General features: G+C 49.2%; 1 long non-coding RNA gene across 3 annotated transcripts; it reads right to left on the minus strand.

Annotated features, from left to right (window-relative positions):
• Nucleotides 1–14,843: 14,843 nt before the first annotated feature.
• LOC117308460 (uncharacterized) lies at nucleotides 14,844–50,525 on the minus strand. 3 transcript variants are annotated; one of them, XR_012327271.1, is made up of 3 exons: nucleotides 49,938–50,525; nucleotides 41,096–41,178; nucleotides 14,844–15,078 (listed from the first exon to the last, which is right to left on the minus strand). It is a non-coding gene; the product is annotated as an uncharacterized lncRNA (long non-coding RNA). The 3 variants fall into 3 exon arrangements; XR_012327272.1 differs by having other exon boundaries at nucleotides 49,984–50,515; XR_012327268.1 differs by lacking the exon at nucleotides 49,938–50,525 and adding an exon at nucleotides 43,745–49,931.
• Between the last annotated feature and the right edge of the window lie 12,989 nt (nucleotides 50,526–63,514).

Here is a 63,514-nt window from a genome sequence, read left to right on the forward strand (position 1 = left end):
GGACCCTCCTGAGTGTGCCTGAGTGCATGGGTACAGGTGTATTGATGCATACATGTACGCATGCACAGGTGTGTGGCCACGGTCCTGCGTGCACATGTGTGTGAGACAGACCAGAGCACTGGCTTCAGTCAGACCGACCTGGGTTCAAGTTCAGGCCCCATCGCTTTCTAGCTGGATCACCCTGGACAAGTTACTTAACTTCTCTGAGTCCCTATTTTTCATCTGTAAACTGAGGATAATGATAGTGGTAGTAACTACTACACATACTCATGGAAATCAAGTTGACACTTTTCATATAGAAGTGCCTGGAACTTAATACATGTTAATGAACATATGTTCGTTTTCCTCTTGCACATGAATGGGCGTGTACGTCTGAGTGGTGGGCAGAATTCTAAGAATGACCTCTAATAACCTTTGTATAATCCACACCTCTTTGACGGTGGGTAGAGTGAACACGATGAGATATCACGCCCAGATTATGTTCCATCATATGGCAAAAAGTGAGATTATCCAAGTGGCCAAATCTAATCACATGAGCCCTTTAAAATCAGAGTTTTCTCCAGCTGCCAGGCAGAAGTCAGGGCGATCTGAAGCACGAAGGGGATTGACACATGGGAGCAAACTCCTCTGTTGCTGACTCGGAGGAGGCCACACGTGAGTGGCCCCTACAAGAGTGACCCCTGCCAACTGCCATCAAGAATGGGGATCTTGGGCTTCCCTGGTGGCGCAGTGGTTGCGAGTCCGCCTGCCGATGCAGGGGACGCGGGTTCGTGTCCTGGTCCGGGAAGATCCCACATGCCGCGGAGCGGCTGGGCGCGTGAGCCATGGCCGCTGAGCCTGCGCGTCCAGAGCCTGTGCTCTGCAACGGGAGAGGCCACAACAGTGAGAGGCCCGCATACCGAAAAAAAAAAAAAAAAAAGAATGAGGATCTTACTACTGGGCATATACCCAGAGGAAACCATAATTCAAAAAGACATATGCACCCCAATGTTCATTGCAGCACTATTTACAATGGCCAGGTCATGGAAGCAACCTAAATGCCCATCGACAGACGAATGGATGTAGAAGTTGTGGTACATATATACAATGGAATATTACTCCACCATAAAAAGGAACAAAATTGGGTCATTTGTTGAGACGTGGATGGATCTAGAGACTGTCATACAGAGTGAAGTAAGTCAGAAAGAGAAAAATAAATATCGTATCTTAACGCATGTATGCATAACCTAGAAAAATGGTACAGATGAACCGTTTTGCAGGGCAGAAGTTGAGACACAGATGTAGAGAACAAACGTATGGACACCAAGGGGGGAAAGCTGCGGGGGGGTGGGGGTGGGGGTGTGATGAATTGGGCGATTGGGACTGACATGTATACACTGATGTGTATAAAATTGATGACTAATAAGAACCTGTTGTATAAAAAAATAAATTAAATTAAATTAAAAAAAAAAAAAAGAATGGGGATCTCAGTCCTACTGTTGCGAGAAACTAAATTCTGCCAACAACCTGAATGAGTATGAAAAGAGATTCTCTCAAGAGCCTCTAGGTAGAAGCTAAGCTTGGGTGATACCTTGATTTCAGCCTTATCACTTGAGCAGAGAAGCCAGCCAAGCCCGTCCAGACCTCTGACTGCTCAGGTCAAGGTGTCACTAGTAGGATTTTGCCAGCTTTGGGAGCATCCTGGGAGATTCCTGGGGGCCCTGGTAACTCACAGTGACACACATATGTCTGCTTTGGGCTCTGGCAGACACCTGCTCTAGTCTCCAGTCCAAAGCTGTCATGGACAGAGGGGACAAAAAGTCAGGCCTAGAGCAGGCTGAGAGGTACCCTGGGTGAGTCTGGCTGAGATTGCTGGAGAGACTCCAGCAAGTCACTTACCCTCTCTGATCCTCAGTTTGTTCATCTGAACAATGGGATACCAGCACCCAGCACCACCAGCCCCAGCACCACCTTCATCACAAGGGTAGCTTGAGTGAACGAATGGATAGTGCAAAAGCATTATGTTGTGTTGGAAGAGCTGTCCAGCAGCAGGAGAGGTGGTGGCCTGTCTTCAGAGTAAACATTCAGTCTCAGGACGGCTGGCCAACCTCAACCAACACCAGGGCACTCAGGGGAGAAGCGTGGGCCTCACCTGGCCAGCTCTCCCTCTCCAGCCCCCTTATCCACTCAGCTCTATGTCTGTCAACTCCACCTCCAAAGTCTTTTCAACCACCTTCTCTCCGCTGCCCCTGCCTGCGGTCCAGTGCCTAAGCCTTGCCTGGATGACCACACAGCCTCCTCCTGGCACCTCTGCCTCCAGCCTCAGCCCCTGTAACTCAACCCCACGCCCTTGCTCACAGCCCACGCAGGGCTCCTATTGCTCTTGGGGTAAAGTCTACAGTCCATTCTGAAAATTAAGAATCATTTTCACTTTTGCCAAAACAACAACAACAAAAAAGCTTTTAATTTTTATTTCCCTGATACTGGCAAATTTGAGCTGTGTTGCATATGCTTATTCCCCTAGTCCCTTCTTACCTAGCTAATTCCCACTCATCTTTAAAGTTCTTAATTATTTCAGTTATAAAAAGTACTACATGCACATGTACAAAATTCAAAAGTATAAAAAGGCAGACATCGGAAGGTCAGTTCAGCTCCACCTGCTGTCCCCAGTCATCCAGCTCATCACTACAGAGAAAGCCCCTCCTACCACCTCTGGGTGTGTGCACACAGATTTCATATACACGTTCTTTTCTACACAGGTAATAGCATATCATACTTCATTTTTTTTTCAGCTAACACTCTATCTTGGCAATTGTTTGTCTTGGTACATTAAGAGTTGCCTCCTTTCTTGTTAATGGCTGTATAATGTTCCATCAGAGTAGAAAATATATAACCCCTCTCCTCCTGATAGACTCAGGCTGTTTCCCATCTCTTGCTCTCACAAATATGTCACTGAAATGTCATTTCACACAAATGTGAGTTTATCTTTGCAAAAACTTCCTAGAAGTAAGATTGTTGGGTCAAAGGCAAAGACATTGCCAAGTTGCTTTCCATAAAGGTTGTAATATTTTGCATTTCTACCAGCATTTTACATTCCTTTTTCCCTATGCATGAACCCAGTGATTTATCCAATGTCATAATCTTTAACTGATGGGTGAAAAGTGGCATCACACTGTAGTTTTAATGTGCAGTTTTCTTATTTTGAATAGGGTTGATCATCTTTTCATTGTCATCTCTAAGAGTCATTGTTTTCCTTCTCTGTCAGTGGTCTGTTCACATACTTCATCTATTTTTCTATTGAGTTGTCAGTCCTTTATTATTGATTTACAGGAGCTCTTTATATATGAAGGAAATTAGCCCTGGGCCTATTTAAACAATTTAAATTACTTAAATAGTTGTTTAACTGTTTGATAGAATTTCTTATGAAATGATCTGTACCTAGTGATTTTTTTTAGGAGTAACTATGTCTATTTCTTCCATGGTTATTAATCTGTTTAGATTTTAGTACCTAGATGTACTTCTCAAATATATTTACATAATCTTTTGATTTCCTCTGAAACTGGGGTTCTTCTCCCCTAACCATTTCTTATTTTATGAATGTGTGATTTCCCATTTTTTTCTGGATTAGATTACCTAACATCTTATCTATTTTACTTGGTTTTTAAAAAATAATCTTTATCAGTTCTAGTATTTTTCTGACTTCTAATTCAGTAATATCCACTTTTATCTTTATAAATTTTTTCTTGTGATTTCTTTAGGTTTATTTTATTGCTGTGCTTCTAACTTCTTGGATTGGATACCTAATTTATAAATTTTTAATCTTTATTATATATTAACAGAAGTATTTAGAGCTATGAACTCTTCTCTGAGCTCTGCTTTAGCAGTATTTCATAGTTCTTCTATGACGGCTATTATTAGCTCAGCTCTCTGGATTTCTGCAATCTGTTTTGATTTCCTTTTTGATGCCAGTAATGTTTAAGAGAGAGAGTGAAAATTTTATCTTTTGCTGTTTATTTCTTGTTGTATTGAATTTTGAACAGTAACTGTTATTAGAAGTAATGATAGAATTAGTTTATTTCTTCTTCCTTCCTTTTTCCCCTCCATGACCCAGAGTTATTATTTTATATATCTTAACGTTTGCCTTCATATCTATAACAGATCTGTTACTGTATTTTTCATTTTTAAGTTATATCTTTGGTCCTCTGGCTGTAAAAGATGAGGAAATCTGTGCATTTACGTTACTTTGTACCTTCTTTCCCCCTTTCTCTCCCAATATTTGTCAGTTATTTAGTTTCTACACAATTTCATTCATTTCCACATGTTTCATTCTGTTCCATAACCAAGACCCCCATCTTGGTTTTAGTCTTAGACATAAAGACAAATGGATTCAATTCTCTGTCAGTCCTTAGTCCTTTTGCCATAGTTTCTCCTTTCCAAGTTCATCTTCAAGAAGGGATCATGGGACTTATATTCCCTGAGTTCTTATATATTTAAAAACTGGAACTGATTTCTACAGAGCCCAGCTTGGGAAAGACCAAGCTGTGCTGGGGAGACCCTTTTTCGCGGATCCCCTGGAATCTCACCTGGGACTTGGTAGGAAGTAAGTGGCAGGAGAATCCTCTCTCGTCCCCAAAGGATTAGCAGCCATGGCCAGGAGGCCCCCAGTGGCACATCCTCCGCAGAGAGGGGGAAAGTGTGAGCTCATCCTTGCCGCTGCCCGCCGGGCGGAACGGGTGGGGCAAGGGGCTCCACCTGTTCCCGATAATCTCCCTAATCCAACCCCATAATTATTCTTTATTAACGGAGACCGCTGCCTTCGTTACACACTGAAAGGAGGGCGTCAGGAGCAAAGACACGGGGATCAAAAGCTGGTCACATTTTCCAAAGAGGTTTATTTGCCACGACCAAAATAACCTCCCCAGGGGTAGGCTGAGTTCCTGTCTCATCCCATCCCGGTGCCCAGCGTGGGAGCTCTAGGACCCTGCTTCCCCCAGCCCAGCCCAGCGATCCCTGTCAGGCTCCCACAGCCCCCCGGTCTTCATTCATTCAAACACCTCCTAAGAGCATGGTTTACACAAGGCCTTGTACTAGGCTTTGCAGATACACGAGTAAATAACATGTGGCCCTGCCCTCGGGACTGAGTATCTAAAAGGGAAGGAGCAAGTGCCCTAACGATTACTATGCAGACTGCGCAGCACCATGCTGGGGAGGACAGGTGACTGCGGAGCAGAGGTGGGTCCTGACGACACCCTCGCGAATCGGGGTCGGGGGGGGACAAGCCTTCCTGGAGGGAGAGACATTAGAACCCTGTCTTGAAGTTCAGCTAGAAGTTCCTCAATGGACAAGGTGAGAAAAGGACATTCCACAGAAGGAACAACAGGGATGTGCTAGGACAAAGTTGAACTGCAATTCATTGTGGCCAGAGCAAGGGCTGGAGCTGAGGAGGGGTTTGATTGGGGCTGGAGAGGTGGGCAGGCCAAGCCACACAGGACCCAAGGGTACTAGGGAGTCACTGAAGGTTTTAGGCAGGGAGGTGATGTAGTCAGACTGTGCTTTTGGAAGATCCTTCTGGCTGCAGAGTAGAGATTGGCTTGGGGGAAGCTGCTGGGAGTGAGAAATAGTTGGGGATGCTTTTAAGGGCCCAGATGAGAAATAGGGAGTTTGGAACCTGAGCAGTAAAAACAGGGTAGAGAGGAGAGGCAGAACAGGGGCATCAGGCAATGGTTACACAATCCCTCTGACTCTAGCGGCCATACTGTCCACTGAGGCACACAGACAAGAAATCAGAATGGTCCCCAGGCCATTTGTGACTCTGACCATGTCACCACCACCCTATGTTCAGCCTGGCCCTAGATCTATAGGTAACTCCCTACCAGAGACCCTCACAACCCAGGGAGATGAGACACAGGGACATGAACTCCAAATTCCAGGCTCCCTGCCCTTCCCAGCCCACCCACATACACTACGTTTTCCCCACTCCCCACACACCTCTGCCCCCAAACAAGCCCTGTTCACTGCTTCCTCCATGTTCTTCCTAACCAGCCCATCCTTGCCCATTTCCTGTCCATGCCCAGATCTTACTAAAAAGCCCGGCTTGCGGGCTCCCACTGCCTGGAAGCTAGCAGTGGCCTCACGTCTGTCTCCCTCCGTCTCCCTGCCTCTCTGCAGGTCTCTGTGCTCCATCTGTCCCTTTCTGCCTCCATCAGCACCTGGAATGCCCTCTGCATTCCCTCCATCTCGGTGTGAGTCTCAGGTCAGCCTGGAGTCCCTCTCTTTGTTCTTCTTTACCTATTTCTCCATGTGTGTCCCTCTCCACCTCTCCTTTCTCATCGGCACCTAATCCCCTCCCAAGAACTCATACAACTCATGATTCGTTTGTCTGAAACAACGCTGGGCACCAAGTCTGAGCCAGGTCCCAGCCTTGGCACTGAGGTCAAAGAGATGGAAATGAGAGCACAGCTCTGGCCCTCTGGTCCCTTTCTGCTGCTCACCCTCCAGCAGACAAGGTGGGCAGTACGAGCCAGCAGCAGTGTTGGACAGTGTTGGAAAGATCAGAGAGGTAAGAACAGTGCATGCCTCTGAGAGGCGCCAAGCACACTGAGCCCCAGTACTACATTCCAACATCCAGCAAAGGGGCTGGCACTGGGGACCAGGGTCAGAGATGAGGACAACTCACCCCCTGCCCTCCAGTAGTTCACGGCCTCATTGGGGAGATAAGCAGATAAACTCATCCACAGGAAACCATGTGGCCTGTGCTATAGCAGGGCTGGACTAATCGCCACAGGTCCTGAATCGCCATCTCAGTATGAGGGATTGCGGGAGCCCGGAGTGACACACGAGGTGCTCTGAAATCAGGAAGGCTGGGATCATTCCACCCAGCTGGCCTTGACAAGCCCCTCCGCTTCTCTTATCCTCAGCTTCAGCCTCTGTATAATGGGTGTATCACAAGTCCCTTGAGGCTAATCAATGTGAAACATACGATATGTGAGCCAATGTATATACAAGTGGCTTAGCAAAGAGTCCGGCGTGGAGTGTGTGTTCTATAAACCATACTTATTATGGCTTTTTATTGCTATTCCATTTGGGCTGTGGCGTAGTAACAAGAGCACCAGGCTAGATGTTACGAGACCCACTTCTGGTCCCAGTCTTGCCACTACCTGGCTGTATAACCCTAAGCAATTCCCTCCCTCACCCTGGCACTGTTTCCAGCACTAGGAAATGGGGAATGAATTAAGACGAAAGCTCCTTCCTGCACAGACCCTTAAGATCCGAAGGTAAGGCAGGCCCCTCATAATCTTCTCTCTCCTCCTCCTTGTCTCCCCCTTGCTCCCTTCACTCCAGCCACTTTGGCCTCCTTGCTCTTCCTCAAACTCCCCAGCCATGCTCTGGGCTCGAAGCTTTTGCATGTGCTGTTCCCTCAGCCCAGAATCTACTCCTCTCCCGCCTCCCATATCGGCCCGGCTCCCCACCCCCTCACTCCTTTCAGGTCGCCTTGCAAATGTCACCTCCTCAGAGGCCCTTTCCTGCCCACCCTCATCTCTGGCTTTCTCCCTAACCTGCTCTATTTTTCTCTGTAGCACTTATCACCACCCGGTAATGTTGCATACGATTGTTGATTTGTCGACCTTCCATCCCAACTCACTGCAGTGCCGGCTCCGTGAGACAGGAGGGCGTCTATTTGGTTCACAGCTGTACGCAGACCCAACAGTGCACAGCCACAGTTGGCACTCAGTTTTCGAGTGAAAACTAGGATGCACCTGCAGCTCTGGAGAAGCAGTGCGGGTGGGGTGGGGGGAGAGAAGCCTCCAGAACCCCCTTGGTGCCAGCTGCTGGCAGCCACGGTCCTCCACCTGCTGAGACTTCTCACCCCCTGGAAAAGCACAAAGCTCTCCTCCATCCCTGCTGGCACATGCCCCCTGCCCTTGGGGTCACGGACCTGAGACTACCACCCCCGGCCCCTCAGATGTTTCCAGGTCAGGGCAGAGGAGGAGGGGGTGGTGGCCTCTGGGCTCCATCCTTTGTCCCAGGCCCCAGCCGAATTTAATTCCAAGGTTCAAAGAGCCTTTGCCCCTTCCCAGATGAAAGGCCGCTCAGCCGGAGAGACGAGCTGGTTAATAAAGGATGGGAGGGGGGCCCTGGACAGGCAGGCCCACTGCCGCTCCCTGCCCACACCCTCTGCCAGTGAATGCTCTCAGCCCTCTGCCGCCGTTCCAGCCTGCTGCCCCACAAGAAAAGCCCATTAATTTAACACTAATAGGATTTTCAATTTGTCACAATCCTCGGAGATCCTGGGGAGGTGGTGAGGGGGAGGGTAGGATTCATAACAAATCTGTGTCAAAGGAAATTTTGCAGAGAGAATGGCCTGACCCTAGACGGTTCCCTACCACTCTAGGGCCTTCGGGCAAGCCACAGCCCCTCCTGGCCTCAGTTTCCTCAACTGGAAGAAAACTAGTAAAACCACTTCGAAAGGAGACCGTATGGATTAAATGAGCTTATGGAGAACTAACATCCAGCAAATGCTGCCTGGCCAGGAGCTGGCGCTCCGTAACAAGTGCCCCCTCCTGCCGCAGCCTCTCTCCCAAATCTGCCCCCAGGTAGCGCTCGCTGCACAGACTGGAGCTCTGCCCCCACCATCCCGCACCCTGTCCCCAGCCACTGTGTCTCCAGGTCCGAGGACAGTTTCAGCCAAACACCCCTTGGCGGGGCGGTGGGGGGGTGTGGGGAGGCTTGTCTGGGAGGCTGTGGCCTTTTCATCCTCAGTGGGATCAGCATCCTGAATTCCTCGTTGTTCGAGGAGAGCCAAGGATTTGGAGCTTCCAAACACCCAGGCCCAATCAGAAGGCCCCAGCCTGTGCCAACCAGCTGCATCTCAGTTACAGCTAAGAAGACAGCACACCAGCTGCCCGAGCCCTGTTCTCCAGGCGAATTCCTCCCGGACCAGGAGATGCCAGACAGAGGGGACCGCGTCGGTGCCGCCCCCTGGCCATGGGCTCAGCTAGGCGCTTCTCCATGGTCTGAAAGGGAGGGCCACCCTGGTGCAGGAAGGAGTCTGGGCGGGTGGGAGACTGGGGAGATGTGTCTGCTGCTGCAGTTGACAGGAGACTGAGGTGGACATGGAGAAAGTACTGGCTCCAGGATGCCCAGAGCCAGTGGACAAGCAGACCTGGCCAGGCCCTAGGCCTGGCTCAGAGCCATGCACCCTGGGTTGGCTGCCGCTGATACCACCCAGGAGAGAGAGGTGGGAAAGGAGGACTCAGGAGCCCAACCCACCACCCCCCGGGCTCTGGGCAGCGGCTTCCTGAGCAAAGCCCTCATTACCAGACTGGACAGGCCTGGGGCCGGCGGGGGAGCTCCAGCCAGCACTGCCTGTGGTCCCTGTTTGCTTTTGCCTCCATCTAAACCGTAATTTACAACATCGCGAGTCCTTGGCATCACATGGTCCCAAACCAGACAGAGGTGGGAAGGAGACAGCAGGGAGACAAAGCTGAGGGCAGTCTCAATTACTCTATATTTCAGTCACCACTGACCCACTCAGGTGCAAAGAGAACCATATATCTTACGAGTCAAAGAAACAGAAGAAGCAAACTGGTGTTCACCGTCATTTTAACAGTCACGGGGGGAAGCTTGATGGGGACGGTAGGAGCCTTTACAAAACCAGCACAGATAAACCCAAAGATGCTGGAATGAACGCTTGTGGGTTCTCAGGCCCAGGACAGAATGCTGAGTGGATGCCAGGGAGAAGATTCTAGAAGGGACTGTTGTAAACCGTATGAAGTCACTGTGGGTTCCAGGTGGAATTCTAGAAGGGGTTGAGAAAGAGGGGCAGCCTGCCCGAGACGGGGAGAGTTAGTCCTGCTCGGGTGGTAGATGAGCGAGGCGGGGAAGGACCCCTCGTACATGGGCCCATTTGGTCCCACAAAACTTTTCAGAACATCTTTGCTTAGGCCTAAGTCACATCCTCGGCTCGAGCTGCAAGTGTCCAGCTCTGCTCACAAGCAGGAAGCGAGACTCCAGGAAGTCAGTGGCAGCATGTGCCCAGGCCGCAGAAGGACCACATCACTATATCCAAGAGTCCCTGGAGGGGCCCCTGGAGACAGCATTCAGAGTGCCTGCCCACTACTCAGCCACGGCTCCCTGAACTGCCAGCTCTCACATCGGGAATGACCTTCAGGGCTTCATCCAGCTTTCAACCACACTCCAATCTGGCTGTGTGAGCCTAGGTGAGTTGCTCACTCTCTCTGTGCTTTTAGTTCACTGGGTGAACAATATGAAGAAGGAGGAGGTGGATTAAGAAGGCTTCTCCTGGGCTTCCCTGGTGGCGCAGTGGTTGAGAGTCCGCCTGCTGATTCAGCGGACACGGGTTCGTGCCCCGGTCCGGGAAGATCCCACATGCCGCGGAGCGGCTGGGCCCATGAGCCATGGCCGCTGAGCCTGCGCGTCCGGAGCCTGTGCTCTGCAACGGGAGAGGCCACAGCAGTGAGAGGCCCGCGTACCGAAAAAAAAAAAAAAAAAAAAAAAAAAGGCTTCTCCTCACCCCTGTGCTTGCCAAGGGGGAGGAGGGATGAGGGAGGGATGGACTGGGAGTTGGGATTAGCAGATGCAAACTATTAGATATAGAATGAATAAACAACAAGGTCCTACTGTATAGCACAGGGAACTAGATTCAATATCCCATGATAAACCATAATGGAAAAGAATATGAAAAAGAATCCATATATACGTATAACTGAATCACTTTGCTGTACAGCAGAAATTAACACAACATTGTAAATCAACTATACTTCAATAAATAAATTTTAAAGAAAAGAAGAGTTCTCCCGCCCTATAGAGGGCGAAGGCCCTCAGGAAAAGAGCTTGGTGAGCCGCGCTCAGGATGAAGAGACAAGTCTATCCCTGGTGGCATTTATTTCATTAGAAAGGGTTTTAAGAAGGGATGAAAGCTATGGATTGGGAATGTGAGACCTGTCCTTCATCCATTCATTCATTTATATAACAACTATTAATTGAGTGCCTACCTTAAGTCAGACCTCAGTCCTGGGACTCAGTGGAGAACCAGCACCAGGCCCCTGCTTCCAGGATCCAGACAAGGATCTACCACAGTGATGGAGGTTGTGCCGGAGGCCACATGGGGGCCTTGGGAGCACAGAAAAAAGAACCAGTCTGGATAGCCAAGGAGCCGTCTAGTAAAAGTGACCTCCAAGCTACAGCTTGAAAGATAAGGAAGAGGCAGCCAAGAGAAGTGAGGGTGGTCAGAGGGATAGAGGTGGGGGACTGACATTTGCAAAGGCATGAGGCATCTCCTGCCTTGCCGCCCTCATTTCTTGACCACTATGCAATCCTCTGAAAAAAAAAAAAGAATAAATGAATAAATAAACAAGTAAATGAACAAAAAGTAGAGGGGACACAGATATATATAACACAGAAGAAGCATCCAAACACCTAAAAAAAAAAATCCTTGCAGACAATGAGGACTTTCCTTAGGCGGGGCCAACCATCTAGTTATCTCAGCACCAAATAGAATGGCCCGTAACTCTGACTTCTGATTTCGTCAACAAAACCCAGGAAGGAGACAATGGTTCTGTCCCCTCACCCACTGATGGGGCCTCTGCTCCCACATCCAGTTTCCCCCCTCCCCCACTCAAAGGCTGTGCACCATCCCATTCATTTGCCTATTCAACAACATCTCTTGATCATCAACCACACACCAGGCACATGGAGTGAGCACCAATGCTAAAAGCCAGACTTGGTGGTCCCCACTTGATACGTCCACCCACCTTTGTGGGTCTCCATGATCACAGCAGGAACCTAGAAATACCTGGGTGGATGTCAGGCTGTTGGAGTCATCCCAGTAAGTCACCAATCAAGGGCAGGACTGGGCCTGTGGAGAAACATTCCTCCTCTGCTCTCCCGCCCAAACTCGTGGCCAAAGGCAAGGCACACGCATGGCTGAAATCCCATCAATGGCGCCCGGCCAACTGGCTGCCACTTGCTTATTTGGCTTGGAACAGGAAATACATTTTTCTACTATTTATACTGCTGACCTCAGGAATAAACTAATTACTGCTGCAAAGCTGCATTCCCACACTGTCCAGCTCACATCTGTAACCCCTGGTTGGGACTAAAGCAGAGGAGGTGCCAGATGGCTGGGAGGTTCAGGGGCTCTGGCCCAGTGGCCACTCCTGCCCTGCTCCCTAGGTCTTCAGGGGAGAAAGAATTGAGACCACAAGTCACCCCTACTGGATCTTCAGCTCTGACCAAGAAGAGATCTGCCTGTTTCCTTCCTTTGCCTTGAGCTAATCACTTCTCTGAGCCTTGGTTTCTTGATCTACACAACGGAGGTGTGGTAATGAGGAGCTCAAGCACTGCCTTGTAGAGTAAAGGACACCATGTGTGAGAAAGCTTCATGTAAGTGTGATTACCCCAGAAGACCCCTCGGCCTGAACGGCCAGCTCCAGAGGCCAGTCTGGGCCAGGGCAGCAGCCTGCAGCTGTGCTGCAGATTCGACCACAGTCCTCATGCCCTGATGTGTAAAAGCAGACGCCTGCCTCTGAGACTGCTGCCTCTCGCAATCAGACCAACTCACAAGCCAGTCCTGTGGACACAGGCAGGCAAGTCAAGCACCATCCATGCGCACCCAGGAAACAGAAGCTGAATGAATGGATGTATGGATGGAAAATGATGCCTAAGCCATAATACTAGCTTAACTGATTTTTTCTTTACTTACTGAAATGAGCCAACTATTTGGCCCAGAGATTGACAAACCTATCTGTAAAGGGCTGGATAATAAATATTTTAGGCTTTAAGGGCCATACAGTTTCTGTCACAACTGTTCAACTGCCACTGTAGTGTAAAACCGGCCACAGAAAATACAGAAATGAATGGGCAGAGCTGTGTACCAATAAAACTTTGTTTACAAAACAGGTCATATGTGGCCAACCCCTCCTGCTGAACTAGCCAAATAGTTACTATGGAAGCTCAGCAGTGTCCTTGATTCTTACTCATCACCCCTTCATCAAATGGGTCACCAGGTCCTTTCAATTCTTCCTTCTAAATAGCAGCTGTTGCCCTGGTCCAGCCCCATCACCCACCACCTAGACCCTCCAACAGCTCCCCACCTTCAGCCTCTTGCCCCTCCAGTCCATCTTCTGCTGAGACATCTATCTAAATCCCCAATATGTCTGTGTCCTTCCCTCTCCTGGCTCCAACTGTCCTGAGCGCAAGTCATTCAGGCTCTGGGTCCCACTGTCCAGCCTCATCACTCACTGCCCTCCTCAACTCCCATCCTCAGCTCTAGCCAGACAAACACTTTTCAGTTCTCCAAACACATCATGCTCAATATTTCCCTAGGCAAGGAAAACTTCTCTCCCTCTGCTCCTCCTGGCCAACTCCTATTCATCCTCCAGGTCTCATATCAGATGTCACCTCCCCTGAGAAGCCTTCCTAAGGTGCCAGCTTTCCCCTAACACTGAAATGATCACACTGTGACCCAGACGGCCATGTGTTCAACAAACCCCATTTCTCGTTCTTCCTGGGCTCAGAGCTAGACTACTTTCCCCATCCCCCTTTGGAGTTAGGTGGAACCACGTGACTGAGTTCTGGCCAATGGAAGGAGGGCAGAAGTGACGGAGGCCATCCCAGGTCTGGCCTTGACTTCCCACATGATCCTACAGGCGCTTTCTCTTCCCCCTATTCCAGCGGAATGAAGAGGATGCTGAGGATCTACAGGAGGGCAGAACCGCCAGCCTGGGTCCCCGAGTCACCGCTTGGATGAGAGTAGCTGAAGAGAGCCACCTGACCAGAAATTCCACGTTGTATTAAGCTGCTGACATTTTAGAGTTGTCTGTTACAACAGTGAGCCTACCCTGAGTAAGCCAATACTCAAATGGAATTAACTGCTATTTGTCTGCCCTCCCCAATAGACTGTAAGATGCATAAGAATAGGAACTTGTCTATCTCACACAACACCATATCCCCAGAACTTAGCATCCATGCCCTGCATATTGTAGGAACTCAATATCCGTTCGTTGGTTGGATAAGTAATAAATAAATGAATACAACCTTAGTGGATGGGGTAGGCTACTCTCATCACTATGGGGACACTGTAGCAACCCAGAGCCCACCCAGCTCCAGGAGGGAGACTCAGTTTAAAGCTTTGGCCTAGGGGAGAGCAGCCTGTGCAGATTCCACTCCAGGGAGCTGAGCTCAAGCAAAGCCAGGGCCAAGGTCATCAATCAATGTGGGAGCCGAGGGGCAGAGTGCCCATCAGGGGCTAGAGTGGCAGTAACAAGAAGAGTCAGGAGGATGGGATAAAGTGAGCATGGGACTAGGAGTCAGGAGCCCCAGATTCTGGGACCCGCTGCATGACCTTGGTAAATAACTTCCCCTCTCAGAGTCTCAGTCTCCCCCTGCTGTGAAAGAAAAAGAGGGGGTTGGACATTCCCCCCTCCAAAAAAAAGTCTCTGGAGCCTGAAAATATAAAACGGATGCACGTGGAATGGCTCTAATTAAAGCTAGAGAAAGGTGTCAGAGCCAATCCCTACCAATCTCCTGAGTCACCTTCTCAGAACCTTATGCTCCATCCTCTCTCAGCCAGACTAAGACTTCCCAGACTCTCGGCCTAGACAGAAGCTTCCAGATCACCCAGCCAAACCCCCAATCCCTGCTTGAACACCTCCAGTGATGAAGAATTCACTACCTCCTTGGCAGCCCCTAAGGCAACACTAACGGTTAGATTATCAACCAGTTGCAGTCTGTAACCCTGGGCTGTGCACCCTGGGTCTATGTTCTCTTCCACCACAGTCTCTGAGCAGCCCAGCTAGAGACCACACCTTGAAAAGCTGGCCTCCGAAAATAACAGTAATAGCTAACAGGTTTTGGCCATGTATTTTTCTAAGCACTTTACATATATAACACATTCAATCCATATAGTAACTCCATGAAGTATGTACTGTTATTATTTTACAAATGAAAAAATCAAGGCATAAAGAGTTTAAGTCGCTTATCCAGTGTCACACAGCTAGTAAGCAGTAAAGCTGAGATTCAAATCCAGACCATCTGATTAGCTGTTCTCAACTGCTTCTCTGACGTGGAGAAATCCGGCTGCAATAAAAGGGAGAGGACCATGGTGGTTAATATCACCTGTATAATAGTACTTGTATATGTGCCTGGTGCTTTCATAATAAGCATTTTACAAATACTCATTGATTTAATCCTTAAGCAATTCTATAAAGGAGACACTATTATCAACCCTGTTTTACAGATGAGGAAGCTGAGTCACAGAGAGGTTAAGTAAATGACTCAACGTCACACAGCTTATAAGTGGTGGAGTCAGGATTTTAACCCAGGCAATTTGGCTCTGGAGTCTGTTGAAAATCTCAAAGAATTGACAGAAAACTGGAACTATTATAGCAGGGGATTATACTAAGGTTTCATGACACAAGGTTAATATACAAAAGTCAATTGCTCTCCTATACATCAGCAATTAACATGTTTGACACCCAACGTTACCTTTCAATTATACATATATTGAGCATTTGCCACGTGCTAGCCCTGTGCTGGGTGCTCCATATGCAGTAGCTCATTTAACCTTCTCAAAACCCTGTATGGGCAGAAAAAGCATTTGATAAAACCCAATACCCATTCATGATTTAAAAAAAAAAAAAAAAAAAAACTCTCAGCAAACTGGGCATAGAGGGAAACTTCCTCAACTTGATAAAGAACTACCAAAAACCTATAGTTAACATCATACTTAATAGTGAGAAACTAGATGCTTTCCCCCTAAGACTGGGAACAAAGGAAGAATGAATCATTTTACAACTCTTAGTCACCATTGTGACTGGAAGTCCTGCAGTAAGATGAGAAAAGGAAGTAGGAGGTATGCAGATTGGGAAAGGAGAAATAAAGCTGTCTTTGCTCGCAGATAACATGATTGTTTATGTTGACAATCTCAAAGAATTGACAAAAAAAACCTCCTGAACTATTATGTCGAGGGATTATAGCAAGGTTTCAGGATTCAAAGTTAATATACAAAAGTCAATTGCTCTCCTATATACCAGCGATGAACAACTGGAATTCGAAATTAAAAACACAATACCATTTACATTAGCACCAAAAAATCAGATACTTAGGTATAAATCTAACCAAAAAAATATAAGATCTGTATGACGAAAACTACAACTCTGATGAAAAAAATCAAAGATCTAAATAAATGGAGAGAGAGTCTACGTTCATGAATAGGAATACTCAGTATTATTAAGATACCAGTTTTTCCAACTTCGCCTACAGATTCAATGCAATCCCCATTAAAATCTGAGCAAGTTACTTGTGGATAGCAACAAACTGATTCTAAAGTGTATATGGAAAGGCAAAAGATCCAGAATATCCAACACAACAATGAATAAGAAGAACAAAGTCAGAGGTTTGACACTACCTGACTTCAAGGCTTACTATAAAGCTACAGTAATCAAGATACTGTGATATTGGCAAAATAATAAGCAACTGGATGAATGGAACAGAACAGAGAACCTCCAAAATGGGCCCACATAAATACAGTTAACTGTTCTTTGACAAAGGAGCAAAGGCAATTCAATGGAAAAAGGATAATCTTTTCAACAAATGGTGCTGGAACAACTGGACGTCCACAGGGAAAAAAGAGAATCTAGACACAGTCCTTACACTTTTCAGAAAAATTAACTCAGAATGGATCACAGACCTAAAGGTAAAATGCAAAACTAAAGTACTTCCAGAAGATAACATAGGAGAAAATTTAGGTCACCTTCGGTTTGGCAATGAGTTTTTAGATACGCACCAAAAGCAAGATCCCTAAATGAAAAACTTGATAAGTTGGACTTCATTAAAATTAAAAACTTCTGCTCTGTTAAGAGAATGAAAAGACAAGCCACAGACTGGGAGAAAATATTTGCAAACACATATCTGATAAAGGACTTGTATCCAAACATACAAAGAACTCCTAAAGCTCAATAGTAAGAAAAAAAAAATAGAATTTAAAAGATGGGCAAAAGATCTGAACACACTTCACCGAAGAAAATATACAGATAGCAAATATGGGTATAAAAAGATGCTCAACGTCATGTCATTAGGGAATTGCAAGTTAAAACAGTAATGAGATGTCACTACATACCTATTAGAATAGCTAAAGTCCAAAAAATTGACATCACCAAATTCTGGTGAGGATGTGGAATTATAGGAATTCTCATTCACTGCTGGTGGCAATGTAAAAATGGTACAGCCACTTTGGAAGACAGTCTGGCAGTTTCTTACAAAGCTAAACATAGTCTATCATACAATCCAGCAATCATGCTCCTAGGTATTTACACAAATGAGCTGAAAACTCTGTCTACACAAAAACCTGCACACAGATGTTTATAGCAGCTTTATTCATACTTTTCTCAAACTGGAAGCAATCAGGAAGTCCCTCAAAAGATGAACAGATAAACAAACGGTGGTACATCCATATAATGGAATGTTATTCAACAACAAAAAGAAATGAGCATCAAGCCATGAAAAGACATGGAGGAAACTCAAATGCATATTATAAGTGAAAGAAGCCAGTCTGAAAAGGCAACATATTTTATAGTTCCAACTATATGACGTTCTGAAAAAAGGCAAAATTATGGAGACAGTATAAAGATCAATGGTTGCCAGGAGTTCTTGTGGCTGGGGGAGGGGGAAGCAAGGGAGAAGAATAGATGGAACACAGGGAATTTTTAGGGCAGTGAAACTATTCTGCATGATACTGTAATGGTGGATACATGATGTCATGCATTTGTCAAAATCCATATAACTGTCAACACAAACAGGGAACCCTAATGTAAACTATGCATATTAGTTAATAATAATATAACAATGATATATCAATTACAACAAATATACCACACTAAAGCAAGATGTTAATAAAAAGGGAACTCTGGGGCTTCCCTGGTGGCGCAGTGGTTGAGAATCCGCCTACCGATGCAGGGGACACGGGTTCGTGCCCCGGTCCGGGAGGATCCCACATGCCGCGGAGCGGCTGGGCCCGTGAGCCATGGCCGCTGAGCCTGAACATCCGGAGCCTGTGCTCCGAAACGGGAGAGGCCACAACAGTGAGAGGCCCGCGTACCGCAAAAAAAAAAAAGGGAACTCTGTGTGTATGTGTGTGTGTGTGTGTGTGTGTGTGTGTGTGTGTGTGTATTGTCTGTTGAGGGCTATGTGTGGGAACTCTCTGTAGTATTGCTCAATATATCTATAAACCTAAACTTGTTCTAAAACAAAGTCTATTAATTTAAAAGAAAATCCCTATATGGGCAGATTATTATTACTCCTATTTTGGAGAGATTATTATCACCCTCATTTCAAGGAGGAATATTTTATTTACCCTCTTTTATAGAAGAAGACATTGAAGTTTAAGGAAGTAGCATGCATCATTCAAGGTCACACAACGGGCAGGCAAAGGGCAGGATCGAGCTTTGATTAGTGGACAGGTGGCCAGAAACCCCTCAGGGTGCCCAGAAGCTACCAGTACTTGGAACAGACACAGACATTTGAGCCCCTGCTCAGCTACCTCCCACCCACATCCCTGCATCAAGGCCCTTCTGGTGGATCAAAGCAGAGACCTGCAGCCTACATACTGAGGCTGCTATGTGTGCAGTCATCACTGGGCTCTTCGTGCTTACCATCTATATGCAGGAAACCCAGGCGGTGTCTGCAAAAGTCTATCCTTGTCAGGTTGGTTCGGTACCAAGAGGTGAATTGATGTGCAGAACAGAAAGACAACTTAGGGTGGAAATTAGACCTTTGCCCAGTTGCCATGGCACCAAACAGACTAGAAATATAGGATGTGGGTATAAATTGGTCCTGTCACCACCACTTATTCCAGCATGGTAAGCCCGTGATTGAAAGGGACTTCCAATGGCATCAGGTCCAACAATAACCTCCCACCACAACCAGAACCGAATGGGCCCCAGTTCATGAAGAGGTGACATCTGCCATGGGAATTGCCAAGACCACCCCTGGATGGGCATCAGGAGTGGAATGGATGGCAGTTTCCTGAGTGCTGACTGTGAAGCTAATCTCAGACAAGTGGGAAATGCCTAGGACGACTGGCAAACCCCACCAACCTCTGACCTGGGGCAAGGAATGTTTGTGTTCCCCCGGAATTCATGTGTTCAAGCCCTAATCCCAAACTGATGGTATTTGGAGGTGAGGCCTTTGGGAGATAAGTAGGTCATGAGGGTAGAACCCTTATGAATGGGATTAGTACCCTTATAAGAAGAGACACGGAGAGATGATCTCTCTCCTCCACGTGAGGACACAGCAAGAAGATGGCCATCTGGAAACCAGGAAGCAGGGCCTCACCAGAACCTGACGATACTGGCACCCTGGCCTCAGACTTCCCACCCTCCAGAACTGTGAGAAATAAATTTCTGCTGTTTAAGCCACCCAGTCTTTGGTATTTTTGTTATAGCAGTCTGAACTGACTAAGATGGGTGTTAAGATTCTTGCCAAGAGCCTGAGAGCCATCAGAGATGAAGGAAACATGTCCATCTGATGCCTGGTCAGAGAACCACAGGGCAGCCTGGAAGCAGGAAGAATCATGACCACAGACCCTTGGGCTATCCCAGGGAGGACCTTCTGGCTGGGGGAAGAAACAAACAACAGTCTGAGAACATGATAAAAGACTCTTCTTTGTCTATAAGAAGGTTTTTCACCCTGAATACCTATGTTTCAGCTCCCAGCCGGAGCCATTTATGAAGGCCTTTCTTCTACATAATCTTATTTAAACTCTCAACAGCCCTGGGAGGTGGGTGTATACATCCCCATTTGACAGATGAGGTAACTGAGGCTCAGAGAACTGAAATCACCTCATGCTCACAGTCACATGAAAATTAATGACCAGAACTCCTCCTCAGACCCTCTGACCCCACACCATACCTCTTCCACTACCCCGACATTGCCCAGCACATAGAAAGTGTACAGGAAAACTTGACAGAGTTTCACCAAAAGGAATGTTGTCCTTTAGCTCCACTTCTGCAGGGGCCCAGCAAAGGGCTGTCTTTTCCCACCATAACCCCAATAAGTGAGGGAAGGTGGCTTCATCCACCACCTTGGGTCATGGTTACCCACAGCAGAATGTCCCAGGCAAACCTGAGGCGGGGTCACTGAGAATGACCCTGGGCCAGAAGGAAGGAGGCTGTGTCTCCTCCACTGTCTGGAGGACCTAAGGCCAGTGGACTTGGCCTTTGAAGGAGAGGTCAGACCTATGGCTTATAGCCTTGGCTCTGCCGCTGGCTGGCTCCATGATAAGGATAAGGATCAAGAGCCTTAAAATAGCCATCCCTTTGACCCAATATTCCATTTCTGAATTATGGATCAGATAGTGAGGTTATGGACTACAACTCATAAGTGCTTTCCTAGTAATTGAAATTTACATCTATAAAGATTTTGAGATAACAGGAAAATTTATATTCCAATGTTAAGTATAAAATGGAATACATAATTGCCTACTAAGTATAACCCCAACTATGTAAAATAAAATGTGAAGAAAAAAAGACCAGAAAGAGACACACCATGATATTAGCATTAAATAAATAGAAAAGAAAATGACTTCTGTCTACATGCTATTTCCAACTTTTCTGCTTTATTGCTTCTGTAAAGGAAAATATAAAATCAACTTTATTTTTTTTTAACATCTTTATTGAGGTATAATTGCTTTACAATGGTGTGTTAGTTTCTGCTGTATAACAAAGTGAATCAGCTATACGTATACATATATCCCCATATCCCCTCCCTCTTGTGTCTCCCTCCCTCCCTCCCTATCCCACCCCACTAGGTGGTCACAAAGCACCGAGCTGATCTCCCTGTGCTATGCGGCTGCTTCCCACGAGCTATCTATTTTACATTTGGTAGTGTATATATGTCCATGCCACTCTCTCACTTCGTCTCAGCTTACCCTTCCCCCTCTCCACTTTATTTTTAAAACAAAATATAATGGGTTGGAAGATTCAATGTCATAAAGATGTCCATTCTCCTCAAATTGATGTGGAAACTCAATGAAATCACAATAAAAGTCTCAGCAGACTTTTTGTGTATATATATATGTGAAAAGCGACAAATTGATTCTAAAACTAGTTAGAATGTAAAGAACCAAGAATAGCCAAGTCAAATGTGAAGAAGAACAAGCTAGAGAACTTCATACCATGTGCTATAGACTAAATGTTTGTCTTCCCCCCAAATTCACATGTTGAAATCCTAACCCCCAATGTGATGATATTAAGAGGTGGGACCTTTGGGGGGTGATTAGGTCATGAGAGTGGAGCCCTCGTGGATGGGATTAGTGCCCCTATGAAGGCGACCCCAGGGAGCTCTCTCATCCCTTCGGCCAGGAGAGGACACAGTGAGAACACAGCCGTCTGTGAACCAGGAAGTGGGCTCTCACCAGACACTGAATCTGCCAGCACCTTGATCTTGGACTTCCCAGCCTCCAGCACTGTGAGAAATTTCTGTTGTTTATAAGCCATCCGGTCTACGGTATTTTTATTAAAGTAGCCTGAAAGGACTAAGACACTACTTATACTACATACCACGACTGTTGTAAAAGCTAGAGCAATTAAGACAGGATGGTACTGGTGCCAGTATAGACAGACCAATACAATAGACTAGAGAGTCCAGGAACAGACCCACACATGTGGTACTTGATCTACAATAAAGCTGACCCTTCAGTGTGGTGGGGAAAGGGAGGGCTTTTCAATAAATGGATCAACTGGGTATCCCTATGAGGAAGAATATCTTGACCCCACTGAAACACCATGCACACAATTATTCCAAATAAAGTATAGATCTAAATATGAAAGATAAAATGACAAAGCTTCTAAACATAAGAGAATATCTTCATGACCTTTGGGCTGGCAAAACTTTCTTGAACAAGGCACAGAAAGCACTGATCATAAAGGAAAAAGACTGATAAATCTGGGTACATTAAGATTAAGAACTTCTGTTGATCAAAAGATACCACTATGAGAGTGGAAAGATAAGCTAAGGAGTGGGGGAAATCTTTGTAATACGTATATCTGACAAAGCACTCACATGCAAAGCATGTAAAGCGCTCTACAAATCAACAAGAAAAGGACAATATCTCAATATAAAAGTAGGCAGAAGAAATGGACAAATCCTTCACCACAGAGGCTCTCCAATGGCCAGATTAAAGTCGCATGTTGTTTCAAGCCCATATTAATAGCTAAAATGAAAAGACTGACAAAGTGTTGGCAAGGATGTGGAGCAACTGGAACACTCATTCTCTGCTGGTGGAGTATAAACGTGTACACCCACCTTGTTAAACTGTTTGGCGAAATCTACTAAAGTGAATATACACAGCGTGCCCTCTTTATCTGCAGGTTCCACATCTGCAGATTCAACCAGCACTGGATCAGTTCGTGTACCGTGTTTATGATCAGCAGTTGGTTGAATTCAAGGATGTGGAACCCGAGACGAAGGGCCTACTATGGGACTTGAGCATCCACACAGTTGAGTATCTATGGAGGGTCCTGAAACCAATCCCCCTCGGATACCGAGGGACGACCGTACATACTCCATGACCCAGTCACCTCATCTGTAGGTATAAACCCAAAAGAAATGAGTGGCCATGTGCCCCAAAAAGCATACACAAGAATGTTCTTGGCAGCATTAACAGCCCAAAACTGAAAAGAACCCACACAGCCATTAACAGTAGAATAGATGGATAATCTGCAGTACAGTCATACAATGAATTCTACTCAGCAATGAGAAATGAGCAGTCTATGAATACACATAACAATGCATAACTCTCACATAGAGGAGCTTAAGAAAAAGAAGCCAAACACAAAACAACTGCATGCTCTGCTGACTGCACTTATATAAAGTACGAAAACAGGCAAAACTAATCTATGTTGATAGAAATCAGGATAGTGATTGCCTTTGAGGGATGGTTAGAGAATGGAATGGGGCACATGGGGGAGGGGGTGTCCTAGGGGTGCAGGTGATGTCCTTGACCTGGGTGCCGGGTGTTCAGGAGAGAAAGCTACTCTCACCTGGCCTTCCTCCCCATTCTCCTCCTCATCCTTGAGCCAGAACCTTCTCCCTGGGCAGCCTCTCCTTCTGGAACATTCCAACTCCAGACTTCACATCACGATTCTTGGACACCTTCCTCCAGCTGAAGGCTACCTCAAACACTCCTGTGACACTCACGACCCTCAGCAGTGCCCTCACCTTGTCCCCCTTCCTGATCCTTCCACACCCCAAACCCCCCCACCCCGTTTCCTGAACTTCCCAGCCCAGCACTGCCCCACTGCCCTCCATCTCTGCCATCATCCTCTTTAAAGCCGCTCAGTGGTCTCCTAGCCTCTCCCTGCCTCCTCCCAAACACCTCCCGCACATCGAGAGAAGTGTCTCCTTCTTCCCGTCCCTCAAACTCGTCCGTGCATCTGCTTGGTGCTCCCTCCTCCCCTACCCGTGCCTGACCACCTCCCCAGTCAACCCTTCCCCTCCTTCAGACTCAGCTTAGTATCATTTCGTCAGATGAGCCTTTCTCCATCCCCATTACACCCACCCAGAGCTGCCGGCCCTTCTCCCCCAGTGACCTCCAGAGCACTTGTTATCACGTGATGTTCATGCATCTTCCCACTAAGCTCCATGAATGAGGAGAGGAACTGTGTTGTGCCGCTGTCTGACACAAAGGAGGTGCTTGGGAAGGACTTTAGAATGGTGGGACGAATGGATGGATGAATGAACTATATGGCTGTGTCCACAGTTATCACTGTCTCCTCAACCATGTGACCCTCGTGGAGACTCCCCCTTTGCCAAACTACCTTCTAGGAAAGGCACGTTTTGGCTCATCTCCTGACTGTGTCTATTTCACTCCCGCAAAACCAGGCATTTCAGGACAGAATCCACCAGGCTTGCCATGGTCTTGAATTGACCTTCATTACTCACGACCATTTTGATTACAAGTGACAGGAACTAGCATGAAAGGGAGAGATTATTCACACACACACACACACGCACACGCACACACACACACACACACACACACACACACACACACACACACACGAGTCTGCTTTGGCTTCAGGCAAGGCTGGCTGCAGACCGTCAGCCATCACATCAGGCTTCTGTCTCCTCCCCATCTCTGAGCCAGCCTAACCCTCAGGTGAACAGTCCCTCCCCTCATGAAGGCAGAATGGCCACCAGCAGCTCCAGGCTGGCCTTCTACCCTCTCGCTAACCCCAGCAGAAAGAAGGTCTCTTTCCCAATGATTCCAACAAAAGTCCCAGATCTTGGTTTCACTGGCCAAGTTTGGGTCTATCCCTTAACCAGTCTCTGTGGTCCAAGGGATGAAATGCTCTGATTGGCCAGGCCTGGTCATGTGCCCACTTCCTGGAGATGTAGACCCAGCGTGTTGGCGAGAGCCCCGCTTTTTATGAGTTATAAAAATGGCAGTGACCGTTTATTCCAGGCTTTGAATGGTCCAGACCTTTCACTCAGTCCTACATCTGTGTTCCCATTTCATCTTTAGAAGGATCCTGCAAGGACAAGATTATGATCTCCATCTTAGAGACAAAGAAATGGAGCCCTGGGCAGGAAGTGACTTTCTCAAGGTCAGTGGGGGGAGCAGGCTAAGGACCTGGCTCCCAAGTCCACAGCTTTAGCCAGGCCAGCTTCTCCCTGTCTCCATGATCTCACCCTCCACTCTCCCAATCCCCAGCCCCGCCCACTAGTCTCTGCTGTGCCCAGGACTCAGCACATCCCAGACACCAGGAGAGCCTACAGGAGATGAGACAGGGCATGCCCTCCATCCCTCCATCTGCCCATATACCCATCATGTCTCCTGCCCAGACAAGCAGGATGGAGATGGACAGGAACGGTCACCATGGCTAAGCCTTGGCGACTTCCCCACTCTAGTGCTCCTGCCCCTCGCCTGTCCACCCCGCCCCAGGACCTGCTGCCAAGCCTGGGGAAGCGGGTGGCGGTGAGCCCTGACTGGGCAGCTGAGGGGTTCCCAGCCTCCCCAGTCCGAAGGAGGCCAGCCCCCTTGGAAGGGCAGGTCCTCCCATGGCTCCCATAGAAGAGTGGAGACGAGGAGTTGAGCCCAATGGCAATCGAAGGACAAGACAGGGATAAATATCACATTTGGATTAGGTTCATGTCTTAAATGTATTTGCCCTTTGCAAATCCTTAGTCAAACTAAGATATACCCCAGTCCCTTTTTCACATCTTTCCTTGAATCAAGTCCCAGAAATGAGGTTCTAGTTCAAACCACACATGTGGATCTACCCTTTAGGAATAATAATAACAACAGCAGCTCTTGTATTGCATCAGCTCCACGCCAGGCGCTGTTCTAAGCACTTCACAAATTATAACTCAGTTCTTCCTCTCAATAATTCTATGAGGTAAACATTATTCTATCCCCATTTTACAGGTAAGGAAACTGAGACACACGAGGGAAAATATAAAGCCACTCTTTGACTTCTTTGGTGATTTACGTTAGCTCGGCCTCTGACTGCTGAGAAGCCTGCATGACGGAGCCCAACACGCTTGGCCCGCTTGGCTGACTTCAATGGGTTTTGCTGCATCTTCATCTTTAATTGTCTACTTTCATTATGTTCTATTTCGCAAGCAATCCCAGAAGCTTTTGGAAATAGGTATGGGTAAAATCCTAAATGATTTTTTAAACTAATTTCTTCCAATCATTTGTATACTTAATTAATTCACCGAACAAATAGCACCTGATAGCAAGGCTTGTAGGGACAATGTAGGGGGCAGACCTGGGAGGCCCGATAAGGACAGGGGCCAGATCACCCAGCACCCATGCGCCACAGTCAGGGAGTTGGATTTTATCCCATGGCAATGGGAAGCTGATCCAAAAGGCCACAGAGCCTAGTGGTTAGGAACATGGGCTCTGGAGCCAGACGGCCCGAGTTTGAATCCTGGCTCTATCACCCAACAGCTGCACGACCCTGGGTGAGTTACCTTTCTGGGCCCTCAATCTCCTCATCTGTAAATGGGGTTTGAAGTAGTACCAACCTCAAAGGATAGTCGTGAGGACTGAATGAGTTTGTACATTTGAAATCTTAGGGGAGGGCCTGACACATAGGAAGTGCTTTACCCTGAAGGTCTTTAAGCCATGTCCACTGGAAAGAGTAAGGACTCCCATTTTGCCACTAGGAGACTGCGGTCCAAGTGACGTGGCCACCTCCAAGGTCACATAGGTGGTTAAAGCCACACAACATCCACGTACGAGGGCCTCCTGAGAGCCAGGGCTGTGCTGGGTACTGAAGCACCTCACTGCCTCAGACCCCATCCTAAAGGCGCCCACCCACATGGGACTCAGAAGGAGACCCCAGGCCTAGGGTCTGGGCTCAAGTGCTTTTGGTGTTCCAGTTACTCAGCTCTGCACCCTCACGGGGCTCCAATTACTCTCTAATCAAGCTCAGCTCTGCACCCTGCGGTCCAACCAGCAAGTCCTCCATGCAGCGCCAACCTCAACAAACACCCACCGTGCATCCAGCCCTCAGGGAAGAGGTCAAGGTGCCACACATGTGATGCTGCCTTTGAGGAAACCCTCTGTCTTCCACATCCCTCCTGGGTCCTCCCCCAAAACAACAGAAGCTAGATAATGTGTGTGAAAGCACCAGGCCAAGTGCTTGGCACACAGTAGGCACTTCGTGAATACCTACCTATTTATTGTGAGGACCATCTCACTAGACAAGTGCAAAGAACTGATTGCCTCTGTCTGGAAGAAAATAAGCCCAGAACATGACGGGGTCACAAGATAATTCAGCATGCCAAGCTCTGTCCCATTAGTGGCCTCTCACCATCCTGGCCTTGTCTGATGGGGCAGACTCTGAAATGGGATCTAGGCACTTGGGGCTGAGTCTTAGCTTTGCTGTTAGTTCCATTTGAGCCTTTGGGTCTCCATGTCTCTGTTGGTGAAACAAGAGGTTTGGACTAGGCTTCTGTGAGCTTACAGCTATTTGGCCTCTATTCAAGGCATATTCACTGGTGCCTCACTCTGTGCCAGGCCCCTGGGCTCAAGGATCCCACAGTGCTGGAGGGGAGACCCTGTGCTGGGGGCATACAGAGTAGTCACTTGATCAATCCTGGAGGACTTCCCAGAGGAGGTGATGTCGGGGCTGAGTCTCACAGGATGAGTAGGAGTCAGACGGGCCAAAGGGTGAGGATTCCACCTTGTGGTACTGAGCAGTCACAGTCAGACTAGTGTGACAGAGAAAGCACCATGACAACTCAGTGGAGCAGGGACTAGAGGGGACATCTGAAGTCCAGAGAACAGTTAGGGGCAGGTGATGGGATCCAGGTGGCCTGTGGACATCCCAGGTTGGAGTTGATTACAGAATGTTCTGGACTAGGGGCTGGGGACTCCTCAGGCTGCAGGTGGGGGCCAAAGTCATGGGAACAGACAAAACTGTAAAGAAAGAGTGTACCGAGAGGAGCAGCTGGCAGAGGAGGGAGGTGGGAGAACCAACCAAGCATCCACCAGCCGGGAGCAGAAAGAGGAGGTGCAGGCCAGGGACCATGCTCCCCAATGTGCTACCCACTCAAGAGAACGAGGACCTGGAGGGTCTGTTTCCCATATATCCCCCCACTCAGCACAGAACGGACACATGCCCAACAAACGTTTGGGTTTTTTTGTGTTTTTTTTTGTTGTTTTTGGTTTTTTTGCAATGCGCGGGCCTCTCACTGTTGTGGCGTCTCCCGTTGAGGAGCACAGGCTCCGGACGCGCAGGCTCAGCGGCCATGGCTCACGGGCCCAGCCGCTCCGCGGCATGTGGGATCTTCCTGGACCGGGGCACGAACCCATGTCCGCTGAATCAGCAGGCGGACTCTCGACCACTGCACCTCCAGGGAAGCCCAACTTTGGGGTTTTTTAAGGATTTAAATTAAGAGATTAAGGAAACCCAGGAGAGGTGGGGGGATAGAAAGTCGGGGGAGGAGAGTGGACTTCCAGGAGGAGAGAGCAACCTCCAGCTTCAGTGCTGCTGAGACATCAAGACCGTGGGGTTTTGTCCCAGGATACTCCTCGGTACGCTTGGTGGGATTGGGAGGTGGGGAAAACAGACTGCAGCGGGGTAAGGAGTGGCTGGCAAGTGAAGACATGGAGACTGACCGTGAATGCAGAAGACTCTCTCTAGACCTTCTGGTGGAAAATAGAGGAGGAGGGACTTCCCTGGCGGTCCAGTGGTTAAGACTTCGCCTTCCAATGCAGGGGGTGTGGGTTCAATCCCTGGTCGGGGAGCTAAGATCCCACGTGCCTTGTGGCCAAAAAAACCCAAAACATAAAACAGAAGCAATATTGTAAGAAATCCAATAAAGACTTTAAAAATGGTCCACATCAAAAAAAAAATCTTAAAAAAAAAAAGAAAGTAGAGGAGGAAGAGGGAGAAGGGGAAGGAGAAGGGAGGCGAGAAGGAGAAAAACAGTAGCTGGAGGAGAGTGTGAGGCCAAAAAATGGTTTAAATCCAAATTGGTTACTTGCTGAGTGACCTCAGATGAGTCAAGTCACCTCTCTGAGGCTCAGTTTTCTCAACTGTAAAGGGAAAGAGCTCCCAACTTACAAGGGGTTGGGAACACTGAGTGAGTTAACCATGCAAAGCACCTAGCACAGGGCCTGGCATGCCACAGGTTCCCAGGTGTGTCTTTGTCATCCTCACACCTGAGCCCCACCCCAGCTCAGGAAGGGCAGGATACTCTCATTAACAAATCATTATCCCCATTTACACACGAAGAAACTGAGTCACAGAGTGGCAAGTGGGTTCTTAGTCTCTACTTTCTCAGTCCCGCCCCCAAACACACACAGCAGCCCCAGTCCTTCACTCATGTGGGAAAGGTAAGTATCTGGCACAAGGCCTGGCACAAGAAACATCTGTTGCTTGAACGAAGGGGAGAGAACAAGATAGAAACCAGAGGAAGGCTGCCTCAGCCTGGCAGCAACAGTGCTACAAAATAAAAAGAGGATCCTGGAAGGTAGCCAATCACAGCCAGGCATTGGGTCTTAAGGGCCAATCAGAGCCAGGCATAGGAGCCACAGGAACCATCTAGTCCAGGGATTCTCACATTGGGGTATCTCTCAGTTCACCTGGAGAGCCTGTTAAAACAGTCCTGGATCCCATCCCAAACCTACTTGGATCAAAATATCAAGGGGGACAGTCCAGGAATTTGCACTGCTAACCTGGCACCCCCATGATGCTGATGCAGATGGCCTGTGGGCCACTCTTTGAAAGAGACAGATGGACCACATCTTTATTTTACAGAGGAGATGACCCAGGTCCCAGGAAGGGAAGACTTAAGATTGAGATCACAGGCAAAGCCATATAGGGTCTGACTCATAGCCTGGATGTCCAGGCTCCAGGCCACTGTCACTCCTGGGGCCTGCAGGTGCCCTAAGGGTGGAAGGCAGGACAAGGAACAACAAAGGGGAAGAAAGAAGGGAAAGTATAGGATAACAGTCACATTTAAGGCAAGTAAGTTTCCGGAGGTAAGGCCCATTGCCCAACCTCAGAGCTGCTGTGTCAGAACGTGAACCCAGATCTGTCTGATGCTAGTGTCGACTCCCTAACCACCTGGCAGAACTGCTTCCCAGAGAAGCCAAAAGAGGAAGAAGAGGAGAGGAGGGGGCAGCAGCAGAGGGTCTTGCAGAGGCCCTAGGAGAGGGAGGTGGTGTGGCCTGTGTGGAGAGGGGGCGGAGTGCTCTCTCGCCTGGTGGCAGAGACAGGCTGGCTGCTGCGGGGCAGAGCGCCTGCCCATCCTGGTGCCCACGGTTGCCATGCCGACCCCCAGGCTGTGTTTGCGGATGTTGTATTTGATTTCACACGTTTGGAACTCCAATTACGTCACTTCGCAACACAGGGTTGCCATGACAGCCGGCCCCACGTTCCCGGGTGGCTCACACCTTGGAGGAGGAGGAGGGGCTCAGCTGGCTCACCCCCACCAAACCTCAACCCAGAACCCCCTTGAGCAGGGAGGCCAGGAATGTGGGGGAAGCACCTTGGAAATTAGTTAACATCTACATTTCGTGAGGGGAAAACCAAGGTCTGCGTGGGGAGTATGTGCCTCCTGACCCCCTGACCGGTGCGCTCCCCACACCCTACACCCTACGCTCCTTTTAATGGAGTCTTTGCACACCTGGCTGCCCATGAGCTGAGCACCTGACAGCTGGCACCCGGCAACCAGCCTGGCCGTTTGCCCTGACTCAGCTCTCTGGGGCCTCGAAGCCCCTGGTCAATATGCTACGTTTACCGACTCACACACATGGGCAAGTGCGGAGGTGGGACAGAGTGGCTGAGAACACCAGCTTTGGTGCCGGACCGGGTTCAAATGTTGGCTTCCCATTAACCAAGCGTAAGCTCTGGACAGTTCAGACCACCTCACTGAGCTTCCAATTCTACATCTGAAAACAATCATAGTGGTACAGGCTGCAGGCTGCCGGGAAGATTAACTTCATTTGTACATATAGAGCACCTATTACCTTACTGAACAGATAGAGAAAATAGTGATAGTTGGTTTCTTTTTCTTCTTCTTTCTTTTTTTGTTTTTTTGTTTTTTTGTTATTGCCCTGTCCCTGTAGCTAAATTCTAGACAGCTCCATCAACCTGCTCTGTGACTTTGGGCAACTAACTTTCCCTCTCTGGTCCTCTAAACTAGTAATGCAGTGATCTTTCCCCAGTGCTCACTCCCTCAGCATTAAACTCTCCATCCCATCCCTTAGCCCTAAATTCCAATTACTTAGCCTCTTATTTGCTGGCTTCCATCTATCAGGCAAAGTCAAATAGAAAGGCTGTTGGACTTGCTTCAAAAACCTCAATGGTTCCAGCTTCTTCTCTCACCAGCTGTGGGAAGAGAGCAAATCTGTCCATGGCCAGAGGCCCTGTCCTTCTTCTCTGTAAACGGGGACTGGTGATCCTTCCCCGACCTCTCGGCCACAGGCTCCCCGAGAGGATGCAAAGTCTCTCAAAACTCATAGGACTTTTTTGTAATCAAGGCACTACCACAGCCAGCCTTGCAAAGGATCTGTCCCCAGAATCTAAAAGAGAGACACTATTTTAATTCCTATTTTTTTAGATGAGGAAAACGAGAGCCAGGGAGGTGACAGGAGCTGCCCACGATCTCAGCAAAAAAAATAAAATAAAATCCAGAAATATGCGAAGAGTTGTTACTGCAGAGGATGGCCATGCCCCTGGGGCAGCCGCCATAGACTGAGAGCTTCCTGTGACACCAGGGAAACTCACCTACTGCCCCCAAGGCCACCCAACTCCCCACCTGGCCTCGACAACCCTGGACACGTCCCACATGCAAAGCCAGGACCAACACAAGCTGTTTCCCCTGGATGCCGCCTCCACCTTGCATGTACTTGAGTTTGCTGGAAAAATCAAACACTGCCACATGTGTGGGAGACATGCTCATTCAACTCAGTCCAACCCAGTGAGCCCTTCTGGGCCCAGACTCTGGCTAGGAGCAGAGCACAGGCTTGATCCCCCTGGGTTCAAATCCTTGCTCCCCCACTGCCATGCTGCGTGATCCCAGACCCTTGACCTGAGCTGCAGCTTCCTCATCTGTAAAATGGGAATGACAACTCTCATTTCAGAGTCCTCGGGAGGATGAAATGACATGGCAGGGGCCAGAGTTTCTGGCACCAACTTGCTCCCTAAATGTCCACTCCTGCCTTTCTTTCAGGCAGCCAGCCCCATACTGGGGGCTAGAGAACAGGAGAACTGAGGCCATGGTCCCTGCAACCCAGGAGCTTTTTGTACCAGCTCATCAGAGGCAAGACTAATCCTCATGAGAGAACTGAAGACAAGACAGTGTCCGGTCAAACACTGAAATGATACGTCCAGTGGGTTGCGAGAGATTGTGAGCACAGAGAAGGTGGATGGCACCGTGGGCTGGAGGAGTCAAAAAGGACTTCCTGGATGAAGAGTAGGGAAGCTGAAGGGCTGCCTGAAGACAGACATGTAAGCAGATAATCACAGTGCAGCGTGACGTGTACAGCAATAAACGGAGACGGCAAAGGAGTGGTACGAAGGCCAGAAGAAACAGTTTAGTGAAGGCATCACAAGGGAGGAGACTCCAGAGCAGTGTTTCAAAGGATGAATGGGCTGTGCAAAGGAGGGAAGGTGGGATGTCACTGTGAGTAGGCAGAGGGAACGGCACCGGCAAAGGCACGGAGGTATGAACCAGTCCAGGGCACTCGATGAATTACTGGACCCAAAAACAGGTAGGTGTTGGTTAGAAAGAGAGACAGAGGGCAGATCGGGGGGCCCTTAAAGGCCAGGCTAAGGGGCTTAGAATTAGTGGGGACCCCGGATGGCCCTATGGGGGGAACTGACATGACAAGATTTGAGGTTTTGAAGCAACACTCTGATGAAGAGGGGGTTGGGCTATGGACACTGAGAGTGAAATCAGAGGCAGGGAGACCAGAGAGAAGGTTTTGCAGTGGTCCCACTGAGAATCAAAGGTGTGAAGGAGAATAAGACAATTTAGAAAGTAAAACTGCTAGATTTTTTGTACTAAAACATACATAACATAGAATTTACATTTTAACTGTTTTTAAGTGTGCGGCTCTACGGTATTGACTACATTCCTGTTCTGTAACCATCACCACCATCCGCCTCCAGAACTTTTTCTTCTGCCACAACGGAAACTCTATGGCCATTAAACGCTGGCTCCCCATTTCCCCTCCACCAAGGCCCTGGCACCACCATTCTACTTTCTGTCCTCATGAATTTGACTACGCAAGGTTCCTCATTTAAGTGGAATCACAGGATTCCACTTGTCCTTTTGTGACTGGCTTATTTCACTTAACCATAATGTCTTCAAGGTTCATCCATGTTGTAGCAAGTATCTGAATCTCCTTCTTTCTTAAAGCTGTACAGCGTCCCGTGGTATGGATACACCACATTTTGTTTATCCATTCATCCATCAGTGGACATTTGGGTTGCTTCCACATTTATGCTATTGTGAATAATACTTCTATGAACTTGAGTGTACAAATATCTCTTCAAGACCCTGTTTTAATTCTTTGGGGTATATACCCAGAAGTGGAATTGCTGGATCATATGGTAGTTCTTTGCTCAACTTTTTGAGGAATCGCCATACTGTCTTCCACAGTGACTACACTATTTCACATTCCCACCCAGCAATGCACAAGGGTTCCAACTTCTCCACATCCTTGCCAACACTTGTTATTTCTGGTTTTGGGATAGCTGCCATCCTGATGGGTATGAAGTGGTAACTTACTAGATCTTGATGAATGACTGCATGTGAGGAGTTGAGGCAGTAGGAGGATGAGGAAAAGGAGGAGAATGACTTCAGGGTTTGCAACTTGGCCAAATAAGTGGATGAAGATTCACCAGCTGAGCTGGGGGGCCTGGGAGGAGACACTGGCAGGAGGAAGAACTCGGGGGCCACAGAACTGAGGGTTCTGGTTGAATATTGGAGTCTGGAGGTCTGTGCTGAAAATTGTAAGTCACCAGCATATGATGTGAAGCCAGGAGCAATAACAAGATTACTTAGGAAATATGGGATACAGAAGAAAAGGGAGGCCCAGAACAGAGGCCTGGGGTCCCCACAAATGGAGAGAGAGCGGTAACAGTCTGAAAGATAGGAAAGCCAGGAAACCATTCTGAAGTTGCATAGCCTAGGATTAGATTCTGCTGTAAGCGACAGAAAACCCAATCAGCGGCTTAATCAAGATACAGGTTCTATTTCCTCCTACATAAAAAGAAGTTTGGAGGGAGGCAACCCACCATCATCAGAGACTCGGGCTCTTTCTGTCTCTTGCTCTGTGCTATTTTTAGCGCTGATTTCCACATTCAAGTTCGCTTCATCATCAAAAGATTGCTGCTGCAGCTCCAGCCATCATGTTCACGCTCCAGAAGCAAGAAGGAGGAAGAAACAAGAGTAGGAAATTTGCCTCCTTGCTGATACTGCTCGGACTCTGTAAAACAGATTTCCTGGAAGCCCTTTCCCATCCTTTCCCATAGCTTCCACTTACACCTCATTGGCTACCCCAGGTGCAAGGTAGGCTGGGAAATGTGGCCTTTTAGCAGAGCACATTGCTTTCCAAAACAAAACCTGGCTTCTATTAGTAAAGAACCAGGGGAGAATGGCTCTAGGGGAGGCCATTGGCAGACTCTAAAACAGAAGGGGGCACTTTCCAGAAAGGAAAAAAAAATGGTAGGATGCATTAGCTGAGGCATAAAGGGTTAACCACTGGATTTAGCAATGAGGTTACTGATGTCCTTCTGCAGGATGACTTGGGAGGGTGGATGGCAATGCCTTGAAGCATGAAAGGGGGAAATGAAGGCATGTTACCTGACCACACTTGGGAGGTTCCAGGTGAAGGGATGAGCTTGGTACCTAGAGACAAGACATGGGATCAAGCGTCCTTTATCTTGAGATATGAGGACTTAAACATAATAATAGGCTACAAGGGCTGAGCCAGAGAAGTGGGGTGAAGGGGTCAAAGAGAATGGGAATTACTGAAGGTGCAAGGCCCCAGGGGAGATGGGAGAGAACAAGGGTCCAAAAGAGAGTGGAGGGAGCAGCCCTCACCAGGCAGAAGGCCTCAACCTGGGGGCCAGAGGACAGAAGATGAAGATGGTGTGGAGAGGGGTGAGGGGGTGGGAAATCAAGGACGTTCCCACCAAGGCCTGGGGGTCTTGATGAGGCAACAGGCAAGATCACCCCTTCCATGTGAGAGGGCTGGAAACAGCCAGGGGCCCCGAGGAGGGTGATGAAGGCCAGGTGAGGTGATGAGGGCCTGGAGAGGGGACCACCCGCTCAAGAAAAGGGCCTGAAAGGAGGTGCTGAGGGCCCAGCTATGGCTGGAAACCGTGCATCTGTAGCAGCTGTGACCCATCAGGCAGCGATTTTCTTCAGTGATGCTCAAGTAAGCAAGCAGCAGAGAGAGGAGGGTGGGGTGATCAGGACCAGGGGCTCTGGGGGCAGATGGAGGCCTGGGGGAGGGAAAGGAAGGGCTCAGGAAGCTGCCAGCTCAGCGCAGCTGTCGGTGCAGGAGGACGGGAGCTGCTCAGCATCAGGGAGTGGAGCTCGGAGTAGGGATTCAGAGGAGGCAGTCCTGGGGGATGATGAGGCCCAGGGTGGCCACGGGGTGGGCAGGTGGAGGGAATGGAGCCACTGGAGACAAGGCAGTCCAGGAACTGAGTGACCAGGTGCTAGACAGGCCATCCACGAAGTCACTAAAGTCACCCTGGATGACAGTAGGATGGAGTGGAGGGAAGGGCGTGAGCCAAGTCTTCAGGGAATGTGCAGGGTGGCAGGGAGGTCAGCGGGACGGCAGTGTCAAGGATCTCAGCCTGCCAGAGAATGGCAGGGTTAGGAAGGCGTGTCCCCAAGGAAAGCTGGGTCCTATGAGGGGGAGGGAGCTGGTGTCAGGCTGAGAAGGTGGCGGAGCATCTGTGAGCTATAAAGACATCCAGGACCTGCACAGGGGCCAGAGGCCAGGGCAAGGATGGTGTCTATGGTGAGGGGAAGGAAGGCAAGAAAATGGGAGGATGAGACTGCATTATCCTACCATACAGATGAGAAAACAGAGGCCCAGAGAGAAGAGACTCACCCAGGGTCACACAGAAAGTGACTGAACTTGAACCAGACCCAGGCCTTTGCTCCGGCCACTCAAGCCTACACAGATCCCTTCACATCTCTAGGCCTCAGTTTCCCCATCCATCAAACAAGATCAGCAGGTGTGGTGGCTAGATCTCAGCCGCAACCCATGAAGATTTGGGGGTTACACAAAAGTTCTTGGGGTGAGAGATCCCCTTCTCCCAGCCCTGCCCATTTAACTGAGTCACCTCCGAAATGACAGAACTTCAAAAATTCCCCCAGCTCTGTGTTAGGTCATCAGGGGAACTGAGTCACAGGAAAGGTGGAGACTACAAGGAAGCTGGTGGTTGATGCAGGTGAAATCGGGCTGCCACCAGGACCATCACACAGGTGCCCTCTCTCACAAGAGGTGGCATCACACCCACCCTTGGTAACCCACCTGTGTTGATCTGGCCACAACAAACCCTGTAGAGTGAATGGGCCTCAACACCAAAGGCTTATTCCCCACCTCCCTGCCTGTCTTCATCCCACCCCAGTTCCTCTACAAGCCTCTGGAGCCGTCCTCCCACGGCTTGCTTCTTGTCCCTCTCCTGCTGTAGTCTTCCATAGCGCCCCATTGCCTATATAAAAAATCAGGTTCTTACCTAGCATGCCAGGCCCTTGTGACTCAAACCCATTGCCCTCCACCGCAACACTATCCAAGAGTCCTCCACTCCAACCCATGCTTCTCAGCTCCAGGCCTGGGTCATGCCATTCCCCAGCCCCACCCCCATCCAATAGGGAATAGCGTTTCCTCTCTGCCGATCCAAGTCATACAAATATAAAAACAAAACCCCGATGTCACCATGTCCTTTAGGTTCACCGTGGCCTTAATTTCAAAATAAAATCATTCAAAACCCTATGCCCCATACTTCAGAAAGCCCAAAGCCCTTCTTGATGTTCCTGGGACCTTGTGAGAGGGTTTAAGGTTCCTGTCTCCCTCCACTCCTAAATCTGCTCTTGGCCTGAGCCACGTCTCCACTGCACCCTGCTGTCTGCCGCCCCCTCTGCTCCTGTGTGCAGCCTGTGCCATGACTCCTTCACCCCCAAAGGCCACGGACACAAGGCTGTGGGTGCAACAGAGCCCACCGAAGGGTCAGGGAAGAAGGGAGACTCCTGGACCTAACCAGCAACACCACCAAAGTGACCAGTTCACTGCTTGGGACATTCCAGGGCCCTCACTGCCAGCCCATTCCCTGCCTCTGGCTGTTCCCACCTTCCCAAGCCCCTGTCTACCAAAGAGCCCACTGCTCATCCCCACCCAGCTTTGAGTCCTGGGCCTCCCAAAATCTCTCTCCAGCAGCCCAGAGGTGACTCCCAAACTCCTCCTCGTTACACAGACCCACGTCCTTCACTTTACAAGGAACTTCCTCTTCTAGACCAGGCCCGATGGGGGGTGGGATGGGGAGACCCTGCCCTTTCATAACCCCTCTCAAGGGGTTTTGGCGCAGTGGTTAGGAATCTACCTGCCAATGCAGGGGACATGGGTTCGAGCCCTGGTCCAGGAAGATCCCACATGCCGCAGAGCAACTAAGCCCGTGCGCCACAGCTATTAAGCCCGCGCGCCACAACCATTGAAGCCCGCACGTCTAGAGCCCGTGCTCCGCAGCAAAGAAGCCACCGCAATGAGAAGCCTGTGCACCGCAATGAAGAGTAGCCCCCGCTCACCACAACTGGAGACAAGCCCGCATGCAGCAACAAGACCCAACGCAGCCAAAAATAAATATGTAAATAAATTTATTTTGAAAAAAAACATTTAAGAAAGAAAAAAAGGGGGTTTTCTGAAGTGAAAGTGCAGCCTCCTTCTGTTACAGCCCCATCTCAAGTGAGGAGCAGCTGCCCTCAGTCCTTTATTTAAGTAGCAATGTTCTTGTTTTCGTAGAATGGAATTTTAGAGTCAGAAGCAGGACCATCAAGTCCAAGGTCATCATTTAACAGATGAGAGGTCGACAGAGACCCAAGGGTCAGGATCCCACCCAAAGAAAGCCCAGCAATTCAATGCCAAGCCTGGGGCAGAACCTAGTTCTCTGATTCCAGGTCTGGGGCTTCTCTGCTCCCCACACCACCTGCTCCTTCATATCCAGTACAAAGCAGGGAGCTGGGCAGGAGGGACCTGACATTTACTGAGCACCTACTATGTGCCAGGCATGATGCCAAGCACTTTATGTGCATTATGTCATTTAATCCCCACATCTACTCTTGAAATGGGAAATGCTATTATCCCCATTTTACAGATAAGCAAACTGACACCTGAAGAGGAAGCCCACGGTCAGTTGCCCAAGGTTCACCAGCTCAGAACTGGAACTAAACCAAAGCCAACTCTTTAGGAAACTGACCAAGCTTGGTCTGAAGCAGGGTTCTTATTCTTCACCACAATAAAAGCAAACACTGGTGGACTCTTTGCTTGGGCCAAGCACCCGTATAAAATTTTACATGATTCATCCTTGTTCACTCTTCACAATAATCCCGGGATGCATGTAGGATTATTCCCATTTTACACACAAGGAAACTGAGACTCAGAGAGGTAAGGTGATACGTCCAAGCTCTCACAGCTGATTAGCGGCAGAGGTAGATTCAAACTTAGATCCATCTGGCTCCCAGCCTATGCTCTTTCCATTCCCCTTCTCCCAGGGCCCTCACCATCCCCTTCTGCTGTGGAAGGACAGGTGTGGACACAAAGGCCTGTGTCTGCCTCTCTCCTCGGCCTCGAACTAGCTTTAGGGACTTTTTCCCCCCCACTCGTGGATTCACTTCTGGGCACCGGAATGTGGCTATGGTCATGGTGCCAGCCTAGAAGGGGCAGTCCCCCCTTCCCTCCCCTGCGCCCCACCATCCCCACTCCCAGGTCTCAGCAAAAAGGACTAGGTTTGGGGTTAGGAGGCCCCTCTGGGTAAAGTCCTGGCTGCCTGCCCCAGGCAGCCCCTGGAGTTGGACACTGGGCACCACTCAGGGACTGAACAGCTGACCCCTGTGGTCCCATCCAGGGCCAAGATGGGATCCCCCTCCGTCCAGACACTCTCACCACCACCTTCTCCTCCCCACTGGAGCCCTGACTCTCAGCTCCTCTATCCCAGGAGTTCGTAGATTTGTAGGGTGTGTGCATTGAATGCCAGCCACAGACTCCCCTTTGGCTTCCTTAAGCTTGAAGGGTATTTACTGGGGGTTGTGGAGAGCTCACAGAGTGGCAGGCAGGCTGGAGAACCAGGTCCAGACCCAAGTCAGGAGAAGAGGGCTTGGGTCTGTCCAGCAGTCCCAGCAGCATCTCATGATGTCCCACTGGCTCTGAATGAACCAAACCCTGTGGCTGAGGGAACACGATGACCAGGCTGGCTTAGGCAACTCACACGTTCCACCTCTAAGGGGGAAGAGTCACACAAGACAGTGGACTGGGAGGACAGGGGAGAATGCCCAGGGATCCTGGGTGCTGTAGGCATTGTTTCTTCCATCCACATAGACTAGAGGCTTCTCTGGCTTGGTACTGTGCCTCTCACATCATACTAATTGTTCCCCTAGAGCAGGAAGGGCCATGTTTCCACGTTAGAGGGAGGGAGAGAGGAGGGAGGGAGGATGGAAGGTGCACTTTTAAGCACTGATTATGCGTTTAACCCAGTGCTGGCCTCTTTCACACAGGGTATCCCTGCAAGTAAGGGAGGGTGATCCTAGGAGAGCAAACAGCCTGTGCAAAGGTACGGAGGCGTGACACAGTGAGACTGCAGAGTGGCTCAGGACTGAAGCCAGGGAGGTGAGGCAGGGGACGAGGCCGGAGAGGTGGACCAGGGTCTGACTGGGAAGGGCCTGGAACACCAGGCCAAAAAACTGGCCTCTCACTAAAGACTGGGCAGCCACTGGGGCTCGGCGTGTTCTCCTCCCTCCCAGTGGGGCCCAGAGTCCAGCCACCCCACAAAATAAGACCCTCCTATGAAGTGCTCCTGCCTGGGCCATGGTGGGAACTCCCCATCACCCAGGTTCAGACCCTCCTCCTGGTGAGGCCTTCATCCGGATACAGCCTATGCCCATGCCTAGTGGGGCTGAACAGACAAGTGAGGAGAGACAAGCAACAAAAGACAGGAGCCCAGATGCCACCTGGGCAGCCTGTCTGCAGGAGGGCAGGAAGAGAGTGCTGAGCAGAGATGAAAAGACAACAATGTTGATTTTTAAACTACTTTTATAAAGTTAAAAGTGAGCTGCAAAGCAAAATAATCACTGCTTTTTTAGCTAAAGACATACAACATTGTTCTTAGTTTTAACTCAACTAAGATGATTCTTTGCCTGGTGGCCACAGATGTGTTGTATGATTCGATCAGTGTGTTAACAATCACCAGCCCCGAATCTCTCTGCAATTGATCTGTACAGACGCCCACATGTCTCCATAGACTTGTCATCTCTCGGTCCAGTCAGTCCAAGATGCCTGCGACCTGAGAATATGCCACTGAGGCGTACACAGCCTGACCCGCTAGGGCAGGACAATCAAGCCTTGGGGTCTGGAATGAGTGGGATTGGGGTGGGTCTTAAGGAGAGGCCTCAGGACATATCTAGAGAAGGTGAATGACCAGGGAACAACCTGGACTCAAATCACAGCTCCACTTACAAGCCATGAAAACCTGGCCAAATCACCTCACCTTTCTGAGTTTCAACTTCCTCATCTGTAAAATGGAGATAACAACATTGACCCCTCAGAACTGTTGTAAATGTTAAGAAATCGGATGCAAAGGCGCCTAGCAAGACACAGCAGATCCATAGAATGTGACCACTTTCCGGTCCTTAATCAATCCTGCCGGTTAGTTGAATCCATTCTCTTGCCTTCCCAGAATGCCCACTCCCAGCCCGCCCCAGGCCCCATCCTCAAAGCCTGTGGAAAGATAACATTCCCTTATAAGGTGACTCCTGGAGCAGGGCTCATTAGATGGGTCCGACCAGCCTCAGAAGGAGACACGTCCAGGGCCCCAGCCTGGAGCCCACGGCATGAGGTGCGATGGCTGCCAGATGATGACCTACCCTGAGTCACAGCAAGAAACAAAGCCTGAAACTTCCCCTGGCAACGGCCCCACCACCAGGTGAGCCCATTTATCGGCAGCATCTTGGCAGAGCCAGCGCCGCCAGCGCTGCCAGGGCCGGCAGGGCACTTGATGAAAACCTAAGTCTGAACCTGCTAGGCCTCATAGGAAGCAGAGCCGCTGGGCTCCACTCCCTAGGCAGGGCCACGTGGGGCTCCAGAGATGCTGGAGGCCATTACAGATGGCAAAGGGCCCCATCATTCCATTCATTCAAAGGGGGTCTGTTGGCAGCCACCATGCAGCTCACTCATCCTCTGGCCACTCTGCCTTCTTTCTCATCAGGACCAAGATTGCCCCCGGCCCTTCCCTCCTCTTACTCACCCACCAGAGGTCACAAACTGCTGGGGGGGGGGTGGGGAGGCCAGGCTGCAGATGGGTTCTGTGGATAAACGCATGGGCTCTGGAACCAGACTTGCCTGGGTATGCATCTTGCTCTGACCCTATCTAGCTCGGGTCCTTGGGTGAGTTACACAGCCTCTCCATGCCTCTGTTTCCTCATCTGCAAAACAAGATAAATTCCTCATAGAGTTGTTGTGAGGAAAAGGAGCTTAGAGCAACCCATAGTAAGTACTACCCAATTTTACCTTTGAAGTTGAGCCAACATTTTAAAATAAGGCTATTTCACAGAAAAATCCAGATTTCGGGCTTTTCTTGAAAAAATCAAGGGACTTCCCTGGTGGTGCAGTAGTTAAGACTCCACGCTCCCAATGCAGGGGGCCCGGGTTCGATCCCTGATCAAGAAACTAGATCGAACATGCACGCCGCAACTAAGAGTTTGCATGCCACAACTAAGAGCCTGTGTGATGCAGCTAAGCAGCCGGTGAGCTGCAACTAAGGAGCCCACAAACTGCAATTAAGGAGCTGGTGAGCCACAACTAAGGAGCCCTCAAGCCACAACTAAGGAGCCCGCCTGCTGCAACTAAGGAGCCTGCAGGCCACAACTAAGACCCAGCACAACCAAATAAATAAATAAATAAATAAATATTCTTTAAAAAGGAAGGAAAAGAAAAATCAAAAATTTGGGAAGACACATTCCTGCAAGGCACCAAGTGGCATTCCTTTTGGACCACTGGTTTTCACCTCTGGTGATACCTTAGAACCACAGAATCACCTGGGCAGCTATTAAAATATTTTGCTGTCCAGGCCCCACCCTGGACCAATAAAGTCATATTCTCCAGGGATGGGGTCCAGGAATCGTACTTTGTAAAAGTGCCCCTGGTGTTTCTAGTGGCTAGTCTAGTTTGTTTTAGGCAGACTGTGGACTTTCCAGTTGGCCATGGAGACATTTGTTCTTCATCATTTCACTGGTTTGTTTTAATTAGAGAGCAATGGTTGGATCCCTGCCCTTTTAAAAATGGGAAATAGAAGCAGACCCACAAAGCCGTAAGATCTCTCTCACATCTGACCAACTTAGCTCACTCATGTGCCCGCCTGGCCCCCAAAAGCAGCAGCCTGTGACCCTGGTCTCTGCTCTCTCCTTGGCCAGCCTCATCCACTTGTAACCTCAAGACAGGCAACTTCCAAGTCCTCATCTCTAATCCAACCTCACCACATCAGGAACTCTTGCTTTTTAGTGGCTTCAACCGCTTTCCTGCCTTCTTTCCCAGTAAACTTCTATTCATTCTCCATGGCCCTGCTCAAGGGCCACCTCCCCTAAGAAGCCCTCCTCAATTTTCCAGGCAGAGTTGAAGTTTTCTTGCCAGGCAGAGTTGAAGTTTTCTTCCTCTAAGTCCCAGAAGTATATTGTATATCTCACTATCTGTACACTGAGTCCCAGTCTTCATTCCTTAGGGGTCTGATCCCACTAGACTGAGAGCTTCTTAAGAGTGGGGTCTTATCTGGAGCCCTAAGACCTAGCTCGGGACCTAGTTTCCTGACCTCTCAGCCTCTTCTTTCACACAGCTTCCCTCCCTCATGCCCCCCCTTTGCACAGCCCCTCGTGGCCTCTCAGCCTCTCTCCATATCTCCTCCAGCTTCAGATCCCCCTTCTGGCTGCCTCGGTCTCTCCTCATCTCGAAGCTCAGGTCTGGGATCTGCTCAGGCCAGTTTAGCTCTTCTCACTGAGTCACAATGAGATTCTGGCCCTGGATTGGCTGCCTTTGGCTCAGGACCCATTCCTGTCCAACGAACTGTGGCTGGGGGGGTCATGAGGTGCAAACGTGGACTCCTTGAGCAGGGGTGAGGATGGGACAGCTTCCTCTCCCAGGGGGTGGTAGCCACTGCAGGCACAGTGATGGCCATGCAAAATATACTTCCCCTGCAGGGCCTCAGGCTCCCCATCTGCTGACACCCTCGGTGACCCCACTCCTCTCTGCTCTCTTCCCTCCCCTCCTTTCGCTCCTCCCCAGTCACCTCTCACATCTCCAGGCTCCCTGTCCATCCAGTGACAGCTCGCCATGCACCATGCCTGTCTCCGCCTCCTCCTCACCTCGTGAATGAACCCGTCCAGGGTGACTTCAGGGGAAGTCTGGGGTAGGTTTTCCACATTAAATACAGGAAGCTCAGTTAAATATGAAGTTCAGATACACAATAATTATTTAGTATAATATGTATGTCCCAAATAGTGCATGAGACATACTTAGACTACAAAAAAAAAAAAAAAGGATTTGTTGTTTGTCTGAAATTCAAATTTAAGGAGATGTCCTATATTTTTATGTGCTAAACCTGGCAACTCTAAAATGAGTCCCCAGGGTGAGGTGGGTCCCAGTGGAATTCTCACCCCTCCAGGGGTGAGATACACCTCGGCTGAATTACACTGAATGTGTGCCCTTTCGAGAAGCAGGACTCTCTGGGGTGATGACAACCGGATGAGTCTCAGAATTCCAGCACCACCTCTCCCATGTGTCCGTTGGGACCCCTGAACGGCTTAAGGAAACGGGGAGTCTTCGGCTCCTGTCACTGAGGAGTCCAGGGGCGGGCTGGCTCTGTGAGGCCTCAGCAGAGGCCCAAACCGCCCTCCAAGGACCCAGCTCCTCCCTCTCCAGTTCAGCTCCCCTCTCCTGCGTGCTGGCCCTGTTCAGAGGCAAGTTCGCCCCCAGAACTTATCACCTTCGGCCACTACTGACCTCCACCCCTCTTCAGGTTTAAATCCTCCAAGTCACGGTGGGTGGCTCCTTCCCAGAAGCCCCAGCGATACTCCCGTTGCTTCTCATTGGCTCTGATTGGGTCACTTCCCCATCCCCGAACCAATCAGTGTGGCCAGGGAAATCCAGTGCTCTGATTGGCCAGATCTGAGTCACAGGCCGCCTTTGGAGCCAGTGGGAGCAACCGGTCTCCCGGAGGTTTATCAGGGTGCAGTCCTGCAGGGAGGAAGAATGGGTCCTGGAGGCAGGAAGGACAGATGACCACTATGGTCCTGCAATACACACCCTCGCCTCATCACACCCTCACAGCTGTGATTGTAACATTTTCAAGAGGAGCACACCTTTTCCATATAAACGTTTTCCCAGATTTTACATTTAGTATTGATTAGACGATAAACCACCTAATGGTTTTTTAACATGTGAATTCAGAAATTCCTTGAAACTAATTTGTATTTTATTCATTGTATTTATAGCATCATTATATATGTATGTATTCAGCCTGCAGACAATGCCTGACAATGCACTACGACTTTGAGGACACCCTTCACAATTACCCAGTCTGCCTTCCCAAGACTGGACCCACAGAGTGCATCGCTAGAGCCTTGTGGGAAATCACCCAGCCTGTGTTTGACGAGGCTTCTCAATGAATGACAGACTCTTCTCCCACCTTGCTGCAGACCCTTCAGCAGGTGTATCACTGAAGACTCTTTGGTTGTAAACAACAGAAATGAATCTTGCTAGCTTCAGCAAAAGGAAAAATATTGGAAGGCTGCTACTGGGAGTTCACAGGATCCACAGGGGGCCAGAGCACCAGGCTTGGGAACCAAGGATGCTGCAGAAGTTAGATCCAAAAGGTACATCGGGTTCACGACTGGAATAGTATGGTGAGGATCCTGACACAGAGATAGATGGACCAGCCTCTTCTGCTCAAGATTCCATCTCAGTAAAGGAGCTTTTGTTTAGCCCACCTTTGGCTAGGGAAGGTGGGACCCCTGCCATAATTCCAGGAAAAGAAACCAGAGTGCTGGCCTGCAGGGGAGGAGATGCTGACAGCCAGAAGCAAGGAATATTCCCTGCAAGGATGATACTCCCTTCAGGTGGTTTAGATTGGGATACACCCTCCTCAATCAGGAGTGTGGCTGTCAATTATTTTGCTATTAGCGTTGCCACCACTTTTGGTTTTTTTTTTTTTTTTTCTTTCTTTCTTTTTGGTTATTCTGGAAACATTCATTTGGATTTTTCCCTGCTCTGGTTTTCTTTATGTTTCCATAATCTTTCGGCTCCTGGGTGGTCTGGTTTCCAACAGGCAGCAGTGTCAGCTGGTTCTCACAGAGCCCATGTGCTCATGGAGGAAATGTGGCCTGAGCTGATGTCACCACACCCACAGAAAGGAAGTGACAGCTACACAAGGTGGAGAAATGTATGTGTTGTATCCGTAAGGGTGACTTTGGTTACTAGGAACAGAAAACTCAATTCAAACAACCATAAATAATAAAGGCAATTTATTGGCTCACATGTTTTGAGAAGTCCTTCAGGAAAGGCTTGATCCAGCAGCTTAACAGTGCTAGCAAGGACTCAGTTTCCTTCTCTTACTCAACTTGCCTTTTTCAAAACTGGCTTCCCTTACCGTCCCAGGACACCTCCCAGCAGTTCCCAAGAAAAAGATCGCTTCATTTGTGATCAGTAGGGTATCAGAGAAGCATCTTTGTTCCAGAATTCCCAGCAAAAGTCCTAAGGTTCGCTCTGATGTGACAGGTCTAGATCATATGCCCAGCACAAAACCAATCACTGAGCCAGGGGGTTGAAATGCCCTTGTTGCCTTAGCCCTGCTCCTGCCTAGCACCAGCAGTGGAATAAGTCCCTGCAACTACATGGCTCCCCAAACCACAATCAAGGTTATCTGGGAGGGCAGGGGGTTGCTGGGAAAGCTACGCACTTGGCCCATTGCATTGGGCAGCCACCTATTGGGTTGGCCAAAAAAGTTCATTCAGGTTTTTCCATAAGATGTTACGGAAAAACCCAAACAAAATTTTGGCCAACCCAATACATGGGAGTTAGTTGATTAATCATCATAATTGCAGCTCCCATCATGAACTGCATTAAGCATTTCACATGCATGAGTTATGTGATCACAGAATCCTGGGAGGTGGCCTTTTAATCCTATTTTGCAGAGAAGGAAGCAGGTTAAGTGAAGTGACTTGAAGCATCGTAGCTGGTATGAGTCAGAGACAAGATATGAACCCCAAATCTATCTGATCCCCCAATCCATTCTCCTAACCTGTACCCCATCTTCCTCTTAATAATGTGGAAGTCACTGCTGGGGACTCCAAAAAGGGAGCACACTTATTTAACAGGGCTTAACTGAGAACCTATTATGTGTCAGGCATCCTGCCAGCCTCTGAGTACTCAGAGGTCAGAGAGGTATGATCTCTACTTTCTGTGAGGTTCATGGCCTAGAAAGAGAGACAGGCACAAACTATAATGATAACCCAATGGGAAGCACTATTTATTGCTATGGTGGGCATTTCACATACATTATCTCATTGAATCCTTAAATACACTCTGGGAAAGATGGTCTTATCACTTCTGGATTCCTGAGTTAGCAGGGGGACAGTAAGGTTAAGTCACGTCAGGTCACTCAGCTGCCTGGGCAACTCTACCTGGTCTCACTTTCTGGAAGCTGAGGGGTCACTCACAAAGGTCAGATCAGCAAGAAGACAGCCATGATGGGTACAAGTTCACTGAGAATTCGTGGCCTGGAGGAGGGGAGATGTGCTGTGGATTGGGGTGGGCTGGAGAGGAACACATTTTTCTGAGCATGGAGAGTAAGGGTACAGATTCAAGGTCCCCAGGCTGGCACCGGTGCCGGCCCCTTCCCCCGCACGCTCTGGCGATTTGTGTTTGTAGTATTCCCACCTCTGGGAATTCCCATCCCAGAATCTCAAACCTGCTTGACTCTCTCAATATTGCTCAAACCCCAAGGTTAGCATAAGAGAATTTTAATAGCTACAATTTACACCCCTTCTCGGTGCCAAGACTTCACCTGTCTTGTGATCACCCTGCAAGGTAGGAATGTAGACATCACTTTACAAGCAAAGGAAATTGAGTCCTAGAGACAGAGGTCAGAAGTCATGGGGCCAGAATACACCCCCCCAGGCCTGACTTCAGGGTCCTTGCTCCTCCCGAGATGTTGAAGTTCCTCAGGCTATACATATCCTGGCCGTCAGGGGCGGAGGAGGCTGTGTTCATCCCGAGTCACCCTCCTGTAGGCTTCTCTCTGTCCAGCCCTCTGGCTTGGGCTCCTAGCTATGGACATTCTAGAGGCCTCAGGCACCTCATTGCAGATGTTCCCTCAACAGGGAGCTGGGTTCCTCAGACCTCTCTAAACCTGCCACTCATTTCTCAAAGCCGTCATGGAAGAGAGAATTGCAGAGAAAAAAACATGGAGAAGAAGAACACGGGTTTTGAAGACAGGCAGACTTGAGTCAGAATCCAGGCTCGGCCGCTCACATGCTGTGTGACCTCGAGTAAGTCCTTTCCTGTCTCTGAGCCTCCGTTTTCAGAGCCAGTTAAATGAGAGCCGATAATTCCCACTCCATAGGTTTCTGTGTAAGCCAGGAACCTAGAAGCCGTCCTTTAAATGTTTATCTCTTCCCACCCCTCCACCATTCAATCAGTTCCCCAATTCTATTAATTTTACCTCCAAAATGTATTTCAAATTCATCCTGTCTCCTATGTCACTTCCTTCACTTAAGCCACCATCGCCTCCTGCCTGGATGACTGCTGTAGCCAACTGTCTCTCGGTGCCTACTTGCCCCCTTCAGTCCATTCTCCATAGTGTAGCCAAAGAGATCTTTATAGAACATATATTCTGTGATGCCAGCCCAAGTTACAACTCTCCAAGGGCTTCCCATGGCTCTCAAGGAAACGCCAAAATTCCTACTGTTGCCTCCACAGAGAGGCCCACATGGGCTGACTGCTAACATACTCATTCATCTCTTGCTCTCTTCCCAGGACTCTCTGCACCCAACCTCAAAGCTGTTCAGCTCCTTCTGTCTCAAACACTCTTCCCCATTCTATGTCAGTTAATTCCCGCTTCTGTGTCAAACCCCTATTCAAAGGCTAATTACTCCAGGAAGCCTTCCTTGATTTCTCAGACCAGATCAGATTCCCTCATTTACTGATCTCACCCTGTACTTCTTTGTGACACCAATCACAATTACAATTATATAAGTATTGGTTACATTGGTCCTTGAATATCTGTCTTCTCAGTCATGGACACATTATTTTTGACTCTTGCTCAAGAGAACACCCCCCACCAGTTGTCTCAGAAGTGGGTCCGAAATTAGATTGGCTATGTGGGTGTTGCTAGGGAAGGGGAAGCTGTAGGGATCCTGGTTGGGGCAGGCATCTTCAGGGCCCCATCAAGAATGCTTGGGTGAGGGGCTTCCTTGGTGGCGCAGTCGTTAAGAATCCGCCTGCCAATGCAGGGGACACAGGTTCGATCCCTGGTCTGGGAAGATCCCACATTCCGTGGAGCAACTAAGCCCGTTTGCCACAACTACTGAACCTGCGCTCTAGAGCCCGTAAGCCACAACTACTGAGCCCACGAGCCACAACTACTGAGTCCACGTGCTGCAACTACTGAAGCCCGCACGCCTAGAGCCCGTGCTCCGCAACAAGAGAAGCCGCCGCAATGAGAAGCCCGTGCACCGAAACAAAGAGTAGCCCCGGCTTGCTGCAACTAGAAAAAGCCCACGTGCAGCAACGAAGACCCAACATAGCCAAAAATAAATAAATAAATAAATTTTTTTTTTAAAAAAAGGAATGCTCAGGGTGAATGAAGCCCCAGGCAGAGAAGGTACAAGCAAGAGATGGAGACAGAGCAGTTGAGCCTGAAATGTTCTTTTGCCCTAGAGCCAGCAGCATGGGAAAGTCTTCCTGATCACAGGATGCCCTCCCCCGCTGTGTTTTTTTTGTTTTGCTTTGCTTGAGCTGGTTTCACCTTGCAAATAACAGATGAGAGGAAACCAATATATGGAGATTTCTAGACTGAAGCTCCATGGAGGTGAAGACTGTGAGTTTGGCAACTTCGGGGCTGTACCCCAAGCTCAGAGCCGGCTTGATTACCGTTTGTTGGATGAGAAATGAAATAGCAAGTAGACAGCCCATAGTGTGGGACAGAAAGGAGGAGTGATGATTAAGAAGGGTGGTGTACATATTTACAGATGAAATATTTGATGTCTGAGATTTGATTCAAAACAATCTGTGAAGAGTGGAGAGTGGGGCAGAGTACAGATGAAACAAGACTGGTCACGTATTGATGAATGTTGAAGGAGGGAAATGGAAACAGCAATTGTCTGTACTTTGGTGTCGTTTTTACATTCTATAGTAAAAAGTTTTTTTAAAAATGAAAAAAAATAAAACAATGAATCAGCATTGAAAGGCTGCTTATTGTAAAAAAAAAAAGAAAGAAAGAAAGAAAGAAAGAAAGAAGGAAAGGAGATGTACACAGATAACCAGCAAGGACCTACTGTAACTATACTCAATATTTTGTAATAACCTATAAGGGAAAAGAATCTGAAAAAGAAAATATATGTATGTGTGTGTGTGTAACTGAATCACTGTGCTGTAAATCAGCTATACTCCAATAAACTTTAAAAAGGAAAAAAGAAAGAAAGGTGATGTCCTCTTTCTCTCCTGTCACACAGATGCTGCCAGGTTGACCAGAGCAGAGCCTCCCTGATGTCCCGACTCCAGGACCCTCCTTCCTGGGGAGCAGACAATGCCAGCCCCCAAGCCAGCCCAGCCAGGGCCAGCTTCTGTGACAGCAGACTCGTCCTGGGCCCTCCCTTTGGTGCCCTCCACCTCAGTCTCAGAGCACGAGGCCTCTGGTTTCCCTCCTTCACTTACCAGAACACGCCAGAGCTGACCTATCACCCAGGTGCACACCCAGGTAGCCAAGGCAACTGTTTACCCTCTGCCCTTAGAAACCACCTCCAGCTTGTGGCAGTAGGCACCCAACACAGCTGCCCTCTGCCCACAGCCTGGCCGAACAAGCAAAGGTGTTTCCTGCTGGGGCTGGCATTGCCAGGCTGGGTTTCCTACCCATCCACACGCCCTACTGCTCCTGTCCGCCCTGGCTCCCCGCAGCCCCAGGGCACCACACACTCACCTTCTGGTCTGTCTGGGAGCCGAGGGGAGCGAGAGTCAGAACTCACCTCTTCCCGTTCCTCCAGCCACACGGCCCAAGGCATCAGCAAACGCCAGGCAGACGGAGGAGATCAAGCCCTTGGGCTCTGGAGTCACAGAGCCCTGGGTCCAAATGCCCCTGTCCACCTGCTGCCTTGTGACCTCAAGCCAGGTACTTCATCTCTCTGAGCCTCCGTTTCTCCCTATGTAGCATGAGGATAGTACCTGTAACCACCCCTTCGGGCTGTTGTGACAGTGAAATTGGCTTAGTGCCTGGCGTGTGACTAAACACTGACTGACTGGAGGGGCTCTGTTCCAGGGGCTCAGCCCTGTCCTGGGGGGATGCTGTGCTGGGAGAGTCCTGCCTCACCCCGTGACAAGTCCTGTTTTAGGGGCGGCCACCTGGCTGGAAGACAACCAGCGGGTTTGAGCTGGTGCCTCATTTGTGTAGCCAGTACCCTGTATTAACTTGACTTTTGTTTATTTGGGGGGAGGCTCTGGGATGTCCGACGGTGGTTTGGGGGTCTGAAGAGCTCCCAAGTTGTCCCTGGACACTGCTGACGCCCTGCTGGTCCCAGTCCTGCTGTGTGACGGGGACCCGCCCCCCCCTTGCCCTCTTGAGGATCTTCAGAGCCATACCCACCTCCTTCCCCATCACCCTGTCACCACCCCAGAAACACAGCACATGCACCCACCCAATATCCCCAGAGTGCTACTCTTTCCTAAAACATCTGTTCCCCAGCCTGTGAACACTAGCTTTGGAGTCAGCAAGTGAGGATGTTCTACTGGCTTTGTGGCCTTGGACAAGTCACCTGGCCTCTCTGAGCACCCTAGGATGGGGAAAACATTACCTAACCCCCTGGACACTGTGAGGATTAAACGTGGAAACTTAAGGAAGCTCTGGACATGGCAGGCCCTACGTAAATGATGAACATACGTGGCAAGGAAATGACACGTATTGGAATCCCCCCACCCTTCCCTTGCTTGCTGTCTAAGGAGGGGGCAGGCTTAAAGCAGAGAAGCCAGGGGTGAAGTAAGAAGAAGGTGAGGCCGCCGCCATGCCATGAGTGGCCCTGGAATATGAGTGAGCACAAGACGAAGCTTTGCAACTTTCCAGTCATGGCCTGGCCCCTTCTCTTCCCACCCTGGTTTCAGTGTGTGGACACCTCAGCCCGCATGTCCAAACTCTGTCCCATGCCCCTCAGACATCTGCTCCACGGCCACCTCGGCCTAGCAGGGCTCACACCCACAGTGCAGTCCACCCTCGGGGGAAGAGGCCTGCGGAAGGGGCCCACACAGACCCTGGAAGCAGGCTCAGGCCTCTTCAAGCACGGCAGGGGTTCCAGCATCCGGAAGGTGGTCTACAGGGGGATGTATCAACAGTATGAGCTCTGGGTGGGCACATCCCCTTGGTGCCTCACTCTGTGGGATGCAATGCAGGCAACAGAGCACCAGATCAGGGTCCAGGAGCAAGGCCAGCACCTCACTTGCCTACGTGTAAGGGCGGTTAAGAACTGACTTCAGCCCTGCCCTTGCGACACTTAGAGTCTAGCAGAGAAAATAGACGTTAAGCAAGGAATTCTATGAAAGCGAGACCCTGATTCGGATGCCTGAAAGGAGAGAGAGCCTGGCTTCACTTGTGGGGGGTAGGGGGTACACCCTCTGCTACCCTCACTGAGGGCCCAAGGCCCCTCCTGCTGCACAGCCCCTTCCCAAGACCCTCAAGGCAGGATGTAGGGGAACCACAGCCGCAGCTCAGCGCCAGTCCTGCTGTGCCCGGGGCCCTTCGGCAGACCAGGATCCCCGGGCCTGCGTTTCCCGAGGGATGGCCTCCAGACCTGCTGCAGATACCTGCTCACTCCAGACCCACAGAATCAGATTCTCTGGGGCAGGACCCAAGTCTGTATAGTTAACAAGCACCCTGGGGCTCTGGTGCTCCTTGAAATTTGAGAACCACTGTTGGAGGGAACATACCCCATTTGTGCATTTATTCAGCATCCTTTGATTGAGCACCTACTGTGGGCCTGACACTGTGCTCGGTACTGAAGATACATCTGTGAACAGACACAGCCCCTGACCTTGGAGCTGACATCCAGGTGGGGGAGACAGTAAGACAAATCAATATATGATGAGATCATCCAGGCAGTGGTAAATACTGTGAAGACAATAAAACAGGGGCAGAGCAGACAGGGAAGGCCTCCTGGAGGAGGTGACATTTGACCTGAGACCTGAAGGACTCAAAGCCAGATCTGTCTGCGTCCACACCTTAACCACTTTGCAGCACTGTCTCCCTTGGCTGGTCAGCCCCCCAACTCTGAGAAGCCAGGAAAAGCAAGGATGATGATGGAAAGAAGAGCACGCTCCACCCCTAGAGAAAAACCTTCACAAACTCAGCGTGGAGGGAAGTGGTGATATAATGCCCACCACATATAAATAGGCCCGACCGCTCCAGAGTCACCCTGGAAGCCTGCGGTCAGTTTGGACTTTGCTTAAGGCCGAGCTCCCTGCCACCAGGAGCCCAAAACGGCTGAACAAACTTCGAGCTTCACATGGGGCCGACCCTCGATGAGTTCAAGGCCAGAGCATTTCCCCAAAGTCAAAACCGCAACAGGAAGGCACAGAAAAAGTCTTCTGAGGAGGCCCCGCCTGGTGCAAGGGCTCTGGTCAGCCTTCCCAAAGGCCGCGTGGAGTAGGAAAGAGAGAAGCTAGAAATGTTCCTCCCCAAGTTCCAAAATCTCTGCCCTGCCCAGGTGCCACCATGCCGGAAATGTCACCGTGAGAACTGGGGATTTGGGTTAAGCATTGACCTGCATCCTCACTCCCGGAAGAAGAGATGCATTTAGCCGCTGAGACGGCGGGTGCAAGAGGAGGGACTCTGTGGGGTTTAGTTGTGCTGACTGTGTCTCGAATTTTCCTTGACTGTTCTGATGTCAGATCATTTGTTCCCATGTCCCATGGGAACTAGCTAGTGACTTGTTGGGAAGTAGGATCATCCTGGGAGTTCCATAGGAGAAGGGGCCCTGAGAAGGGCATCTGGAGCCCAGGTTCTCAGTTCTGGCTCTGCCACTTGGGCTAGTCTCCCTTCCTGTCCTTGGGCCTCAGTTTCCTTACGGTGGGGACCGTGGCCTAAATCAAGTGCAGGCACCCCAGGCTGATTCTCTTCCCTGAGAAGGGACGAGGGCTCCAGAATGAAGGTGGTGGAGGTCCTGAGTAGGGGAAGGACCCTGGGAGTAAGAATGAGGTGTCAGGAAGCAACACGCTGACTCCCCAGTGCCATTGCCACCTGCTGCCCAGCAGCCCACTTCCTGCCCCCTTCCTGTCCTTGGGCCCCCAGGGAGCTTGACCCAGAGCAGACCTGAGTCCACACTCCAGCCAGGGTAGCAGCCAACGGCAAGCCCCAGGGCAAGGTGGCCTCCTGTGGGCACGAGGAGAGGCTTTGGCAAAGCTGCCTGGGCCATCACATGACCTTGACTGGCAGTGGAGAGAGCGACCAGCACAGAGGCCTGAGTACTGTTTGTGCAAGAAAGAGCACAGGAGGTGGGGCTGTTGGGACCTGGGCTGGAATCTTCACTCCATCTTTTATTCACTCCGTGGCCTTGACCAGACCCTTGGCCTCTAAGCCTCAGTTGCACCATCTGTAGAGTGGGGTTAATGATCCCCTTTAAAGCCCATGCAAAGCTCCCAAGAAATTATGCACCTACTCTGCTAACCTCAGCACGTGGCACACAGTAGGAGTTTTAGAAAGGAAAAATTCCCTTCCTCTTATAAATGTAAGTTGAACTGTGCCCTCGATCCTGGTTCTTAACATTTAACCCCAGAGACTAAGCTCCCTCAACAAGAGGAACTGGACTTAGTTCAAAAATAAATCACCACCATCACCCTCATTCTTGCTACCAAATCTCTGCACATTTGTTACCAAGTGAGGTCCTGTCCAGTGCACAGTGTTACCACCATTGATAGTGACTACCATTATTGCACACCTACTGTGTGCCAGGCACTTCTGTCACTATCCCGACACATTCCCATAACAACCCTTCAAGCCGAGGAAAATCCCATTTTACAGATGTGAAAACTGAGGCTCAGAGATGTGAAGTTTCTGCTCAGGGACCACAAGGAGGTGAAAAGGAACTCAAGCCCCACTGTCTGCCTGTAAAGCCCATGCATTTACCACTAGGCTACACTGCCTCCCAGGCTGAGGGAAGCCTCCTCTCTCAGTACTGCAGCAAGGGCTGCTAGGGAGACCCCGGAGGAAATAGCAAGGCTTGAGTGGCTCCCCTAACCATTCAGCATGTGATAATTTCACTAAAAACTCAATTTCCCTCCATCAAGGGCTCCTCCTCCTTTTTTTCAAAGTAAGACCTGTGTTTCAAGGTGGACCCCAGGGCTGCTTTGAACCCTGGAGGGGTCAAGAATGGAGCTGTGGTGGTGGGAGCACATTTCTAGAATGATCACATTTGCCAAACCCAAAATGGACCTGTGAGGCCTGCCGAGGACAAGGTCCCCATGTATGTGCATTTGGGGCCATTCTGGCAATCAGGGTCCCAGGGTCACTGCAGCCAAATTCCCATGATGCCTCAGCTCTCTCTGGGAAAGTGCAGTTGTGCCTACAGGTTGTGACTCAGTCGACACACATGTGGGCCGGTCACGGTGATTAGGGCTCTGTGGTCTCTCCAGCCCCCTGGACACCCTCGCTGAGCCTGGGAGCAGGTCAGGCAAGTCTTCTTGGGGGAGGGAGGGTTGAACAGGCCATGGTGGACAGAGAGGTTTGGGGCAGGTAGAGAGAAGGACGCGTCTTCTCCAAAGAGGCATCCTGGCACAAAGGAGGTCTGCTTCATAGCCAGGCAGACCTGGGTGTGAATCCTTAGATGGACAGATGGATGGGTAGATGGATGGATGTACAAATGGATGGATGGAGGGACAGACAGATGGATGGACAGATGGGAGGATGGATGGGTAGGTGAATGAATGAGTAGCTGAATGGACAGATGGACGGATGGACAGACAGACAGATGAATGGCTGGATAAATAAAAGAAGGAAGGAAAAAGGATCAGTTGATTAATTCCAAGGCTGCAGTCTCTCTTGCTGTCCCATAGCTTCCCCACCCCAGAACCCATCAATCAGGATACACAGGTTATGTCACAGTAACAGACAACTCCAAAACCTCAATGGCTCCAAACAGCACAGGTTTAGTTCCTGTTCACACTACATGCTTGTGGGTTGGTGGGGGCTCTGCCCCATCTTGCCCTCACTCAGACCAAGCCACCACCACCCTGCTAGTCTCTGGTTGCTGTCACATTTCATTGGCCAAAGCCTGTCACACCATCATCCCTAACTTTAAGGGAATGGACAGTGCATTCCTACCACGGATCCGGAAAGAGGTAAACCTGTATATTTGTCCACAGCTCTAAGGTCACCACACATACTGTGCCCCACTCCAGCCGCCTAGGGTCACTGTCCCCAGGGTCAGTGGGATGGAGACCAGGTGGGGCAGGGGGAAACAGAGAACAAAGACCCTGGCCCCATCTCCCTGGACATCTTCACTCCTCGGCCCCTCAGCCCTGCCTGCATTGGAAGGCGGATTCTCAACCACTGGACCACCAGGGAAGTCCCTGAATTGATTTATTCTTGATTTCATTTCAGCAGGTGCCGGCCAACTCCAGGGCCAGCACTGTGGGTGACTAGATGACAAAGTTCCTCTGTCCTAGGAGGAATCCAAACACATCCGCTAAAGGTGCAGGAGAACAGGAGGTCCCAGGTCATGCCGGATACCTGATGCTTGTCTGTGTATCACTTGTTCACTGATTTATAGCCCATCTCCCCCACAAGGCTATGAGCTCCATGGACACAGGGACCCTCTAAATCCCCAGCACCTGACACGTGGCTTATCTTCACCGAGTATTTATTGACTCGATAGAGGATCTTGCAGATCCCAGATCTGTCCTTCCTGGCAGTCCCTTCTCTTGAGCCTCAGGCTCCTTATCTGTAAGATGGCAGGTTGGGAAAATAAACTCAGAAAACAAAGGACTTAGATAACTTAGTCTGCAAAGTTCCCGGATCATCACAAGCCTGCAGTGGGCATGGCTGTTGTCATCATTGCTATCATTATTCCTAAGTGCTATAATAATGTAGCGATGGGAGAGATCTCTCCGGGGCTCAGAGAGCTGGGGGAGAGCTCTAGCCCCGCCCACAGCTAGCCCTGAAATACCACTCACATTGCAGTCCACTGCCACGCCCACAAGTCCGTTTCAGCCTCCCAGACCTTGCTTCTTCTCATCTTTTAAATGAGGAAACTGAGGGTCAGATTGATGAGAGAATTCACCCAGGTCACAGAGCACCTAAGAGGTTTGACCCCGGGAGAGAGCATTTCCTGAGTGTGTGCAGTGGACCTGTCACTGCCAGGAGAGACACTTCCTTTGCCTTATTTTATCACCCCATCTTACAGATGAGGAAACTCAGACTCGCAGAGGTAATGGGCTTGCCTGAGGTCCACAGTCAGTTAGTAACAAAGGATCACCTCCTGCCCCTGCCCAGGGCCTCAGCCTCAGAGCTCCAACCCTCAAGAGACTAGGATCTGAGCAGTGCCCTGGCCACCCTCTGCTGCTCCCAGAAGTGCCCTCCGTCTGCACCTTGATCTCCACACCCACGATGCCAGGAAACCCCAGCAGGGCGGCCGAGCTGCCGGGTATTTATAGCGGACATGCAGAAAAGCTGCCACCCCCATCTGTTTACCCACACAACGCTCTTCTAGCTGGACGCTTTCAGCCCCGCCAGCCACAGACAGACCCTCACCGCCGCCTCATCTATTTTTTCCTCCCCACTTAATTTTGCATCATCCCAGCTTCCAAAATAAACTTCCCCAAACCAGCCGGGCTCATTCTGGCCCAGAGCCCCTAACGGAGAGCCCCCTGCAGCCCCAGCCTTCACATCAGCCCACAGGGCAGAGCCACCAAACCCAACCCGGCCCCTCGGCTGCCTCTGGCCTTGATTTAGAAGCAGCTGCTCCTGCTCCGGCGGGTTTCTGACACTCCAGGGCCGGGGTGTCTGCATTTGTGGGGATGCCAGCTGGGCATCTGCGTGCATGGTTCCTGGCTGGAGGCCAAGGGTGCCGCCCTTGCCCCCAAAACTGCCCCCTCATAAACTCACATGTACACACACACACGTGTACACACGTGCACACGCTCACACATGCATACGGTGTCCTGCAAGCTGCAGTCTCCTCCGGGGCATCCCTCACGTGTTGGTGGCCTCCTCCCTCTCTATCCTTGCCCTGACCCCTGCTGCCCTCTTCCAGCTTCATCACAGGACCCACCCACTTCTCCATCTCTGCCCACCCACCACTCTGAACTTGCTTCATTCCTCCGACACATCATGCCATCTCACCTCCAGACCTTTGCATCTGCTATTCCCTTAGCCTAGAATACTTTTCCTCTCACCCTTTGCTAAACTAACCTTACTACCCCTTCAGGCCTGAACTTAGATATCACCTCAGCCAGGAGGTCTCCCCTGGCCAGCAGTAGGGGAGCACACACAGGCAAACCAGCTCTCTCATCCCCAGGAGAAAATGCTCCTTCCCCTCGGGATCTGAGAGAGTCATTTAGTCCATCCCCCTGTGGCAGAAACCAGGGATATCTCAGTCATTCCAGAATTACAATTCCAACTTTATGAAACTCCTTTTCAGGTGGGTTTTTCAGGTGAACAATTCAAAAGACCATTTATTTCTTCTGAGTTTTTTGCAAGGCCTGAGGATAGGAAAGGAACTAATGTCTGTGAGGTATATCTATTCCCATTCAAAAGAAAGATACTCATAAGCCCATTTTTTGGATGAAGAAACTGAGCCTTAGGGAATTGTACTTCATTTATTCATTCAGCACTTATTAACTGAGCTCTCACCACGTGCCAGGCACACAGTGGCACTAAGAACACAGCAGGGAGCGAGACAGGCATGATCCCCACCCTCTTGGAAATCATAATCCACTGGAAGAGACACATTACACAGATAATATTACACAGAACTGTTTAATAACCATTGTGATTAGGCTGATAGGGCTTCAAAGGAAAAGTCCAGGGGGTTGAGAGAATATATGTAACCAGGAGACCAAGGAAGCCTTCTCAGACATGATGTGTACGCCAAGACCTGAAAGGAATGAGCCCAGTAAAAGGCAAGTTGAGGAGCATTCCAGCAGGGGAAACAGCACATGCAAAGGCCTGAAGGGGAGAAGGAGGGAAAAAATAGACGGCTTGCTGAAAGCCACACAGCCAGTAAGGGACAAGCCTAAGGCAGATCCCAAGGCTAGCTGACCCCAGGGCCTTTGTTCATGCCTCCCCAACATGAGGGCAGATTGATGCTCAAGGAAAACAGCACGGGAGCTGCCTCCTTTACTGCCTCCTTGTCCAGAAAGTTGGATTTCAGATGTGAGCATGACACAGAGATTAGTATCACTTATTCTGCTAGAGAATGTTTGAGAAAATTAAGTCCTCTATGAAGACATCTTAGCCACCCATTTTTTTAAGCCCTAATAAAAACAAGTCAAGAAAATAAACATTCCAGAGCAACTAGGCACCACATGCAGAAATCCATGCAGAATGTCAGGTACATTCCCTGTTACCATGACCTTAACAGAATGTCTCTTCTAACTTACCTTAGATAGTTCTCTACAAATCAGACCTTTTTTCTGAGACTCCAGGATTACAGGTATCCAAGGACTTGTAGGTAATGTGAATTGAGAAACAGTGAAGTTCATACTGCCCACCCCCAAGTTCCCTTCAGGCCAATGAGCTGCTTTACAGTTCCGCAATGTGCAAGGGAGGGGTCCCACGGGACCTTCCCACCCCTGAAGAGTTTGCTTCCTGGGTGGAGTCCTAAGAGCAGCTTCAACACAAACTCAGATTCAAACTTCTGGCACAAGGCAGCGCGCTAACGAAGCTTCCACGTTCCCCAGATGCCGCTTGGCTTCCTGAAGGTACGAGCATCACTTCTAGCTCAAGCTATTTTCAAGAGTCAAGCAGAAGGTGCAGCTTCGAGAAGTGTTTTCACCCCAGCCCTGTTTCTGGAAGGAAAGAGCAAGCTCCCAGCTGACTCAGTAAGGTGGGGTCGGGGCCCAAAGGAGCAGACCAGAGAACGAAGGCAGAGGGGAAGCAGCTTCCGGAATTTGGTCCAGATGGGAAGAGTGACCAGGACAAGAACGCTGTGGGGGACCAGAAACACAACTTAAGGCTGGGTCTGTGTACAAGACCCCAGGCCTGCCAGCCAGGGAATGCAGGGGGACCCCAGGATGATGGGTAAAGGAGAATGCCCTCTGCCCTGATCGGTAAGGACCCCCATCCTGCAGGTGGGTGGAGAAGGTATGCACAACTTCTCCTGGGCAGGAGCTGAGGGCACAGCAAAGTTAGAACCACTCTGGGGAGAAATGACTACCACTTCCTTCAAGTATAGGATTTAGATTCCTGGAATCACATGGTATTTTGGTTTGTTTTTCTTCTCAGCTCTAGAAGAGACTGGAGAATGGAGAGATTAAGAAATTCCAGGGTTTCACTATGGAGAACTGTATGGAGGTTCCTTAGAAAACTAAACGTAGAATTACCATATGACCCAGCAATCCCACTACTGGGCATATACCCAGAGAAAACCATAATTCAAAAAGACACATGCACCCCAATGTTCATTGCAGCACTATTTACAATAGCCAGGTCATGGAAGCAACATAAATGTCCATCGACAGATGAATGGATAAAGAAGATGTGGTACATATGTGCAATGGAATATTACTCAGCCATGAAAAGGAACGAAATTGGGTCAACTGTAGAGATATGGATGGACCTAGAGACTGTCACCGAGAGTGAAGCAAGTCAGAAAGAAAAAAACAAATATCGTATATTAATGCATATATGTGGAATCTAGAAAAATGGTACAGATGAACTGGTTTTCAGGGCAGAAATGGAGACACAGATGTAGAGAACAAAAGTATGGACACCAAGGGGGGAAAGTGGGGCGGGGGGATGAATTGGGAGATTGGGATTGACATATATACACTGATATGTATAAAAGGGATAAATGATAAGAATCTGCTGTATAAAAAATAAATAAAATAAAATTCAAAACAAAACAAAACAAATTCCAGGGTTCCAGGTAGAGAAAATGGGCTTGACCTAAAGCAGGAAAGACTGCAGTTAGACATGAGATAGGAATAGCTGACCATCCGAGTGACAGCATCCTGGAATGAACTCCCAACGGCAGTTCTTCGTCCCTGAGAGCGGAATGTAGAAAGACCTGCCCAGACTGGTGAGGCCCAATCAGAGAGGCCCAGCTTTCCTGAGTCTGACGACCCCTCCTGCAGAGCCAAAGATTCCATAGTGGGTGTATTTGCTGTCTACGGTGATGGTGAAAGAGCAAAAAGCGACCATCAGTGTTTTAATGCTTGTCTATGACTTTGCATTTTGTTCATCACAAAATCATCTACAAGCATCAAACAATTAATTGTACAGCCCAGCACTATCTATGAAGTCTTCTGTCCCCACTCCTCCAAAAACACAGACAAATGGAAAAAAAAAAAAGCTGAATCTATTCAGCCTTTCAAGAGCAGATATACAGGGATGGAGGAGCACATCAACTTACAGAACATCCAGCCAAAGCAGAACAGGACCCGCTACAGATCAACCAACCTGATGTCTCCAACGATCAAGGCCAGAAACATAAACACGGCGGCGGGGCGGGGGGATAAGGGGGCATGCCCTGGATTAAGAAAATGAAGAAATGCAACAACTCAATATCATAGCTAGATATTTGACCTTGTCTGAGCCCTGATTAGATGAACAATATGTAAACAGATATTTTTGAAACTACTGGGGACATTTGATTGGGATGTGAGCATTAATTTCATTAGGGGAGATAATAGCATGGTGGTTATGTAAGAAAATGGTCGTGTATTTTTGACAGTGGTGTACTGGTAAATGTTTAACAACCGGCTCTCGGGGGGTGGGGGTGTGGAGGGAGCCCTGGTTTGTAGCTTTTGTCAATTTCCATGGTGTAAATACTCCCACCACAGATGATTTCAAGCTACCAACATGACATCACTGAACGCCAAGTTGAGAAGAGACCACACAACCAGCTCTCGGCAGCCAGAACCAGCTGGCTCCAGCACTCCACTGGTTTCAGATCCAAACTGAAGTGTGTGCAGGAGACGTGACAAGGCATCTGGAATGTGTTCGGAAATAATGCCCTAAAGAAAAAGAGAAACAAACAACAACAACGAAAGAGTAGATGAAGCAAACGGAACAAAATATTGATAGTGGCTGAATCTGGGTGATGCATACATGGGAGTTTGTTATACTACAGTTTTCTTCTATTTGAACGTTATCATAATAAAACATTTAAGACTACAATCATCTTATATATAAGCGAGAGAGCTTTATTCCAAGACTTCTAGGTATGCACGCTGACTCCTGGACTCCTACCCTAACTCCACAGCCCCCCAGGGATCTGAAGATAAAGAATGGGAACCACAGGCATTGACATCACATGCCTAAATCCATCTATCAATCCATCAACAGGTAATAAGCAAGATGTCTCCATGGACCCTGTGCTAGGCTGAGGGTGGAAGGAGAGCCCCCAGAAGAGAAAAGTGACACAGGGCCTGATTGGAAGTCCTGGCTTGTACCGTCTGCTGACAGAGTGGGCAACTTAACCCAACTCTCTGAGCCCCTATTTCCTCGTTGGCAAAATAAGGGTATGAGTAACCTATGGTGAGAATTAAATTGCAATTCGTAGGCACAACTCCTGACATGATCCCTGACACACAGTAGGATGCTCAGGAAATACTGGCTTCCTTCCTTCCGCTAGGGCTCTGCTGAGGTGCTGCAGGAACACGCGTGAGCCGTTAAAGATGTGCAGAGCTCACTTTCTTCATCAGAGAATGTCGGTGTCCTGTTGCCAAATCTCCCCATTTTTCAAGAGAAGCTGGGGATCCTGCTTCTTATGTGAAACCTCCCAATCTTGAAATGTTGTCAACAAATTCATATATTTAAAAACCTTGGGCAGGCCAAGCAAAACACACCTGCAGACCACTGGAGTGTGACTTCTGATTTAAACCATAGAACAAGATGAAGAGCTAACCTTCACTGAAGCTGAGCCCCAGGCGTAGAAGGCTTTACTCACAGAATCACACTGATTCCTCACAATATCCCTTATGATCCCCAGTGTACAGATGAGGAAACGGAGGCTAAGCTTGGTGAAGAGTTCTGGCAGGGCTGGAAACAAATATAGGTCTTCCTGAGAACTCGAAGTTCCAGTTTACCCCCTCTCTAGATTCCTAGAAGGGTCTTTAGGAAGCAAACGCCAGGCCCAGAGAGGGGCAGGGAACTGGCTGCCTGGCTGGCTGAGACTGACCAGGTTTCAGACACACCTGGCTGGCTGAGACTGACCAGGTTTCCTGTGCTCTTCTGGAACAGGGCCCCAGGGCAGACAGCTCTAGAAAAGGTGACAGTGACGATCCAGCCAGCCAAGCCTGAGATGGTGCAGGAAAGGCACCCTCTACTTTTTTTTTTTTTTTTTTTTTTGCTGTACGCGGGCCTCTCACTGTTGTGGCCTCTCCCGCTGCGGAGCACAGGCTCCGGACACGCAGGCTCAGCAGCCATGGCTCACGGGCCCAGCCACTCTGCGGCACGTGGGATCTTCCCGGACCGGGGCACGAACCCGCATCCCCTGCATCGGCAGGCAGACTCCCAACCACTGCGCCACCGGGGAAGCCCCACCCTCTACTTTTTATCTCCTTGAACAATGTATGTATAGGCTTAAGAATGCTCTAGACGACAAGCCTAGGCCCTTGGTTTCTCCATCTCAAAAACCTGGGAAGTTGGACAGGAAATCCCAGTCATCAGCTGTTCCACTCCTCAGTGCTTCTAAGACTGGGCTGGAGACACAGCCAACCACCCTGCTTTGGACTAATTCACCCAGAGCTGGCAATAATTTAGACATGCAGTATGTGATTCTTTCTGATTAAAAACTTGGCCAGGTTTCCTGTCCTTGGTGAATTTTCATAGTTTTACTAATAAAGAAGGAGAATCCACTCCAAAAAAGGGCCACTCCAGGAGAAAATGGAACCCTCCTACACTGTTGGTGGGAATGTAAACTGATGCAGCCACTATGGAAAACAGTATGAAAGTTCCTTAAAAAACTAAAAATAGAGTTGCTATGTGATCCAGCAATCCCACTCCTTGGTATATATCCGGAGAAAACTGTAATTCTAAAAGAAACAGCACTATTTACAATAGCCAAGACTTGGAAGCAACCTAAATGTCCATCAACAGATGAATAGATAAAGCTGTGGTATATATCTACAATGGAGTACTACTCGTCCATAAAAAAGAATGAAATCATGCCATTTGCAGCAACATGGATGGACCTAGAGATTATCATACTAAGTGAAGTAAGTCAGAAAGAGGAAGACAAATACCATATGAGATCACTCATATGTGGAATCTAAAATATGACACAAAGGAACTTATTTACGAAACAGAAACAGACTCACAGACACAGAAAACAAACTTACCAAAGGGGAAGAGCG

Source organism: Tursiops truncatus, chromosome 1 (genome assembly GCF_011762595.2).
Source record: "Tursiops truncatus isolate mTurTru1 chromosome 1, mTurTru1.mat.Y, whole genome shotgun sequence".
Lineage (NCBI taxonomy): Eukaryota > Metazoa > Chordata > Mammalia > Artiodactyla > Delphinidae > Tursiops > Tursiops truncatus.